This window comes from Centropristis striata, chromosome 2 (assembly GCF_030273125.1).
Source record: "Centropristis striata isolate RG_2023a ecotype Rhode Island chromosome 2, C.striata_1.0, whole genome shotgun sequence".
Taxonomy (NCBI): Eukaryota; Metazoa; Chordata; class Actinopteri; order Perciformes; family Serranidae; genus Centropristis; species Centropristis striata.
In genome coordinates, this window is record NC_081518.1 from 32,285,689 (window position 1) to 32,346,636 (window position 60,948).

The 60,948-nt window shown below is 40.5% G+C and overlaps 1 protein-coding gene across 1 annotated transcript; it reads left to right on the plus strand.

Annotated features, from left to right (window-relative positions):
* The first annotated feature begins 30,161 nt into the window (after positions 1-30,161).
* On the plus strand, positions 30,162-60,629 carry greb1 (growth regulating estrogen receptor binding 1). Its single transcript, XM_059352663.1, has 34 exons — positions 30,162-30,181; positions 38,857-39,017; positions 39,153-39,260; positions 39,562-39,738; positions 40,417-40,599; positions 41,204-41,317; positions 41,781-41,918; positions 44,289-44,450; positions 44,599-44,721; positions 45,696-45,881; positions 46,161-46,297; positions 46,929-47,205; positions 47,303-47,431; positions 47,541-47,753; positions 47,910-48,107; positions 48,253-48,436; positions 48,610-48,793; positions 48,908-49,044; positions 49,284-49,635; positions 49,731-49,846; positions 50,086-50,291; positions 51,957-52,548; positions 53,276-53,432; positions 53,528-53,630; positions 53,779-53,934; positions 54,197-54,333; positions 54,443-54,604; positions 55,967-56,171; positions 56,326-56,488; positions 56,584-56,702; positions 57,108-57,340; positions 57,901-58,101; positions 58,244-58,382; positions 59,093-60,629. The coding sequence occupies exons 2-34, from the start codon at positions 38,864-38,866 to the stop codon at positions 59,254-59,256; spliced, it is 6,009 nt and encodes a 2,002-aa protein (XP_059208646.1). The 5' UTR covers positions 30,162-30,181; positions 38,857-38,863; the 3' UTR covers positions 59,257-60,629.
* The last annotated feature ends 319 nt before the right edge of the window (positions 60,630-60,948 follow it).

Genomic DNA, 60,948 nt, shown 5'->3' on the forward strand with positions numbered 1-60,948 from the left:
GTTGTGAGATTTCTTGTTGACTACTAACTTAAAAAATACCATCTGAAATTCTGTAGTTAGATCAAATGACTAATCAGGTATGAAAGAAAAATAAAAAATCTCTCTCCATAATTCTAACATTATTTGAACTGACTGGATACTTTATTAAACAGTGGTGTCAAAAGTGGTTTGTAAGAAAAGCATTGTTTGTACTTTCTTATTTATTGTTAAGGTTGTTTATAGATCCTGTAGACACGTTGATCTTCTGAGTGTCAGTAAAAGATCATTGATCGTATATTTTATTGTCTGAGCGTGTGGCTGACATCACAAACGCTTGTGGTTCTCATGAGTGTATGTTCATCTTGCAGTCGCAACAACCTCCAGCTCTGCAGTACACATTGTGAACAAAGCTTTTCTTTTTTTTCTATTTCACCCAGTTGTTTGTAAAGCCTATTTAAAACTATCATAAAGTCTAAGATGTGAAGATTACATCTTAGTCAGTAAATGAATAAGGGAAAAATTACGTGTGATAGTCAAGTTTCTTTCCCTTTTTTCTCTTTTCTGCCATTTCTCGTTCTCTCTTTTTCTTTCTGTTCCTTTATCTCCCGGCAGTTTCAGTGGAAGCCACATCTTCTCAAGGACAGGTCAAAGTCGTGCACATACACACACATGCATTGACGTGCAGAGGCACTGACACACATGTATAGAGGAGGTAGTACTGTATGTATTGTGGCAGCTCTGTGGGAAAAGCCTGTGGGTCTGGCCAGAGAAAAAAGGCAAAAATAGAATAGAGCCGCCGAGTTGCGGCGACTCCACTGGGCCAATTCAAATCTCTCCCCCTTTCTCTTACGAGACCCCACACCCACACATACGCACACACTTTCTGCATATCTCAGCCTCTGCTTTGGTTTTCAGTTTCCCTCATTCTGCCTCTGTTTCTCTCTATATCTTTATTTTGATTCTATTTTACTGTAATCTTTGTTTGAACCAGGGGACATGTGGAAAGAAGTGCAGGATGTCACTGAACAACCTGAGGGGGAGGAAGATTGAGCATATGGCAGAAATGCAAAGGAGAAGAAGAAGTGGAGTTATCAAACACTCAGCGTCCAATTTACTCCTGTTCTCTTTCATCAGGTCTGCTCTCCTCTCACACACTGACAGAGATTACCTGTGTGTGTGTGTGTGTGTGTGTGTGTGTGTGTGTGTGTGTGATAGGGAAGGAAAATTAAACTTCTGCAGGCAGATTTTTACAACTTTAAGCTTGCCAATCCTCAAACGCAGTCAGGCTCTAAACCAAAGCTTTGTGTCTGGAAAGTTGTGACATTGAGAGGTCTGGAACGTTTTACGCCTCCAGTGATTCCTTTTTTTTTCTTCCTTCAGCTACATTTTGATGGTTAAGAACATTAGTCAGAACCCTGTATTTTGTTTTTCGTTTCCTGGAAACTGGAGCTTGTCAGTAAGCTGTCAGGGAGCACTGGAGACATCTGGGGCCTTGGTGCTCTCAGTTGCAATACTAGAGCTGAATAGCTATTTGAAATACTTTTAGAACCATAGTGAAACCTAAAATTTTTAAAAGTATACTACAGTGTGAAACCCTTTCACTTGGGTTTCTCTATCATTCAACATCTTCATTGGCCAATCAAGCAAACATCTCTACTCGATCACTTTGTAACACGATAACTGGTTTCCTGCAGTTTACTGGCCACAAAATGATTGTCATCATGATACTAGTGTAATATTTTCAGAATCCTTTGTCATATGGAAAACGCAGCCTTTAAACTCATGTATCCATTTTCCCAACTGCAGTTTATTGCACTTTTTAATGTATTAACCCACGGCATGCATAGATTTTGGAATATCTATCTATCTTTGGAATATCTTATCTAAAGGTTTAAGTATCAGCCATGACTCCTTTGCTTTTTTGGACTTTTTTTCCCATGTATGGGAATTTCTACTTCATACACTCCCAGTACAGTGACCAGGTCTCACTGGGAGAAAAATGTAGGTTGACCCAGCAAGTGTGTGTGTCTGTGTAATTGATACAGAGTGCCACAGAAGGTATTTGTCAGAGCGAAGCAAAGGAACAGTTCTGTGTGTATATGGTTGTGTTTGTGTGTGTGTAAGACAGAAGCAGGGGAGCTTGTTCCGAAACAGGCCGTCTGTTCTGAAAGCAGAGCATGTGTGCGTGTTGGTGCTTATGTGTGTGCTGCAGCCCCTGCGCTCTACTTTCTGAGAGCACAGGGCGGAGGGAGCGAAGCGGAGCGGGGCGTAATTAGGCCACGATTTGAACTCTCTTAGTTCCTCCCTGAGAGGGGCCACAGGGTCATGCCAACTATTATAAATCGAGCTGGGTTGTATATGTGTTCAGGTGAGTCTGAGAGAGTGTAATAATGTGTGAATTTGTGTGCCTATGTGAGTGTGTGTGTGTGTAAGAGAGAGATGTATAGGAGGAAAACGGAAGGCAGCCTCTGATTGGTTCAAAGTATACTGTTAAATATAGCTTTATCAGGGCAGCCTGGTGTCCTACTGGTTTAAAGTGCATGACACGCTTCTGATATTTTGCGCTCAATTCAGTGATGTTATGTCATGTCACACCGCTCTCTCCCTCAGTCTCTTTTTACTGACTGCTGTACAGTAGATTAAATACAAGAGCAGCTATGTCATGATTCTGAACGGTCTCACACAATGTCTTTGGTGATACAATTTTCAGATTACAAGGAAGAAGTGCAATATCAAAGATGTCTGTACTGTATTGCAGATATATCCAGGGAAAATTAGCATGCTAACCAGCTAGCCCCGGTCCATCCTGTCTTATAATTATTATTAGCACGGCAGTGAGCAGCTTTAGTGTACAACTAAAAGTAAAATTAACACACACTCTCACAACCTGGGTTTCCGTGGTTAAGAGACTGTTGCAATGGTTCAGCTGCTTCTCAGACACATTCACACCTGGAAGCTGCCCAGTACATCAACTGCATCTTGTCTGCTGGCAACAGAGCAGCTCCACTGGAGCAGCTGGTGGATAAGGGCCTTGCTCAAGGCCTCAGTGGTGGTGATGAGGGAGGGGCAAGCGCTGCTCTTTCACTTTCACCATCCAGATTTCACAGGTATTCACAGTTGCTTGTGTGAAAACATCAAGGTACAAAACTCAAAAGGCATTATTGCTTCCGAGAGAGAGAAAATTATGTGAATTTTGGGTCAGTAGTCTAAGTCTTTTTTTGCAAGTGTGAATGCTCAAATGAACTCTGGTGTGGACCAAAGAACCGCACTCTTGTTTGCTAAAAAATGGGCTACAGGTGAGAATTCAATCTGAACCAAAGGAAGGAAGCGGACCAAAACATAATGCATTCTGGGTTGAATTTGGGTGTAAATTTGAGAATCAACATCAGGGAGGGTATTTGCAGGCTTGAAGAATTTCCAATGAAGAAGTTATGGTCAGACGACCACAAAACACAGTTGCTTGTTCAAATGATTTAGCCACAGAATGGTGGCTAATGGACTCAATTCAAATCTGCAAACAACACATTAAGGTCTACAACTTGCTTAGAAAAAGTGTCTTGCTCTTTCCCTCACATATTCTGTCCATTAGACAAAGGACATTTGTTAACAATATTTGGTGCACCTGATAAGGCACAGAGCTGCATGGTGGTTTAGTGGTTAGCACTCTTGCCTCACAGCAAGAGGGTCGTTGGGTCGACTTCTGTGTGGAGTTTGCATGTTCATCCCGTGTTAGCGTGGGTTCTCACTGGGTTCTCTGGCTTCCTCCCACAGTCCAAAAACATGCACTTAGGTCTAATTGGTGACTCAAAATTGCCCGTAGGAGTGAATGAGAGTGTGATTGTCTCTCTCTATGTGTCAGGCCTGCAATAGTCTGGCGACCTGTCCAGGGTGTACCCCACCTCTCACTCAATGTCAGCTGGGATCGGCTCCAGCCCCCCACGACCCGAGTGTGGATAAGCGGTTAAGGAGAATGATTGAATGATAAAGCACAGTGTGGAAGCACACCACACCAAATGAATGATGTTGCAACTTCACCACTGAAGTCCACCAGACTGGAGAGCAACCTTATATTTTAATTAAGTTGAATAAAAAACAAATTTTTAAAATGATGAACATCATATGTGTGATTTAAGGCACAATTCAAATGATAAAAAAATAAAAAACTATTGCTATCTTGACATTAACTACCATACATGTTCTTTTTCTGAGATAAGGTTACATGGTGGTCCACACAATTATGCAAGATGTATGAAATAATAAACTAGGTTTAGGCATGTACATCTATGTCACAATGGCCATTATTTTATTACTGTAATGCCACCATTTTTAAAGATGATTTTTTTTTTTTTTTTTTACTTATTTTGGCCTTTAGCTCAGCTTTTAGTGAGTTTCACCATTCACATAGTGTAAAGCATTATTATTGTTGCTATGGTTACCAACAGTTAATGTATAGGTTAATGCTCCCACTGCCTTCGGCTGATTGGGTGAGTCCTTCAGTGAAGTAAAAGCTGCACTCCTTGGCATTCATAATTAGTTGGTGTGGAAATAAAACTGACATCATTCTATAAATTACATTTTTTTTTGTCTCAAACTTGCTGATAGCCCATTTAGGAGCCACTGATCAATTAAAGTCCTTTTGTAACCTCCCCTGCACCCACACACACAAACACACTCATGCCATTAATGAGCGGACGGCTAATTAAGACCCCAAAAAGCGGGGGAGTCACTTCTTTTTGATTGATAGCACCCACCATCTTCTCTTCCTGCTATTTTGCATTTTAATGTTCATTAATAAACTTTTATTGTTTTGTTAATTATAATACCACCCTCCCCCGTTGAGATAATAACTGAACAGAGCGATTTGTTCTGAAAGATTTTCTGCTACATGAAGGAAAACGATGGACAAAGAGAGAAAAAGAGAAGGAAAGAATCAAAGGAGACAAAAAATAAATGAACTGAGAAAGAAAAGCAGGAAGTGGAGGGTGATGTATTGTAGTGAGAATTTAAAATGGCCTTTTTTAATACTCAAACTAACTAAACAATACAACAGCGTTCAAGATTAGTGTTTAATTAAGTTTTTAGTTGCCAGGCCTTTGAAGCAGCAAGTGCCCAGATTGGCTGATTGAAATCGAGACCGCCCCCTGAAATGTTTGCCCTCTACTGATGGAGATGCAGTTTTTGCAACAGCTAAGTGTGTGGAACTGAAAAGCATAAGTCCAGCAAACTTTTCAAACTCAATCTTGAAACTTTCTCTCAACTTACATGAGAGACAGGTGTATACACTGTATGTAATGTTTTCTCTGTCTGTTCATAGTTACACTTATAAAAAGTTATGGTGTTTAATTTGCAGATAACTCATGTAGATGCTAGCCAGGAGGCGCGGCTTATTCCAACACATATTGATGTTTGTTGTTAGATGGCTTCCTCTAGTGGTCGTAGTTTTTATGACGGAACGGGAGAAAGGAGGAAAAACGGCAGTAGTACCCAGTATAAAGACTGAGAAAGGCATTTTAAGGTGGGTCTGTGGTGAACCACAATATAGAGACATTCACTAAAGGCTGCGGCCCCTTTAAGAACCAAACAGGAGAATGAGGAGGCGTGTTTACAAGAGAGCTATCTTGTAGCTTGGTGGGCTAGTTAGTGTGTGTTAAAGAGTTGTGAACTATGCTGGGTGAAATGCCTAAGCTGTAACCTTACTGAACTTTCTCAACTCATGTCCCTCAGTCTCGTCTGTTACGTACTCCCACATTAGTGGCTGTTAGCGATGCTAACAGTGAGGCTGCTGTTAGCGCTAGCATCTACGCTGCAACGATCAAGTTACCTGAATTCTGGCTTCAGCACAACTAAGCCCAGTTCGAGCTGAGAGGCATAACACAAGATGTTAAAAGGTATGTTGCTTCCGACCAGGGCCGGCTCTAGCCCATTTGGTGCCCTAGGCGAGATCCATTCGTGTTGAACAGCTCCGCTTGCTGTTTCACGGAGGGTGGAACTCCTGTTTTTGTTTGCCCATGGTGCCAACCAGGCTATATAATACAACTGTCTGTCTATATAATTATTAACTTACAAGTAAATTCCCAAAGAAGCACAGCTGGAGACCGCTAACAAAGTTAGAGACAAGAGAGACAATGAAAGTGCAAACCGCACAAAAAATGTGCTTAACTGTGTTAAGCTAGCGTTGCTTTATTTCAACCTAGCTAGCAAGCCAATGCAAATGAAAAGTTTTCACACAAAACGGCATTTAAAAAATGGTCGGGACTTCTTCTCCTCCTCCTCTTTTTCTTGTCTTTCGATACTGCGCACCGGAGAGCTTTTACGGCCATTTCATCTTGCAGGATATATCAAAACATAACCTGTCTGTCACTTGACGTGACCTGACCTCTGTAACAGCGATCTAACCATCTAAAGGGGGGCAAGGCAATGACCGCACGTCACGTGACTCAGCACCACAAGTGACAAAATGTCATTGTTTATCTGTTTCTTTATTTTGTTAATATTTATTATTTTCAAGACAAAACACGAAGGGAGGGTGACAATGGGCATCGAAAATTATTATTGTTTTTTTCTTTCTCCCTCGAGGGTGACTGGCGGCGCCCCTCCAGCAGATGGCGCTCTAGGCGACCGCCTATGTCGCCTATGCCTAGAGCCGGCCCTGCTTCCGACGACAGCCTGGGTGAAGGGGATGCTGGAAGCTCCACCGACTGTAGGCAAGTACGACGCACTTAAAACATTCCTTTCGAAACTCTTTGAGAAGGCAGACCAGCTACTGTCACTCAACAGCCTTGGTGACTGTTTTCATCAAATTCCAGACTTTGACTGGTGTTCGTGAGCTGTTTCTAAATGAATGTCAACATTATCAATGTTATTTTAAGCTGTCCTGGAAATTAACTACTGTACATAAATAGGTGCGTCACATTCTATGTCACTTATGTTACTTATGTTCAGTAGTTACATAGAGAATTATTTATTTTAACCCAAACCTTGATCTTTTTTTGAACCGTAACTGTAGTTGAGTTTTGCTGACTAAACTGAACCAATTAGTTCAGTTCTCAGAATGTTAACCATGTGTTTAAAACAGTGATGGTTTGATTAAATAGATCATATATATTATATTTAGTAAGATATAATACAAACCCATTTATGAGGATGTGTGTGTGTGTGTGTGTGTGTGTGACACCTGATTGGTTTGTTCAGAGTTTTCATGCTTAAGTACATCTGCTTGTGTAGGCGTGTATTAATGTGCATATATAAATGTATGTATGTATGTGTGTGTGTGTGTGTGTGTGTGTGTGTGTGTGTGTGCATGTTCTCGCTCATTTAAATGTACGTGTGCATGTGTGCTGCGGCCCTAGAGGTGTGAGGCCAGGGACGCGCATGATGGATCGTGGAGGCCAGTTGATAGCGCCATTACTCACTGACACACACACACCCACATTCTCTCACATGCGCATACACACACACACACGTACACACCTGCCTGACACCTGTCCCCCATGGGGGTCTGCCTGCCCCTGAGGCCATTGCCCCGGAGACGAGCAAAGCCCAAAATTATTCTGCATGACAGCAAATACACGTAAAGTTTGAAAAAGGAAAGAACTTGGAAACTTTGTAGGACAAACATGGTCTTTCTCTCTCTTTCGCCTGCTGCATACCTTTACCTTTACTCTTACATTCTTAAATCTGTCTGTCTATCTATCCATAGAAAATGGAAAAAATTACAGCTCAAATTGGTGGATAAAGAAGAAAACACTCACAGATAAAGATGCAATTGTTAAATAATGTGTCAAGTTACTGGGAGTCTTGAATACCTAAAAGGTATCAGATGCCGAGGGCTGTGACAAAGTTGGGATGAGAATGTGTTGGATAAGGAGTAACTGAGATTCAAACAGTTGTGCCTGTGTGATTTGAAAACATTTTTTAAGTTTTATTGTCTGTTGTCATCACTCTTTTCTTTGTCTCTAACAGTCTATTGCAATGCTAGCAGAGTTAAGAAAAAAAACTAAATGCCACTTAACACACAAGTGAACTGTGCGCCACCTGTGATTTTTCCTGCAAATGTGTCACAGACACCCAGTTTGTAATACTGAACGCAGCCTTTATTAGTGGACCATGGGATCAATCACCATTGTTTTTATTTCATTCTGCAGTAGATAGTGACTTAACAGACTTCTATTTAAATCAAAATGTGATTATTACTTTAAGATTTGGTGATGCCATTTGTGTCTATTTACCTGTCACCAATGTCTAGAATGTACTGATTATTTTACTTAATAAAAGCCGGTAGTGAAATGTATCCACTTACAAACATGATTCCAAAAAAGTTTGTCTGCTGTTAAAAACATTTAAAAAATAAATTAAAAAAACTTCCCAACTTTTTGAATAGGGGTTTTAAGGAACTTTTTTTCCCCACATGGATCTATCTAGAAGTGCTAGTTTTACCAGAAATATTACCTGTCAAATCTGGTGGATTATTAGGAAATGTCTTATTGTACTTGACTGTGTGACTACCAGTCTTAATTAATTTCCTTATTATTATTTGACTTTAATGTGGTCTTGATGGGCGTTTAGCCCATTTCACTGAAACCAATCTGTCAGCACAAGCAATTCAATCTCAGAATCTTTCTTTTAATTCAGATTTTCTAAGCATAAACACACCAGTGCCGGATTGTTCAATGACACTGCCAAAAAAGTATAGGTCTCTGTGATTCCAAATTAAGTTTTACACAGATTTTGAGGCATAAATAAGTCATCATAACTTGTTTTGCTAATGTAAAGCCATTACAATTTTTAATAACAGAGAAAATGACAGCCAGGGTTCCATTATGAACTTCTGAACCCACTACTGCAGCACAACACATTTCTTCACTGTCAAAACAATGAGCTGAAAGACACTTAAACACACAGAGAGCTGAAGGGGAGAGCACAGTGGCTGCACAAGGCACCCCTTTCACATTACACACAATAATTTGATCCATTGTGACTAATTCTGAACTCTGCATGTGTTAAGATAAACCTTTCATTCCCTTAACGACCCAAAGTAACTTTATATTTCAAGAGTTGAGCAAGGAAAGATACTTCTTGTCCTGTGTTGACTGATGTTATCTGAAGAGAGAAAGACTAAAAAATAAATAACATGACACAAATGGAGGTGCAGTGGCTAATTGGCATTAAATGGGGCACTTTATTGGCATCGAGCACAGTGAGAAAACACTCATATCTCACTTCATCTTCATTAGTGGGAAAAACTGATGTGACTAGGTTGTGTGTGGGTTTGTGTGTGCGTGTGTGTGTTCTATAAAAATAACCAGAAGGCACTGATGAAAACAATATTACTGCGTCATATGTATATTTTTAATCAGAGTTTTCTCTTGCAAATTTCGAGGTATCAAATGAAAATAGTAAATCCATAGGTATTGCTTTGGTAATGATGTTAATGCATCTGTTAAAAATCACAATATTTAGGTTATATCTGCCACACAAATATTCAGGTTCAATGATTAAAAAGGCAAAATTGGCTTTTGATTTATAACCTGCTGTCACTCGGATGTGTATGAAGTCCACTGTAAAGTAGAATATTCCTTAAATGCATATTCATGTTGTTTTTTATATATAGCTAATCTGCAACTATTGATCAGTATCAATCCAAGATGGCCGCATGCACACGTCAATGTTTGTCAGTGTTTGTCTTACTCTCTGTTATGATCGTTTTAAATGGCTTTTAATTGGGCTTTTTAGACGATCTCAACAATTTATCACTGCGTTTCTATCGACCTTTTAAAATCTTTTAAAAGTTTGTTACAAATCATATCACACTGCGTGTAAAAGAGGTTCAACTGAGGTGTTACCATATGTAGCCCACCTGTCACTGCTGGCTGCTATATCCCCCAGCACTACTAAGTCCGTTTCAAGGATCCCTGTGTAACACCTAGCTGGAAATCCGTCCCGTTCCTGGGGATCATTTCTCCGGACTTGTCCAGGCTGTGGTTCGCCGGGAGCGACCGCTACTGCTGGCCGCGGGTGTCTCCCGACTGTTGTGATCCCTGGTCTACCTGTTGACGCTGGAGCCGACCGACCTGCCGCTGGAGCCGCCGGAGCCGACCGACCTGCCGCTGGAGCCTGCTAGCCGCCGGAGCCGACCGACCTGCCGCCGGAGCCGACCGACCTGCCGCCGGAGCCTGCTAGCCGCCGGAGCCGATCGACCTGCCGCCGGAGCCGACCGACCTGCCGCCGGAGCCGACCGACCTGCCGCCGGAGCCTGCTAGCCGCCGGAGCCGACCGACCTGCCGCCGGAGCCGACCGACCTGCCGCTGGAGCCTGCTAGCCGCTGGTGCCGACCGACCTGCCGCCGGAGCCTGCCAGCCGCCGGAGCCGACCGACCTGTCGGCTAGTCGAAGCCCGCTGGCCGCTAGCCGCTGCCTAGCTAGCCATTGGCTGATGGAGCCCGCTAGCTGCTAGCTACTAGCTGCATAGCCTATTAGCCAACAGCAGCGGTACCTTGTCAGCCACCGGTTGCCGAGAGGTGGGCCGAAACGATTCCATCCACTCGTCTCCCGTTTTGTTCGCCTTCCTTGGCATTGTGTCTACAGTTGGTAACAATGAAGTTCATTTTTGCGCTGTTTCTTGTCTTTTCATTTTTTCCTCGTGGGACGGTCTTCTCGAACTGTGGTAGTGGGGTCCGCGGACACGCCCCCCCTACACGCTTGGGTCCTTCCAGGTCAGTGACCTGTACCTGGTCATTGGCTGTTGACAGACTGGCCAAACATCCATTGCTGTCCTGTTGCTTGCCAGGAGAAATTCGCGTATCTCTTCCATCTCTTCTCTCTTTGATGTGTTTATCTGTCTTACAAAACAGTTTTATACACACGGAAACCTCACTAATTGATCTGAAAATTCACAATACTGATAATAAGGAGTCAACTTCTAATATAAAACGAAAATGTTTTATTATTCTCCTCCTTTTGCTATCAGGCAATGTTCAGCCTAACCCAGGCCCCTCTCTGGAAAATATTACTACTCCTGATGAATTCAGAGCGAGATCAGGCCTGGGCATCTTACACCTGAATGTCCGGAGCCTGCTCCCTAAAATAGATACAATTAAGATTTGGGTACAGACAACTGATACTGATATTCTGGTTCTATCTGAGACTTGGCTAAATAAATCAGTCTCAGATAAGGACATCTGTATAAATGGCTATGATGTTTTTCGTTGTGATCGTCCCAAGAAAGGTGGAGGTGTAGCCATATATATAAAAAACAAGTTTCATGCCACTCTCCTCTCGTCTATATCCATTAGTAAACAGTTTGAATTTTTGGCATTAAAACTTGATTTCCAACAGGGACGGTCCATCACAATCATGGGCTGTTATAGGCCTCCTTCAGCGTGCAGTGAAGCCCTAATTTCCTTAAATAACTATGTCTCAGGGTTAAATTCTGGCGAGCTTGTGTTAGTGGGGGATTTAAATCTTGATTGGTTGTCTTCAGCCTCAGATGGTTTGAAATCCATCTGTGACTCGTTAAACCTGAATCAATTAATAGATAGCCCAACACGGCCTAATATCAAATACCCATTAAGATCATCGCTTCTTGATCTCATAATAACAAATGCCCCCCACAAGTATAATAATGTTGGTGTGTTTGGAAACGATCTGAGTGACCACTGTGCCATTGCAGTGGTCAGGAATGCTAAACTCCCTAAAACCAAACCACGTATTCTAGTTAAAAGAGATTTCAAGCTTTTTCATGAGCAGGCTTTTCTGCATGATTTGTCAAAGTTTGAATGGGAGCGGATCTCTCTCTTTGATGATGTCGAGCTGGCCTGGAATTTCTTTCACTCCGAATTTCTGAATCAAATTAATAAACATGCTCCCTTACGTAAGTTTAGAATAAAGGGACGAAACAATCGTTGGTTCTCCTCCGAAATTGGAGACCTTCTCAGAGATAGAGATCTTGCCTGGGTCAGAGCACGCAAAACAAAAGTCGAGGCTGATCGGATCACTTTTCGCCAGCTCCGCAATAAATGTACTGCACTAATTAAGAAGGCTAAATCAGAATTTTACTTATCCGAAACAACCAAAAATTTAAATGACCCAAGAAAATTCTGGAACACTGTAAAATCTGTTTCTGGTGCAATGCCCTCCACTGAATTGCCTAACTTTCTGGTTAAAGATGCAGTAAACCTCACCAACAAATGTGAAATGTTAAATTATTTTAATGAACATTTTATCACTGCCGGGCACTTGTTTGATCTTTCTAACAGTAATTTTAAAAGCACCGTTTTATCTGATGAACCTTCTATAGCGAGTCGTCTCCCTGTTGATTGCTCTTTCCATTTTGAACCTGTGTCTACTTCTGAGGTCCGTAGTGCACTAAAAAACTTGGATTCCAAAAAAACAGCTGGTCCAGATAGCTTGGATCCATTTTTTCTTAAACTGGCTGCCGACTTAATTGCTGAGCCTCTTGCCAGTATTTTTAATCTAAGCCTCAGCACAAACAAACTTCCGAAAGTTTGGAAGTCTGCATTTGTCCTCCCACTTCTAAAAGGAGGTGAACCCTCAATTGTAAATAATTATAGGCCTATCTCTAAATTATGTATTCTGGCCAAAATTTTTGAAAAATTGGTCTGTGATCAATTGAAGGATTTCTTGGAACTGAAGAATATACTAAATCCTCTTCAGTCTGGTTTTAGAAAGCAGCATAGCACTGTTACTACTGCTCTGAAAGTTTTAAATGATGTGTTTGAGGCTTTGGATTCGAAAAAGTTTTGTGTGGCTTTGTTCATTGACCTGTCTAAGGCATTTGATACTGTGGACCATGATCTCCTATTGCAAATTTTATTGAAAAATGGTATCTCCAAGCAGGCTGCTTCTTGGTTTGCTGATTATCTGGGAAACAGAACACAATGTGTTCAGATGGCCGGAGTTAGTTCCTCCTTTCTTAAGGTCACAAAAGGTGTACCGCAAGGCTCAGTCTTAGGACCCATCCTTTTTACAATTTACATAAATAATCTGTGTGCCAACATATCAAATGCCTCATATCATCTCTATGCGGATGATACTGTTATTTACTGTTGTTCACATGCCATTGCTCAGGCTTTTGAATTTCTGCAATCTGCCTTTAATACAGTGCAGACTCGTCTGGAAAAATTGAAACTGGTTTTAAATGCTGATAAATCAAAACTAATGATCTTTGCAAATTCATCTACTCCGTTGGAAAATATTCCGTCAATCAAAACTGTCCGGGGTGAAACTCTTGAGATGGTCACCAATTATAAGTATCTGGGCTTCACCATTGATGAAGAACTGTCCTTCAAACTGCACGTGAAAAAATTGATTTCAAAATTAAGGGTGAAGCTAGGTTTCTTTTACAGAAACAAATCATGTTTTTCCCTCAGGGCTCGGAAGCTTCTGGTCTCAGCCACCTTCTTGTCTGTACTTGACTATGGCGATGTTGTATACATGTCAGCTTCAGCCACCTGCCTACAATCTTTAACTCCTGTGTACCACTGTGCCCTGAGATTCATCACTGGCTGTAGCCGCCTCACCCACCATTGTGAACTCTACGCTAAAGCTGGCATGCCCTCCCTTATTGTAAGACGTCATACGCACTGGATGACCATGATCTATAAGGCTCTTCTTGGCCTGCTTCCCATATATCTATGCACTTTCCTTAAGAGATCTGGTAGCCGTTATGACCTCAGATCTAATGATATTGTGCACCTTTCTGTCCCTCGTGTCCGGACCGAAAAAGGTAAAAAAGCTTTTAGTTTCTCTGCCCCATCTGCTTGGAATACCCTTCAATCTGAGCTGAAACTATCAGAACTTATTCCTTTGGGAGCATTTCGCACAACTCTCAAAAAACGTCAATGTAAATCTTTTGCACAGTGCTCATGTTCCTAATTTGCTACTGTATTTATCACTGCTGCACTTTATACTGCTTATTTATACTACCTATTTATACCGCCTATTCATTCGCACTTTAGTACTTTTTAATATGTTGGACTTTTCGCTGCCTGTTTATTGTTCGTCTGTCTTGTAACTTTTGACGTGTGCTGCTGCCTTCTTGGCCAGGTCACCCTTGTAAAAGAGGTCTCGATCTCAACGGGTTTTTATCTGGTTAAATAAAGGTTAAATAAAATAAATAAAAAAAACTATCTGTTTGATGTGCTGACACACATTTAGCCTATGTCACACATAGATTCTGGTTAAATTACTGGTATCACCATTTAGCCACTGCTAGTAATTTTCACTATTCATGCATGCACATTCAGGGACATTTCCGTCTTGTGCCTCTTCACCCACGCCATCGCAATGCTGGAATACAGGAGACAAAGGACATTTAGCAGATGGCAGTAATGCAACACTTAGGGTTGACAATCAGCATAAAACTCAAATGAAGAAGAGGCTGGAGCAAGGCTGGATGTAGGTGTATGCAGTGGTTATCGTCTCTTATTGGTTTCAGGAAACATGGCGGACAAGGGGTTATAGTGATTAGCACTTTCACCTCACAGCAAGTGAGGCAAATTCAGTTTGCGGCTCTTCTGTGTGGAGTTTGCATGTTCTCTCCGTGTGGGTTCTCTCTGGGTCCTCCGGCTTCCTCCAACAGTCCAAAGACATGCAAGTGTAATTGGTGACTCTAAATTGCCCGTAGGAGTGAATGAGGGTGTGGATGGTTATCTGTCTCTATGTGTCAGCCCTGTGATAGTCTGGTGCCCAACGTTCTTGCAATGCATTTACTATTCTTCGTTGATATTTTATATGCTTACCCATAAACAAGTGGCTGATTTAAGTACATCATCAGTGGAGTCTTGTGTTCGTCAGATGGACGTAGACATTTCTGTGCTTGTCCCTGCAATGTTACTCTTGGCATTCAAAACACAGCATTTCTGGCATGTAATGTTCCTGAATATTTCAGGGATGTACTGCATGTGTAAAAAGGGCTTTTGACAAATCAAAAACGCTCATAGTTAGATTATGCGTTTCCAAACAGACAGACAGTTTGACAGAAATATTTGGACAGACAAACACCCACAGAAACAGACAGACAGAAAGGCAGCCAGCCTGGTAGACAGACAGGTAGCTAATGTTATATATAAGGACTCCCAGGGACTTGCTACAGCACACAGCGGAGCACCTGGGGACACGGCAGCCATATGTTTAAGCTTTGTCTCGTCCTACAAAACTCAGTCTGCCCTTCACGTGATTTGTCAAAGGGCTGCGCACAGTGACAGGTACAGGGTACAGGAGGACCCGAGATACTGAGACACACAGCAACTAAAGGAGGGAGGTGGATGGAGGGAGAACGGCCAGGGGAAAGTGTGGGGGGATGAAAAGAAAGAGAGAGGGAGGGTGACATGATATACAGTAGGGCTTCAAGACGCACAGGAAACAGAAGGAGAGGGAGACTGGCCTGAGAGTTGAGCTGTGTTAGGCAACAAAACGGAGTTAAAAGTGTGTCTGGGGGGGTGTTGAAGTAATTTAGGAAGAAAGAAAGCATGTAGGGAGAGAAAGAAAGAAAGAAAGAAAGAAAGAAAGAAAGAAAGAAAAAAAAAAAAAAGGAAGGACACATAGGTAAAACACAGCAGGACCAGAGATAGTTCAGAGCAGGGGGAAGAAGTTGTAGGTTAAGAAGCAGAGTGCCTCCAGGCTTCTTTTCCTCTCCTTCTCCCAACTCCCTTTCTCCCTCCACCCACTCTTCTCCTGTCCCGTCTTTCAGTCCCCCCTTGCCTCCCACCGACCCGTACCTCCACCACCCCCATCTCTCTCTGTCCTTCTGTGCAGGGGGTTGAGGCGCTGAACAGATTATGGCGTAATTAAGGCGCTAAAGCAGCACATTATCCACCTGGTGGCTTATCCAGGGTGGCTAGCACCGTGGCTAGGCTAATCAGCCTATATGTATGTGTGTGTGTGTGTGTGTGTGTGTGTGTGTGTACAGCCAGCAGCATTGGGGCCCATCTCACCTGATTAAGGCCTCTTATAGGGATGTGTTAAAAGCATTAGGTGAGGACAGGAATGTAATTCGTCATGTTTAAAGGCTGGAAATTGAATCAGGGATTAGGAGGCAGCCAAATGAGCACACACACACATACTCAGCTAACTGGAGGGAATTCATATCTCCTTATCTCTCTCTTTCTGTCCGTCTCTCTTTTGTCATGTTCTCTCTTCATCACTGCCTCTCTGTTATTCTCCATTTGCCTCTATTTGTTTAACGCCTCTCATTCCCTCTCTCCTTCTGCCTCAATCTCTCCCCATTTCCTCCGTGACTCTGAGGTTACGTGCATCTCAAAGCAGGGAGACACCACATCTCACCCACACTTTCTCCCCTCTCTCTTCTCTCTCTCTCTCTCTTCTCTCTCTCTCTCTCTCTCTCTCTCTCTCTCTCTCTCTCTCTCTCTCTCTCTCCTCTGTCCTCTAGGTGGTTAAATTGAAAATAATTGTGCAGACAGACCCCAGAATGCAATCAAAGTGCACGACAATGTACTTGGAAAAGAAGCTGGTATTATTAGGTTGGGGAGAGTACTAAGTGTATAGTGAAATACCTCAGAGAGTAATTTTATACCTTCAGACTTTATTAAAGCTAATAGGTTTATATATACCTCCCCGAGGCTGGTCAATTCATTAGTTGTAACCGTTAGGAACTATTACGCACACAACAAAGTCAGAGCGCTGAGACAGAGAGGAGGAGAGGAGGAGTGTGTGCGGCTGCACGCCTCCGTTCATGTATTCTTGAGACGTGTCATAAATATCAACACTGTTTATCAGATAATTATAAATAAAGTTTTTTTTAATGAAAAAATCATAAGTCATAATAATAGGTTTTAAAATGTGTTTTAAATGTCACTTTAAGCAAAGGAAGTAACTTTAAACAGCACAGTTAATAGACATTTATTTATGACAATGTTATGCAAATAATTATACAAAAAAAGAATTACCCCAATTTCATAAACTAGCAGTGCAATAGTTTATTGTTTTAATGCCTGTTACATACTATTATTTTTTGTTTTCTGTCGCTTTATTTTAAAATCCTGTGTATTTAACACTTAAAATTAATAATTTGTGAATCATCAAACTAGCTTGTTTTAAATATGTAATACACACCTAATAATATTTTATATAATTATAACACTACTACAGCCACTTCTACCTCTCTAATAATAATAATACCATAAGTAACAATAAGGACAATGGGCTTTAACAGTAAATTGATTGAATTAATATTTAACATCTTTGGTAATACTGTAAATAAAAAAACGTCCTTTAATACCTACTTAAGGACATATAGAGTAATTTCTACATGCCATATGATGAAGTCCTCATGAACATAAGACACTGCTGTCTATGAACAGCCTCATAGTTTAGCTAAAGCAGTGTTTAATCAGAAAACTTAAAAGAAAAAAGAAAAGCGGACTCACAACATTGGAGTGTCTTTGTCAAGGACGCTGTCTTTATTTTCATACACTGCTGAGTGGGACATGCTGAACAGTAAAATGGTGAGTGCTAAAGAGCCAGTACTGTGTGTGTGTGTGTGTGTGTGTGTGTCCTTATATGTGAGAGACACCTTGAGGGGCTATGAAGGTGATGATGGTCAAGTCAAAGCCTGTTTGAACTATAAACTAGATGAAGGAAATTAAAATCATAACTTATTTTTGTTGGCATGAGCATAAATCAACAAGATAAATATGAAATCAAACACTTTTAAAAATGACGTAAACACCTTTGTGGCCCTTTCAATTCACACCAATACACAGTCTGCTACGGAAAAGAATTTCAGCACATATTCAGTGTGTCCATTTAGGAAGAACACATAATTTGATGGAAAATAAATACATAATTATATGAGAAATTATGCATATGCAGCGTTGCTTTTTAAATATTTTGTTGCGTAGAGCAGTTGGGGCTCTGTTTTTATCAAGTCATTTCCCTGCTGTAGTGTCCTTGAGCAAGAGAGCGGACCCTCACACATTCCCATGTGTGCCATTATACATTTAACCTTTCCCTCTGACCTCCCTGGAGGCAGCAAATGAAATAAGTTTCTCTACAATGAAAGATTAAAATGCTAAATTTTCCTTCTACGTTTCATATGTTGTGGACACACACAACATCACAGGGATAATAGCAGCTGTGTTTGATATTGCGAAAATCAAAAAAGTATAATAAATAGTATTAACAAAGTCAGACTTATTATTTGAAGAATAATGGGGATATTGCCCTTGTTAGCAGAAGATTTAAAATACTTTAATCACACAATTTAGGAAAAGATGGAAGGGAGGACAAGTTTGTCTTTTACCATCCTGTATGATGGAAACCTCACCTACTTCTTCTGCACAAAGAATAAATCCTGGAAAGGCTCAATTAAATAAGTACAGAAAGCATCAATACAAAAAGGCTGAGTCATTGTCAAGGGCACCTTTTTTTATATTCAGTGCAGGGTAGGACATCCGCCATCATGCATCTGCAGCTACTATTAAATTATCAGCGTACTGTCGGCAATAAGGCAGCATATGGTGCAAAAGTCTTCTGCAATTTTTAATCAGTGACTAAATTCTTAAAAGACAAAGTATCTGACATCTATAATTCCAGCATATGTTTATTTTATTCAAACCAAATGTTGAGGAATTTTAAAAAGCCAGTTTGATTTAGATTCCAAGCATATGAATGTCTTTTCTCACGATCTGTGCATGGATTATCAGCCACACGTTTAATCATCATTTAAATGAGATTCACTAAAGACAATGTCAGCAAAAACATTTTTTTTAAATATATAAACCAGATTGTTTAAAATACACTTCAATAATATTTCCAGTGAATAACTTCAGCTATGCATATTCACATTTGGGTAAAAAGAAATGTGGTTGTGGCAGAAAATCTGACTTTTTCTGTTCGGTTTTCATTTTTTAAAATCTTTTTATTATTATTTTTTTGCTGCATTTTGGCTATGCATGCATGCTTCTGAAACTTGCAGTTCGTCAAGGACTGTGCATGTTATTTGGTTGCATCTGTAACTATATTTTTAAAGTGGAATCCAAGTCAGAATTTCATTGCCACTAACACAATAATGGAAGGGTTTTACCCTGAAAAGCTGGAAAAAACAATATGAAATTTGTGTAATTCAGTGGATCACAAAATTAGGTGACTGTCAGGATTTTTTTCTGTGCATTATTATAAAGAGGAAATCCTTTGTGATATGTCATTTGATATGCTTTTGAAAATGTGAATTATGATTGCAATGAAATGAGAAGAATTAAATCACCATCACATTACTTTTAGTGAGCAGCAGCAATTATTTTGCTGCTGTCTTTTCTTCTGTGATTACAGTGTAATTACAATGTAACTACATGTAACAAAATGTGACACAGCTGCTTGCAACCAACAGGCCAATTACTCACCTGACCTTGACTGAATTTACTAATCATGCTGTTAGACGTGGTGACACCATAAGACAAATACACCACCTGCCCTGTGTTTTTCCCATATTAGAACAATTCACAATTCTCCATTTTTTTTTATATTTAATCACTGTCTAATTACACTATAATTACTGAGAGGAGGAAATAGTGATCAACATAATGGGAATGACACGCTGATATGGCTTCAATAAAAAGAAGTCATTCTGATTATTAGAAAACTTTATCTGACCATTATGCTGTTTAATTTTACCACTAAATTCTGTCTGTGTAGGCCTGTTTTACATCATTTACGGTATAAACCTTTTATCGTGGTGCATATTCAGCTTGTTCTGTTTACCAGCACATACTTAATAGAAGTTTAGGAACAAAACAATACCTTTCAAAACTAATTGAACCCACAGGAGCTTCCAAAGCCAAGAATTTGTATGAATTTGTGAATTATGTTGGAGGTTGCAGTTATCAGAAGCAAAATGTCATCCTGGCTCTGCCTGTCTCGATGATCTAGTGTGCTCTTTTTTGTTTATAACTTCACTTTATGCGTGGTTGTTCTGTAGCTATTCTGGTGCTGAATGTGCTGGATGACTCTGTCTGCCAGCTCAAAGACAAAGAAGGACGGTCATTAGACTATTCTGTACCATCAGGTACTGTACAACCCCCCCCCCCCCCTCTCTTTCTCTCTCCTTCTTTCTCTCTTTCTGCCTCTCTCACACACACTTTCCATCTTTCTTGCTCTATTTTTCTATTTCTCCCTCTCACACACACAGACACACACACACACATTTATTCTGCGCTGCGGTCCGCATTCCATCAAAGTCCAGTGTCATTTCCTGGTATAGAGCGCCATCTACAGGACCCCCTCACATCTCTGACTCCCATTTGCAGCTTTCTCAAGAGGAAAACATTTTTAGACTCAGCAACACGCTCAAGGGGAGGCACACACTGAGTGATGACTGTGATGTCTGATTAGTGACAACACGCATGCACTCAATATAAATAAACAGAGTTTAATAAGACAACAAACAAAGCCATCTTCTCCTTCTAAGAAGTATACTCTGCAAAGAGTGGCAGAATAAAGAATAAATATGAATACTGAATAAAAAAGATAGGTCACTGACTTCAGTATGTTGCTGTTACAATCATGTATTAACAGGATTTCATCAGCTGATTAAACAAACAAACTACATTTTCATAATTTACCTACCGAAAATGTTTGTTTTTTACATTAGACTATTAGCTGTTATAATAACAATTAAGACATTCAAGTCTATTTAAACTTTATGTATTTTTACCATGTTGGCTTAAATTTTCTTACATTTATACCAAACTACTCTTACTTTAAAAGTTTCTCAAAGAAGTTGTATCACTTTAAATTTGAGGAATGCATTGACGTGCATGTGAATAAAGATTTTGTGCCTGTGTCTCTGTGTGTGTGTGTGTGTGTGTGTGTGTGTGTGTGTGTGTGTATTGCACACGAGGGTACACATATGTGGCTGAGTGAATGCAGCCATTGGCCTAAGTGCAACTGCTTTAGCTTTTGTCTTCTATTTTGCGAGGTCCTACAATAGCCTGTTATATTTGTTAAAGTGATGAATGAGTTTGCCCATTCCATTCTTCATTGTGTGTGTGTGTGTGTGTGTGTGTGTGTGTGTGTGTGTGTGTGTGTGTTCCAGCCCTCTCAAAGTCATTGTTTCCCTAGAGAGGGGTCAGTGTGCTGGTCAAAGCTTTCTGCTGCCATGCTCACCTCCCACCACTGACCAGAGAGAGGTTGGGATGTCTCAGTCACTTATACCTGTAATGTAGATAAATTTAAGTAAGCTCGTCTTTCAGGTTTTCTGTTGTAACTCTTAATTATATTATATTATATTATATATATTATATTATATATTATATTTACCGGAGGAAACTAGTGGGGAAAAAAGAAAACAGGTGCTCTTGCATTAGACACTTTACAAAATCAGTTTTTTACTATGTGGCCTCTCTGCAAAGTGATTGTGAAGTTTAGCAACATCTTTAATGTTAAGAGATCATGTTAAAGTCTCTACATGTGATGAAATTTTAGAAATTTTAGACCCAATATTTACATTTTTATATTAAAGTAAAAGGAAATTGCAGCTTGAAATAAGAAAAAATATTCACACCAGACCTGCCGGCTGGGTCATACTTCCCACACACACACACACACACACACACACACACACACACACACACACACACACACACACACAGTCCAGCCATTATTAAACAGTCTGTCATGGGGGTTGAGTGTGTCGCTTCTCTCCCCCGTTCGCTCACAGCCCCTAGAACAATTTCAATTTTAATAGCTTTTACTATGTATCTGAAGCACTGGAGACACAAAAAGAAAGGGCAACACACACACACACACACACACACACACACACACACACACACACACACACACATACTGAGAGCGAGGGAAAGAACTAGTCCCCCTTGTTGAAAATAGAGCCATCAAAAATGAAGGCCAGCCCAGCATAGCCGACAGACAGACAGACAGATCCCGGGAGCATCTTGTAATTATCCCTGTGGACGAGTTGCCTCTAGCTGGGCTCAGCTACCCACCCCAACCCCCCTTTCTATCATCCCTCCATCCTGCCGCTAACCCCTCCGCTGCTAATTTCATCCCAGGGATTAGCCCCCGCTTGCTTGTCTATCTTGTAATATTTCTGGGGGGTGAAATGGTGAAATATCGCCTTCTTCTACTTATAATAGGACTTAGTGAGCCAGGCCGGGGCATGCTTGTGCCTCCCTCCCTCCCTCTTTTCCTTACTGCTATTCAGAGATGGAGAAAGAGGGGTAAAAAAAAGGAGATGAGGAGAGAGAGAGAGAGAGAGAGAGAGAGAGAGAGAGAGAGAGAGAGAGAGAGAACACCCCAGGAAGTGCCGCTGCTGCGACGCAAGCTCTACCGGGAAGTGACCGCAGAGAAGGTGTGAAGGTGAAAGTGAAAGCGGTGCGTGGCGGCACAGCGCTGTGGTAGTACCTGCAGGGCAATGCAAGCTGTTTTCTTTATGCATAAAAGAGAAGGAGGGAGGGAGAGAGGGAGGGAGGGAGGAGGAGACACCGAGACAGAAGTGCCACGCGCTGCATATCCACCACCCAGTCTTTTGTCTAACTATGTGTCTGATGTTCTGTAATGCATACCCGTCTCTCTCTCCCTGCCTGACTTTTGTCATAACTTGTCCGTGTGACACTTTAACTGCCAATATGTCTGTCATTACACATGCCTGGCTGTCTGTCACAAATTTACTGGTGTCTACAAATACAACAAATCCAAAACAGGGCTGTCCTCAATGAAAGAGCAAATATTTCACAAAGAATCAAGCAAAAGCTTGAAAAAGCAAAAGCTTAAATATTGTGTTTACCAGAGATGTACTCATAAGTTACTTGGACAAAACTCATTCAGCTGAAAAGAAAATTTAGTTGACTTAGACCAAAATTGCCAATTAATCAGCTATTCAACTAGGAGGGGGTTGCCCAGCAGTTTGATGTTTCCTTTGGGACGAATTCAATTCAAAATGCAGTTAAGATTAGTGAATCATTACCAGATAAAATAGGGATGCCTGTATTCACAGTAAGGTTTAACATTGGGAAAAAATATCCTGTCATATAATAATATATTATATAATTTTGTATCATGAATGTTAGAGCTTCAAAGATTAATTAAATTTATCGCCAACTATTTTGATAAATCAGTTTGAGTAAATGTCAATTTGAGTAAAGTAGTTTGAGCAATTTGAGTTTCAGAAAAAAAAGTCAAAATTCTCTGATTCTAATTTTATAAATGTAAATATTTTCTATGAGAGAAAAGTTTTGAGTTTTTGACAAAACATTACCATTTTCTGACATTTTATAATCAATGAATTGAGAAAATAATCATCAGATTAACAAGAATAAAAATAACTGTTAGTTGTAGCCTTAATAAATATTCAACAAGGATCACATCTTCCTGGTATTGGGATATTTTTATGTCTTGGGGAAAAGTATCTGTAGTCACTACATCGTCCATTCATTTAGATTGAGATTAGAAAATGGCTAAATTATGTAAAATGAACCACTCAATTAGGTCACAAGGTGATCCACAAATTCTCTTTTTTGATTTGATGAGCAAAAAACACAGTTTGTATTAACTCTGTTCCATCAGGCACCCAACACCCAAGCAAATACATTCTGTGTTTTAAGCTGTTTCCCTTTTGCATCTATGACCGTGTGGATATCTGCTCACTGATCAGTTCTGTGTGTGTATGTGTGTCTGCCTACATTTGCGATATCCTTCCACCTGCCTGCACGTCCGTCCATCTGTGTGCGTCCTCCTGCAGGTTTGTCTGTTGGTACACTAAATGACCTATAGCCCTCTGTCTCTCACACACTCCTCTCCATCACTCCAGCCTCTCATTACAGCTGCAGAAGCCCAGCCTGTCACGTAATTAAAGGCAAAGTTATAAATGACCAGCAGGCCAAAAGCCATATTTCACAGGTGGCCGCATATTTATTTATAATTTTTCACCTTTAAATGTGTTTCTTATGCAAATGAGAGCCAGGACACTTTTCAATTAACTTTGGGGGCCAGTCCCTCTAACTACCATCGAAGCTTGTTATTGAAAATAGAGTATTTTTGTTATCAGCCATAAATTATTCCTGCGTGTCAAAGAAATTGCAAGGTGTAATGTATGGGCCTGTGTTTAGTGCTATCAGAGGTGGCTGGTAGAGTTCCCTCCCTTAAGGACTTGGCGATTGCTTTTCTGGAAATACCACTTTTCTTCGCTTTCTAACAGGTGCATATATGAATTAACCCCTGCCTTTTTGCTTTTTCTACCTGACTCTCCCTCTGTCTCACAGTCACTCACACTTACACTGCAGGGCACTTTAACACTATATTAAATGAGCAATTGGCACGCAGGTAGGTAGGTAGGTATGGTTCTTTTATAGTGACAGACTGAGAGTGTCCCCCTCTGCCTCATTTTCTCCTTAATTGACCTGCTGAGGGAAAGCAGTGGAGCGGCCCCGCTATACCATCACCTCAAGGAGAGAGACAGAGAGGGAAGGGGATTCAACAGAGCCAAGTAGCAGAAAGTTAAGGTATAAAAAGAGAGCAAAAGAAAGACAGAGAGTCTTAAAACCGGAAAAAGAACATGTGTTCTTCCTGCTCTGCTGTCCCATCAGCAGCCCCTCACAGTGTGTCCGATATGCCTTGGGGTATTAGTGCGTGCATTCACGAGTGTGTTACATTTGCTACAATGTGTGTGCATCACGCATTAAGGTGTGTGTGCAGCTGTGCCCTCTCCCTGGTGCGTAAAAAACGTCCATTAATTGAATTCCCTCTAATTTCCCGTCAGCCTCGCCTTGCAGAGCGAGACGCCTGCCTGCCAGCCGCGCAACGCCACACTTCAGGTATGGTGGATAATGGAGGATGACATTTCTGTCCCACCATGCCTCGGGGCAGCATGTGATACATGGCTTCCTCTATGAAGGTTAAACTCAGCTAACCTGCCTTTGGCGTTTCATTACCCACTTGTTAAATACTCTTTTGGTAATAAAATGATTAAAAATTTTATTGCTTCTCTCAAATGAGGCCTCTTTTCAAAGGGATTTAATGACTTTGGAGATGGATATGTGTGTGTGTGTGTGTGTGTGTGTGTTTGTGTGCCCGTGAGTGGGTGCACTCTGTGCGTGAATGCATGCATGTGTGTGTGTGTGTCCAGGCAAGTGCATCTCCAGTTAGGCACGACCAGTGTGTAAAAACCTAATGAGAGTGATATGCTTTACAGCGAAACCGCCATTATTCTCAGCCAAACGACCTGGGCCGTCATTATGTGTAAAGTAGCAATACCTTTTCCCTCTGCCGGGGCACATTCAAATAGACATGTTTTACATACAGCTCAGTCTGTGTCTTGAAGCGAAGTGAAGTATTTATACTAAAATGAATGGGCCTGACTATTTTTACATCACAAGTTAAGCACCGTGGCTATAGCAACGGGACATAAAATATTATATTCAACCCATTAACAGGAACTACAAGCCTTGCCTAGGCCAATATGGCTCCACAGCGACTGAGCAAATCATCACACCCGGTGTCATATTGGCTGTAAAATTAGCAGTAAAGGGACTTAAGAAACTGGTCTCAAAAACCCAATAAACCCGTTTCTAAAGGTCTGAGTCAGGAAACAGAAATGGGTCATGGGCCTGTTTTAAGGCCACCCAAAAATATGAGGGAAAAAATTGTGTAATGCAAGAAAAAAATTGCAGCAAAAAATATGAGGTTTAATTCAATGAAGTTCAATTTGACACTTGATAGATAGGTTGTCTTTATGACTTCTGCTTTGTTTATGAAGCTTTGACAGAAATTATGTATTCTTTAATTAATTGAAAACATAAAAAGGTGGAAGTAAAAACTTTGTGGTGTTTTAATTTGACGTCTTTATATCTCATCTCCTGGTACATAATGTCAAAGCAGTGTGTCCTTTGTGGGTTGTCAAGGTTTAGAAGTAAAAATATACAGTTTTTGTTCAGGGATTTCCCAGATTAGCCTGCCTCCCTGTTGGGTCTTTGGGTCCCAATCAGTTTTGTTGGGGCTCATTGTTGTACTGCAGCTGCCCTCACAGAACCTCTGCCTACACCCACCCACACACACACACACACACACACACACACACATACACACGCACACTCTTAATAAATGGCTGGGTCCCCCTCCCTCGGGCCAGAGGAGACGGTGCTGGCCGGTTCATCTGATATATCACGGCAGCCCGCTCCGCTCTGCTCCACTGGACCCTGTCCAACACCTGTTCTCCCATCAGGGGATGTTGTGTTGGCGTGGCATGGCTATGCCACTGTACAGATTGGCACTGCCCAGTTGGGGCAGTGGAAAGGATGAAGTATGAGATTCCCAGTGACAAAATGTAAGTTGTAATTAGAAGGGAGGACCACAGTGGAAAACGGTTATGCCTTTTATAAATACCCTCTGCATTTTATGATTTAGGTATCACTTTGGAATAAAAGTCATAATCGGTCTTAACAACCAATAAATTAATGAATTCATCATTAATTGAATGGCATTATGATTTTAGCAGATGGATGAACCATTTCAGCTGCTGTTGGATTTGATTTGCACAGTATTCTAATTAGGAAAAAAATCTGTATCTGAGTGTGATCTAAATTAATGTCAATATATAGTCACAATTTATAAAGTAAGTCTTTTCTAATGAAGCAGATGTGCAGAATGAATGGATACATTTCAACATTTTGGTGGAGATTGGTTGAATTGCAGAAGCACCTGAGGCCAACTGCTGAAAGAAGCAAACATCAGATCTGAGCTGACCTTCATTTAGCAATTTTTTTAGTGTGAGCCATGTGTAATAAACATGAAATAAATAAGCAACCAGCAAGTGATTATTTTTTTAAAGCAACATTTAAGTGTCCCATGCCCAGTCTACATCTCACTACAGGAAGCTTTGGTTAACAGGGACACCACCAAAGTTTTTATCAAATAAAACTTCTGCACACAGGTCAATTTTTTATTTAAATCTGATTCTGTGTTATTTATTATTATGTTTATGGTGTATTATTTATTTATTTAATATTAGTAAATAATTAATAGATTATTTTCACCTTTAATATCTCATAGTTCATCTTAAACTATCACTACTTATCACAACTGTGCACAGTTTTGAAAACAGTTGATCATGAAAATGTACTTTTCAGCTTGTTTTCTTTAACCCGTTTGCGTTCCAATGACCAGCTGACAGGCCCTGGTAACTTCGTTTTTTTTCAGAGGCTCTAACAGACGGATTAAGGCTCAATTTTACTGAGGGAAAAACTGACATGGCCATTTTCAAGTGGTCCCTTGACCTCTGACCTCAAGATATCTGAATGAAAATGGGTTCTATAGGTACCCATGAGTCTTTCTGTTACAGACATGCCCACTCTATGCTTATCACAGGCAGGATGCATATTCCATGCGTTTTTTCTAATGCAGTACAGATGTGTTATTTCCTCCTATTGTATTTGGATATTTATACATACTGGTGTCCCCTAAACAGTCTTGAAATTGCATAATTATGTGTGTTGCTAGTGCACTCCTTACTCTGTGTTTTGTGAGATTATGACCTAAAAACAAAGCTTATCTCACAAGAGAAAATAATCTAGAGAAAACGTAGATTCACGGTTCTCACATATATAAACCATTGATCAGTTGCCTGTGATTGTACATTTCTCATTAGAATTGGGTTCTAAGTAGCACAATACTTGGTACAATACGTGACATATGTGATTAGAATTATTATTGTTATTCCAATAATAATCTAATTATTATTGGAATAACAGGATGTGTAAAAAGCAATTGAATGCATTAGCCCAACACATTAAACATTTAATTCTAAATGTACTTAAGTCCAGATGTAAGAAGACAAAACCAGGTATCATCATGCATTTCTATACCCACATGGCATGAAAAACTTGGTATTAGTGCTATAATGCCCCTTACATACTCACCTGTCTGTCTGTTGGTCTGTTGTGACCACAGGGGCATTAAGCAGAGGGGGGGTTGGGGGCCTTTCTCTCATCCCATCAGCATGACAGATTGCCTGAGAGAGAGGGGAGGTGCTGAATGAGACATGAACATTTGTGCCGCTGCGTAGGTGGGATCTCTACACTGAGACTGAGACGCAAATTTCATATTCATATTTCTGCTAAAACAGAGAGGGGTTGTATAGTGGACAGATTGTTTTTTTACTCTGGGTAGAATCAGGTTTCAGTCCATCTGTTTTTTCTATGTGTGTGTTGCCATTTAAGTAATCAAAATTGTTAAAAAATGAATCATCACAAATCCAAGTTTTTTTTTTTTTTTTTTATCATTTTGCCATCTACAAACAGGCTCTCTAAAGCTACTGTTGAAAAAGCTACAATTGCCCCTCTCCTCTCTCCAGCTTGTAAGTTCACTTTATGTCCAGTAGAGGGCGACAAACGTCTATAAATGACCATAAACTGTTGAAACATATGATTGAAACTCACAGTTAACCCGCTTTGGGGGTTTATTATGACAATTACAAGGCTACCCATTAAAGGTTTTTGTACAGTTATTCCTTACTTTAATTGAGAGTGTCCTACATTGTACAGATGACAAACTCATTTAAGTCCAATGTGCATTATCCAGCGATAAGTATAGTTATCTCAACTAATTGTGTAATGACCTTATAATAAAAAAGACACTATCTTTTCTATGGATGAAAATGGAACTAATAAACAAAAACTGCTAAATAATGCCTTAACACATTCATATTTTATGTGCTATATGAACAAAAAAATACTTCAACAAACTTAATCACTAGCCTGAATATGCACCATGCCATTTGTTCTGATGTCCTCATCTCAAATAAATGTTGGAGGGAGAGCCAATTATTTTCCAATCTGTTGTCTGACTCATAACTTCTGCAAATGGAAGGACTTTCAATGTTGTTATTACAGCGATGGAAGAAATTCTCTGATCTTTTACTCAAGTAATATAGCCTAAGTTATTTTACTGTGTAAAAGACTCTTAAGTAAAAGGCTGGCATTCAAAATACTGAGTAAGTTGTAAATACTAATATAAGTAAAATTACTTATTTCAGAATCATATTATATCACTGGATTACAAATTAAGGATGGCTGAATGAGTCCCTGCCATGTTACAGGTTGTAAAGGTACAATGATATAATATGTTTGTTGCTTTTATAATTTTTAATTATTGTCTCAAGCTGTAAAGTAACTAGTAACTAAAGCTTTAAAATAAATGTAGTCGAGTAAAAACTAAAATATCCCCCTACCATGAAACCAACATACTCATACCTCGTAATTGTACTTGAGTCATAGACTTGAGTACAGTACTAGGGTAAATGTACTTTGCTGCATTCCACCACCAGTTAAGTAGGGGGATTAAAAAAAACCTCAATTTTGTCTATAGGTATGTGACTAAATCAACAACAGGCTTATAAATGTAACAGTAGAGCTTATTTTTTTAAGTCTTTTAAATATGGCGTTTTTTAAAAGTATGTCATTGCAAGGGTATAATTTGATTTGACCAACTGTAAATGCTGAATATGCAAAGTGCATTTATTTGCATTTAAAATGTTTGTGATGTTTAAAAAGAAAAAAAACTGTTGACCTCATATTTTGGTAGGTGTGATATTTTCAATGTTAGATTTTAAGGTAATACAAAATGTTTCTGACAGGCTTGTGTGACTCTTTTGTAGACACCTTCAAAATAAAGTGTTACCATATCTTGCTTTAGTCACAAAGGCATGTTCAAAAAAATGCCTAAAAATGGTCATTTATTTCTCTTAAGTTACATAACTTACACACAGTGTTATTACTATGCCAATAGCCATCCTTTGTTACATCCTTGCTGTGTGAATTGATCAATAAATGTCTCATGTTACACTTTTGGTGAAGTTTTTTGTGTTTCCTGCAAAACTAGAAAAAAAATGAGTGAGGCGATTATTTTAACAGGGTGACGATATTTTGCTCCCAGTTCCTTCTAATAATACAGTTATGATACGACATTACCTTTTAAAGACAAAGTAACTTAGATAAAAGACAGTAGAAGTCTTAAATAGTCAAACGCGACTCGGACCATACCATTGTTGCAAAGGAGGGGGGAGGGACCTTTCCTCGCTGAGGATCAGAGGTGATGACACACGCGACACCCAGTCCCGCCGTAGGTTTTGCGCCGGAGACATGGTGACAGCACGTTGGATCAACTTTCAGGCGTTTCATGAAGAATAGTGACTGAGCTTCTCCCGCTGCAGTGTAGAGGTGAGTCCTTTCACCAGTTGTTACCGCTTTTGGGGGTTATACCGTAGTATTTTATACAGGTAGAGCACGCTAGGTACCCTCGCTGTCTTTTTGGTGATGAAAAGTGTTCACTTTGTTACTGATGCTGTAGGTAAACAGGAAATAATGTCTGCTAACAATGTTTCACAATTGGTTTCAACTGTGGAGCTATCTTTTTGAGCTGTAGATGTACATTTGACTGGGAAACCGGTCGTATATATATGTTTTTCCACACTTAATTCATGTTTATCTTCACCGTCATTACGCTTTAAAGGAGAGTATGGCGTTTGGGGATTCAAATGTTAACCCGTTTCATCCACGGAATACGCTCCATTTTTTTTTCTTTCCGTTGTACATCTGCTCACATCCCTTTAAATTTGATAAACGGGTAACAATCTTGGATATGTGACTTTCCCAGTAACAAAAAAGCCTATAATTCGTACATGCACTGTACATAGTCTTTTTTCTGTGGTTATCTGTATTGTACATATTTTACATAAAACAAAGTTTGATTTATATAGGCTACCAAAAGCTTTTGAACTATATTTATATTTTCCCGAAAAATATTTGGTCAAAACAATGTTAATTGCAGTTATGTAACAAGGCATGATGTAACACAATAAGCAAGTGCTTTATTAAAATATTAAGTTGTCTTACCAGAGGATATATATATATATATATGAATTTGTAATTTGAATAACACAATTATCTAATAGAACCTTTCCCATTGTTAAAATAAAATGTTCTTTAGGCCCTGGTGTTTGTGGATGTTAAATAAGGCCAGAATTTTGATAATAACATACTTAGTGAAACAGAGTTATTGGACTTAAAAAGTGTGTATACAGGGTGTACCTCTTGCAGCTGAAATTTTTAAAACCATGCTAAGGAAAAGTGAAGCAACAGGTGGAGCAGGCACCGAGTATTTAGGTGCTTTGTAGTGTGTTCCAGCTATTGCTTTACACTAACTCTCACAGATGGTATCCTGTGAATGTCTATACATACTGTATAGACATTCACTTCCTTTGTCCTGCAGAAGGCATACAACATATCTGTATGCCTATATTGCCTATACTGCCTATACTGCAGCTCACAGTGCTTTCCATGTGTTGTTGTAGCATGCTGGATATATTGTAAAGATGGCATATTTATATTGGCATGTATAGGAGTAAAAGGAAATATTAAATGTTCAGTAGATGCAGGGCAGTGATTGGAAATCTTCACACAGTTGACAGGTTATTTAAGTGGCTGAGCAGTTCAGTATGTGTGGATGAGCGTGTGGAGCTGAATGGCTGGCTGAACAGTTGGCCAGTTGGCTAGCTGGCCATCGATCCAGAGTCTGTTGTGCAAACTGTGAATTAGAGCATTTGATGTGGGTCACTGGTCAGTGGTGAGCCCATCTGAGGGTTTGTGCGTGTGTGTGTGTGTGTACAACTGACATCCTTTTGCATATGTGTTTGGCTGTGGGTCAGCGGTCACAGAGCATCTGCAAAGCTGGAGGTTTGTCTCTTTTAATTCTACTGGTCAGGGCTGAAAGAGATGCTGCACTGACCAGCTGACACTGCTCAATGTGCCTCTGCCTTATCTCTTTCTCTCTCACACACACATACACACACACACACACACACACACACACACACACACACACACACACACACACACACACACACTCACAAACATTATCCCTCAAAAAACATTTCTGTTAATAGTGTCATTGTACACACATTGTTATGCATATTCATGCATGCATTCAATAAACTGTGCATAGCTGCATGTGTCTCTGGTTGTGACTGTGTAATATGATCAGCTATTGAAGGTGCAAGGGTGGAGGTTGGAGACCCTGCTTGTCAGACCGAACAGAAAGAAAGAATAGCAGGGATGCTGCATGTGTTTGTGTGTGTACGACTGGTATGTGGGCCTGACTAGCAGAGAAAGAGCCTGAGGTTCTTATCTGACCTCTCCCACGATGACCTTTCACCCCTCAAGACAAGCCCTTTGTGTCCACTGAGACTGAGCCCATGGGAGAGCGTGTGCGTACGTCGGTGTGTATTTGTGTGTGTGTGTGTGCAACCACATGTTTGTATGCGTGTGTATTAGAAGTATAGGCCACATCAAAGTCTTACTTAAACATTGTTATTTGGACTCACCTTTGACCCTGCTGCTATGAGACATCCCTCAAAGTAATCGATGTGTGTGTTTGCATGTATAAGGAAGAAGCTGAGCAGGACATTATGTTTGGTCCTGACAGATGAGTTGTAGGGGCATTAACCGAACATTAAATATCTACTTAACATTTTCTTCATAAAAAATAGCTTAAGTAGCATAAAATAAGATGCAAACAAACCATTTTACCTCATCCTGCCCAGAATTATGCTGATACATAGCTGGTTAACAATGACAGATGTCTTTCTCAATAAGTTTTGTAGATCAGCTACATTTATTTGACAGGAAACCAGTAGAATGTTTTCGTAAGAACTCCTTAAAAATGTTAAAATACTTGAAAACGCTATAGTATGGTAGTATTTTCTCTCCTAGCAGCAGGTTTGTATGTGTGAGGTAGTGTGTTTGAGGGTGGTGGTGGTAGGAAGGGGGTCCAAGGGGTCATAAAACCCCACAATAGTGTCTCTCTCCCCAGGGTGAAAGAAAGACAGGCATAGAAGAAGAGGAGGGGGGTGAGATGAAAGGATCTCCCACTTCCACGTTAGGGAGAGAGAAAGGAGGGGGAGATGGGAGGAGAAAAGATCAACAAAGCTTCATTAAAAGTTTTAAATTCAGCTGATTTCATGTCTTCTTCTTTTATGTGCCACAAATATTTTGGAACATATATTCCTTTAAAATACATTTGTGATCTGTATAACACTAAAAGAGGACATGTGCAGGCAAAGATTAAAATGGGCGTTGATAGAACAGAACAATACAAAACAATGGGTCTCTTTGTGTGCATTCATTACAGCCTTTTTTTAAAGTAAATGTTTTAATATTATTGTTGACAAACTTGCGTTTTCAGTATCCTCCATCAATACTCCCTTTTTGATGTTATACAATACCGATCCAAATTAATATATAAAGCAAAAAAGGCTTTTTTTTTCTCTCAGACCACATAAGACAAAATAAAGCCCAAATATTATTGTTTATTTATTTTGATAAAATGTATCCTTAATGCAGAGAAATAGTAACAATGCAAAAATAACAAACATACAAAATGGCTTCAGATTTAGACATACTTACTTGGCTACACAGTTGGTCAGAAGTTTAGGATTTTGTTCAGGATTCAATAAAAGGTGGAATACACCTCTCTGCTTTCATCTCCTCCCTGTTTCCCTCCCTGTCTCCTCTTCCTCTGGTTGTAAAAAGATCAGTCTGCTCTTTGGTAGAAGGTGTGATTACTTCCTCTCAGAGCCGGCTGTGTTATGACAGGGCTTTTTGTCTCCCATCCTCTGTCTCTCCACAAAGTGGTGCAAGGCATTAAAAGTCTGCACTGCTTCTTTACATATGAAAGCGTTGGAGGCAGAAGGTGGCTGGTAAGGTGTGTGTGCATGACAGAGAAAGGGAGCGAGAGAGAGAGACAGTCTGTTTGTGTGTGTGTGTCCAGCTCCAACATTCTCAGGACCTGGCCTTTTTACAACATTATGTGGAAAATTATTTGATAGCATGCAGAGAAAATCTCAACCAGTGTAGCATCTGTGGTTGAAGCTGCACTCAGGGAATTTAATTGTGCACTGATCCCTACCAAAAAAGTCTAAAGGTCAGTTTGTATTATAAAATGCAATGTATGTCAGTTTTACTCAAGTTATAAATAATACTTTTATGCTTTCTGTTAGGGTTGTCACAATGCTATGTATATTTTAATGCAATTCTAGTATAAAAAACAATAGGCTTCTAGATAATCTTTTGATACCATTGCAAAAAGACAAAAAAAGTACTACACAAAATTATTTTCTTGTGCTGCTACAGAAAAAGTCACTGAACACATACCATACCAGAGTGATTTAATTCCATACTGTTTCATCTGTGCAATCCTGGGTTGAAAATCTGATTGCAGATCTGATTTTTATAGCATTGCTACTTTTGAATTATGTATCATTAACAGAGATTTTATCATCTTCAACAAATGGCATAGAATAAATATCAAAGTATTGATACTTTTAACGACCTTACTTTCAGGCATGCAGATTTTTAAACTAAAACATTTAAAACATTTATTTTACCTTTTCATCCTGACAGACTTAAGGACTTCCTAGGCTCCATTAGGTTCTTTTGGGAGGTTTTCTGCTAGAGGATGGTGAGTCATGCTACAAAAAACGTAGCATGAGTCAGAGAAAGCTTTGTTTTTCATTCATCTGTGCACCTTCATATTTGACAGGTCTTACTATTAATGTGCTGTTGTCTGGCTTATCATCTTTGGTTAACCTGAAATGTTGTTGGTTACAAGACTCAGATACAGTAGTACATCTTCAGTCTGACTCTGACAGAGATTCTTCTAACCTGTAGCATAAGACACAAACAGCTTTAAGTCTGTAATCTGACAGACTTGCCTTTTCATTATAGAGACCCACCACCTACATGACGTCTAAATGAAATCACAAGGCTGTCTTGTCAGCGAGTCTTGTGCTACCTGGTTTGTCAGTCAGTCATGTGTGGCTGCTTGTGTGTGTGTGTGTGTGTGTGTTTGTGTGTGGCAGCCAGCATATGGGCAGTCAAAGGTTTAGAGAAGGGGGATTAAGTTGGTGTTTACAACCAGGCTAGTTATTTACTTGTAAATTACCCAGTTTGTTTAACATTGAACACAACTTTGCTTTATTCAGTTTTCCCTACATGTTCATTAAGCATTTTATACATCTTAGTTTTTTAATTGAGGATGGTAGCAGTGGCCCACTTTACTCCACACAAATCGGTCTCATCAGTGGATGTGAGGTGTCCTGCACAACACAATGACAGATGATACAGCACTCCCTTTAAGTGTGTTTTTCAAATACTTCACACGTTCTCTTGTTGTTTAACACACTTTTTAAGAACAATAAGAATGCCAAATTAAGTAAAATGAATCCAATAACTGGAACACATTGCCGTAGCACAATAAATAAACAGTTTAAATCATTTTTATGTATTTTAACATGGAAACGTGAAAAATCAATGGGATCAAATGATTTAAAGCAAATCCATTTATGTCGACCTGTTAACTTTAACAACTATTACAAAAGTATTCAGTGCACATTTAAAGTACTTGCAAAAACTTCAAAAGCTTTTTTGGAGTGCAACTGTTTGAAAGCACATGAGAGAGGTGGACTGGAGAGGAAACTAGAGGGAGAGAGAGAGAGTAGAAAAACAGTGCAGCGTCTAGGTCAGGGTGCCCTGACACTGTCAGCGCAGCAGATTTTATGGCATGCTGTCTGGATAGATGCCATTCACTGTTAATGTGTGTGTGGGCCTATGCGAGTAGATGTTCTTTCAGTGGATTTAAGTGTTTCTGGCTGTTCATCCCTGCATAATGTGGATGTATGTGTGTGTGTGTGTGTGTGTGTGTGTGTGTGTGTGTGTGTGTGTGGCTTAGTCTTGATAATATTGATGGTATAATATGCAGCATTTTCCTAAAAACAGGGAATATTGAAATGCCTTATATCATATTGGAACATAAATGTTGCATGCAACTGACAAGCTGCACAGTTAGTACTACCAAATAAAGTTTCCCGCTGCGACCTAAATAAAGTCTTAACTTATCTTATCTTATCTTATCTTACAGCCTACATAGTCCAGCAAACATGTGTACACTACTGTATAGACAGACAGTACTAAAAAGTTATGCAGCCCCTCCAGCAACTGTGGAATTCAAAAGTAAATTATTGTTAAATTAAAATGAATACCATAATACTGTGCCCCCAAATAACTTTTAAGGCCAATGAGGCATTTAAAAAATATGCAGCTCAACTGTATACTACCGACTTAGCTTGCTTTGATGTAGTAGGAAAATGTTGTACTACATGTATCTGTAGTAATGTCACTCGTTATACTCCAGATCCTGCAATACAACAGAAGAAGACATTAAGTAAATATAGTGCTAATAATACACTTTATTGATAGTTTTACTTCAGAAAAAAATGTTGTGAGTACTATTACTGCCAGTCCCAACATCCCCAATTATAAAAAGGGTTAATGGCATTTGCCTGGACTGCCCAAATAGGGCTGTATGATTATGGCCAAAATGATAATCACGATTATTTTTGATCAATATTGTAATCATGATTATTAATCATGATTATTCATCATGTTAGGGAAAACATCTGTATTTTTATTGCACTACTTTTAAACAAACAATAGGAAGAGTTTTTAGTGTGTGCACAGAGTGTCAGGTGCTTGTTGTAAACAAACAGTGATCACTAAGTGAACACCTCCTGCAGCTGCAGCACATACACACTGTACTGCTAGCCTATTAGCTATTTGCACGCCCAATGTCAGATGGGATTGGTTCCAGTCCCCTGCGACCCAAGTTCTTATAAGCAATTAAGGGTTGGATAGATGTAATACAATATTCACACATGGTATACATGTTTTGATACACAAAGCATTGAATATTTTCATGCAAAATGTTGCAGTGCTGTATCTATATTTACTCCACCCCGACTGCCCCCTGCCTGTATTTCTTATTATATCTTCTTATTTTGCTGGGTTCAGGACATTTATGGGCATCAGCTATGGTGTGGGTTTCTTTTTTGAGCTTTATCTCTCTCTCTCTCTCTCTCTCTCTCTCTCTCTCTCTCTCTCTCTCTCTGAATGAATTACACTTGATTTAACAAACAAATACAACTTTGAAAAGCATTTGTTATTTTTGTAAATTAACTTTATTATTAATGTGTGTGACCTGTCCAGGGTGTACCCCGCCTCTCGCCCAATGCCAGCTTGGATCGGCTCCAGCCCTCTGTGCAAATTCACTATGCTTTAGAAAAAAGATTCATAGTTTTAATGGGTCACAAGACTCTGGACTATATTAGGCCAAATGGGCATTTTGATCACTAGTTGATCACAAAATTGCAGTTTAAGTTTTGTGATTTTTTTCAGAGCCTTTCAGAGTTTCTAATGGGTGTGTATTAGATGGAATATTCAGAGCTAGAGTGGATGATATCACAGTTAGAGTGGAGAGAGGCTGGGAAATATTCTGAATTTTTTTTTTCGAATAACCTGTGCTTCTTCCCACAACTTTCATTCTTTATAAGTCATATTACGGCAGATTGAAGAGAAATTTGTGGTCTTTGCAGACATCCTACTCTAGAATCAACAGGAAGTACAGATTTGGCTCAGTTTGCCTTAATGTAATGCAACTCCAACCAACTGTCCTATAAGGTGCGTTTCCACTATGGTCAAAAACACGGAATGAGGCGAGTCTCCCTCGCCAAAACGCCCTAAATTTGAATGTGATCCTCCCCTAGCAGCCATTTGACCGGCCATTTTTTTCCCCTGAAAATAGCCTGGTTGCTGATTGGATAGAACGCCAAGCAGGATGTTACTTGTTGAGCCAGATATGACGTAGTACTCGATGCCACAACAACACGCGCCATGTGCATGAACACAGTGACAAGAAACACAGCATGCTCCTTCCATCTCGGCGTCTACATCCTTATCGTTTATGTCTGCCGCGTCTCCCGTGTTGAATCCGTCGCGTGTGTGACGTCATGGTCGAAACTGTCGCTAAGCAAATTACTCGACGACCGAAAACCATACGTCAACTCCAGAATCTCTTAAATCCCTCTGGGGCCTTTTTTGTAACGGAGACATGCCGAGTTAGCGGCCATTTGAGAGGGCTGGCATGAAACTTTCCCACTTTTGACCCTAATGGAAACGCGCCTATAGAGACTAATGTAAACTGGGACCAGAAATGTCTAGAAGAAACAGAAAAAGACAGTTTTCCAACCGGCCGTCTTGCTCACTTTTCTTTTACTACAGACATAAGAGTGGTTTGTGAGGTGCGAACTCCATTAAATTACCTTTCTCAACTGTCAGTTATAAGTCAGTGTAGTCTGTGGCCTAGAGGTTAGAAATCGTGCTTGTCACCGGAGCCGGTTCGAATCACAGGACTGACAGGTCAAGGACTGAAGTGTCCTTGAGCAAGGCACCTAACCCGGCCCACTGCTCCCCGGGCACTGAAATGTGCTGCCCATTGCTCCTAAGCATGATGTGTTCACTGGTGTGTAAAGGATGGGTTAAAGCAGAGGACAAATTCACTGCTCGTTGTTTCAGTGTGTGTGAAAAACTGAATATTAATCTTGAGCTAGAAACCAGCTGAATGAGTAAGCCAGGTCAGGATGAGCCAACTTAAAAAAAAGACCCACAAAGTAACTATATCTAATAATTTAGTAGAATAGAAGTATGAGAGTTAACTGTGGCTTAACAGGAAACCCATTATCATGTCATACCCCAGATAATATCAGGATACATGATGTTTTTTTCTGTTTCTTTCAAAACTGAAACTGACTCAGTTAATGATATTAGAGAACATGAGAACACAATGTTACAGAATCCTACTGCATAATCGAATGGTTAATGAAAAACCTTGACTCCAGTGCAGGAAAGCCCTAACTTGACAAAATGATTGGTGCAAACAAAAACAAATTACTGACTGCTTACAGCCTTTTTATCAGTTTCCAACACAAACCTACTCTCGTTTACAGGACACCAATGGGGAACTCCTATGCAGGCCAGCTGCGGACTACGCGTTTTGAGGAGGTCCTCCATAACTCTATTGAGGCATCGCTGAGGTCGAACACTGTTGTGCCTCGACCTGTCTTCTCACAACTGTACCTTGAGACAGAGCAGCCATTGGCACATGATGGTGGGTTGCATGGATACAAAGGAGAAGGAGACAATTTTAGCAAAAGTGTTTATTTTCTGATTTGATTCTGACATTTTCTGGCATCTGCATCTGCTTGTCACTCTTGTTCACCATTAAAGTTTATGTCCCCAACAGGCCGTGCAGAGAATGATGATGAAGATGATGAAGATGGCTCAGAGTCTAACAGCCCCCCAATACCCTATCAGATGAAGCCCCCACCTGAGGGTTGCTGCACCACAGATGGTTTGTACTAATACACAAAATCGAAAAACATCACTGCTGGGCCCACAGACCTGGAATTACAGTTCAATCAGTGTTCAACTCATTTATGCATGTACTGTAGGTTTAAGGAGGATCATGCAAATGAAGAAAGGGAGATATGATAAGTGTGGCTGCATGTGCCTTCTGCTGGAAGGTAGTTACATAGGTATCCAGGCCTGCTTTGCACATAGTTTGTATCATTGGTCTTAACATAAAGACAAAGAAAAGCTAACAGGCAATTTTGTGAAAATAACTGTCCAGACCTGTCTTTTCCTACCCACAGGTTTCTGTCAAGCAGGCAGGGACCTGCGTTTGTCCTCGCTAGCATCAGATCCCTTCGATGTTCCTCCTGGGTTCATGTTGGTTGGAGTGAAGTCCCCCTCCCTCCCTGAGACGCTGTTAGTGTGTGCCGTGGACCGTCGCTTCCTGCCAGACGAACGAGGTCACAACGCCCTGCTGGGTGAGGAAAGAGACTCACAGAGAAGCAGGAAAATCCCTGGTTGATGAAAAGTGAAAAACTCTCAAAAATGTGTCAACTTACAGGATTTTTATTAAAGGACTAGTTAACCATTTTGGGAAACACCTTCATTTGGATCATTTTCAGTATGAGATGAGAAAGTCCATCTTGTGTCTGTGCTTTAAGTACGGGGGAGATGTAACTTGTTAAGCCTAGCTTAGCATTAGTGCTGCACCTAATTATTATTCGCTGAATAATATTTCAGTTATTAATTGATAAATTGAGTAGTTGTTTAGCTCAAAAATGTTTTTCCTAAAGCACACGATAAGTTCATTAAATGTCTTATTTTGTATTTGTCTTATCTTGAAATATAAATTGACTGTTTCTTTTCTTAAACAATTACTCAAACCAATAATGTGATTATCAAAATTGTTGGTGAAAAATGTAAACATTAAATCCATAAATCAATTAATCTTTCTACTTGTCATCAAGACAGAAAATGGCAACACAGGCTTTCTACAAATTAAAAACGACTATCTCTCCTAATGCGAATATGTAACTATTCCTTTAAAGTACATGGCAATGGATTTTTAGCATGATCAAAATGGATGTGTGTGACTGTAGGAACATAAAATGCAGCCCGTTGTAATCATATATATTATGTGTGTGCACACCCTCCAGGTTTCTTAGGGAACTGTCTGGGTTGTGGAGAGAAAGGCTTTCGCTACTTCACAGAGTTCTCCAACCACATTAACCTGAAGCTCAGCACGCAGCCCAAGAAACAGAAGCACTTGAAGTACCATCTGTACAGAAACAATCAGGGCGTGCTGGTCAAAGGAGCTCCCATCTGCTGGAGGGGACCTGGTAAGAGACAGATACATGTGTTATACTTGGCAAGTGGAGTCCATTTTTAGATTCAAAATGTGGAACAAATATATTGGAGTTTTCCTTGAATGATGGTTTAGTTTAGGAAGGTTAGAGGCCTTTTTTTAAATTTAGGTGTTGTTCGCTATATAATAAAGTCTAAAAATCTAACTTGTCTTCATTGTCAAACAATGAGTGTACAGGTCTGACCAGATGGACAGGTAATAAAGTCTTAAGAACAGGTGAAAGGTGAGACTACAGAGTGTACACAGAGGTAACACGTCAAAGTAAAATGTTCTGAATATACGCCACCTGGTGAAAAGCCTATGAGAAAGGACACTTACCCTGTGGATATTGTGTTCTCTCAATGTGTCTCACCTCATCCAGTAGTTTGTACTTCTAACAACCCAGAGTGTTGCAGTATTATTGAGTCCGGCCAGTTTCAATAAGCAGATTTATTGAGTTTTCTGGAATTAATCTGAGTGGGTTTGTGTCTTTACTAAAAAGACAAAAAAGTGAACAAGTTAGTTAGGAACCACACACACAACGAATACGCTATCACTATGACCTAACTGAAATGTTTGTGTGTCTGTGTGTGTTTCAGATGGCAGGGTGAGACAAATAGGATCCAGCCTCTCAGAAGGCCATGTGACATCAGATGAACAGCCACCAATCTTGGCACTGACGCTCCCGTCACACACTCCTGGCAGCTACATAGGTAACACAAACCTGTCCTCAAAACTAAGTCCTCAAAACCATAAGACCTAATATGTACTTTATTCCTTCCATTGAATACAAAATTAGTCCTCTCAACAGTGGCAGGAGATCAACATGCCCACATAAATGCAATGGTCGCTGTTTAAACACTTTCTTAACGCTGTGAAACGGCAACAGTTTCCCGAACGTTAGGGCAAAACAGGAAATAGTTAGCTATTAAAAAAAGGTGGCTAAAAAGTCAAATAAATGTATGTAAATGCTGGAAATGAAGCAGTAACATTGATGTCTCCAGTGCATTAATTTTCATAGAAAATCACAAGAACTGTCATACTTTGAACAGTCCACTTGTTAACGGATCACCTAATGCCAGGTCTGAACAAAGCCAGAGAGAAAAGGCATAATCACAAGTGTTTTTCATGGAAGTTACAGTTATGAATGTTATTGTCATTTTTATCTCGAAAAAGCAGGATCTAATGTGGATCCGATTGGTCTGCCACAAATAGCTGACGTCCCTCACTCACTGACAAATGGAAACCATGCTGTTCCTGCCATCACCCAGCCACCTTTAAATCCGTCAGGGCCTGGGAGACCCTCCGCTACAGGTACAGATTATTCTCACTGCTGACCTCAGCTCTTTAATACAGTTTATATCCAGAAAGATGTGTAGATATGACCTGTAATTTATGACCTGAACTGAGTAATCTGCATGCAATGGTAATACTTTGAATTTGTTATTAATGTTTTAATGTTAAGATAGAGATTCCCTTATTAGTCCCACAACGGTTTACTCACCAATGAACACACCATGCTTAGGAGCAGTGGGCAGCACATTTTTGCATGGGGGTTTTTAACTTTATTTATATTTAAAAAGTAAAGCAGAAACAGTTACCAGCCCTTACATGTCTTACAAAACAACACCCAAAACAGAAAAAACATTTGGGGCTAACAGAAACCATATCTATGAATCATACACTGCAGTTCCATGCATGTGCATTCAGATTATTCCTGGCTTTTTGGAGAATCCTAATCGCTGAAAAGTCCCTCTCAGACATGCACTTTACTCCACAAATGTACTGGAAATTTTACATATTGGAGTTTTTGAAATGAATTCTGTGGAATCATGGATTTTCCCCCAAAAAATTATGCAAACAATATTGCACCAGTTAGAGACATTAAATATGCATTTTGTTCCTTCTCAAGACAGCACTGTTATAAATTATGACTCATTTCACCTAATACACAAGGGCATAAGACCTGTTGGTAAACACAAATACTGTGAATGAGAAAAAAGAAAGATCATTTTTGCATTATTATTAGGGTTGTCACGATACTAAAATTTTCAAACTTGATACTGATACTCAGGAAAATATTCGATACTCGATACCATTTTCGATACCACAAGGATAAAAACAAAGACCCCCAAATTTAACAGAAATATTTTTATTAACAAGAAAAATGCAACATGTAAAAATTAACAGAACCACAGGTTAAATATTTATAATAAAAAACAGTGGTGCAAAAAGAAACTGCAACTATGATAACAAGCTTCAGATACTAGATACTTTTGAAAATGAGTATTGTATCCGGATACAACGTTTTAGTATCGATACTTTTTTGAGTATCGATACTTTTGACAACCCTAATTATTATTACCATTTTCATTGAAAAGTATATTAAAATGATTAGACCCTGACTGATATATCAGTTAGCTCTTTATTTTTTTTTTATTTAGATGGCAATTGACTTAAACTGAACATTTGTGCTGATGTTTTTTTTTTTTTTTTCTTAATATTCTTTAATAAAGTTATTTGGTTAAGAAAGCAGCTTTCTGAGTACTTTAGCGTAGCCATATTAGTGCGAAAGTGGTGCACAATACACATTAAAAAGGTCTATTTGGATTACAGTTAAAAAAATTCAGCCGCCATATTGTCATCATCTGTGATTTTTTTCCCCCTCTAAAATTGGTAATTGTTTGCAAGGCGCTGAGTTGTCTTAAGGACATCTTGCAGCACCACAATACTTAATAAGAATGGTATTTTGATACATATATTGCTTTAAATAATTATTGCGTGAGGATATTGCACTAGTCCGTATTGCAATTTCAGTAAAATGTTGTTTAATTGTGCAGCCCTAGTTTAAAGCTATCAGAATATTGTAGCTCATCTAATGTATATCACAATTATCTGATTTCTCAGCACGATCTGGCTTCTTGTGTGCATCTAAACGTGGTCAGTCTGCTGTCATTAAACCCCACCTCTGGGTTTCTTCACACCTCTGAAAGGGAGTTCTCCTACCAACAGCAGCCCAAACTAACACCCCCTGCTTTACAGGAGCCAGGCAGCTGTATTGTGTGTTGGGGGTTGTCCTTTGTCTTTCTGTCTGTCCCCCTCCCTCTCCCTCTGCCTCTCCTGCCACCTCTTTAAACCAGGGTTGTAAAATTCCCTCTCCGTCTCATCTTTTTTTCCTCCTGTTTTCCCGCTGAAAGAAAAGCTTCCTTCCTGTCTATGTTGTTTTTTTTCATTGCCCTTTTAACAAGTGGACCTTTTATGTGTCTCCCTATTACTGCATTTCAACAGAAGCTGAGAGGAAGAGGGACAGGCAGGTTAATGTATGACCGAATTACAACTGTTTTTCATCACTGTATCAACAGCAGTCCATCCTAAAACATCATTTAGCATATGTTCTGTTGATATATGTGTTGTGTGAGAATAAGAAAAGTGAATCATCTGCTACACAGGAAATCATTCCTGAAGCAAACTGAGTTGTAGAAACTGAAAAACATGGGGAAATAAACCACCCCAACAAATGAATTTACAGCGACATGTATTAAAGCAAGAGAAGCATCTTATGAGCAGCAACATGATCCCTCAGAAAAACTGAAATGTGTAGAGCTCAGTTACTACACTGTTACAGTATAAATTACATTTTTTTTCACTAATATATGCTATGTGAACTTATTCTTCATCCTGCAGGGTCCCATGCGAATGCTGGACCTCCAAAAAAGAGGCATAAGGGCTGGTCGCCTGAGTCATCTGCTAACAGTGTATCAGAGAACACTGTGAAGACGCCACCATCTTCATCAGTCTTAACAACATTATCAGTGTCCTCCGTCATCACAAATGGCACCAGATCAGGTAAAAAGAGGAGAAGAGACACAGTATATATGGACAGAAAAGATACAGTAAAGTGGTTGGAGAAATGTATTTAATGCTTTAATGTGTTGCTTGCATCGTTTGTGTATATCTGTGTGTAAATTAAAATCAGTTTCTGTGCTTTTTCCAGAGATTGCAGCCTCGCTGAGTTCTTCACAGGGGTCCTTAACCACACTCTCTCCCCCAGGGCTGTCTGTAACAATTCCTGATCAGCTGCTACAAACCTGCAGACTGCAGCCTGTCATCTTTAAAGGTCAGGTGACCAATTATATTAGTGACTTATGATGATAGAATGCACTTTCTCTGTAGAGTAAGTGTATTTGTACCTGTGGGTGTGGGAGATTATCTGTACTGTGTGAGTTGGCTTACTAAGCAGCCAAAGTCAATATTGACATGTGGGGAAAAATATCCCAACAAGTTGTAAATACTCGACTTTCTCAAGCAGGTGAACAGGTTATGTTTTCAGTAACCATCCGACAGATGGTCAGTTTAGCTCGCCTCTCCTCACAGGTTAGAGGTCAGCCAACTCCCCAGGCTGTTTCTTAGCTTTTTGCCCTCCTCTTACAACCTTTTCACCCCTTTGTATCACCTGTCAACTCATCTACCTCTCCATTTTCTATGCCCTCAACTACTTCCTATATCTGCTGTATGCACCCCCCCCATTTTCCATTCATTGTCATCACATGTCAGTTCCTGTCTTTTTCACTTCTTTAGCTGCTCTTGAGCCTCTCATCATATGTTTACTATCCCTACTATTATCCCTCTCTACCTTCGGAGTACACAGAACTGCATTTTCCCACTACTCAATCCTGTACAGCAACCGGTCACTATGTGGATTTTACTAAAGTAACTGAAAGAAACATATCGGCAATATAAAATCAACATCATCATAAAACAGCCTATGACAGCCATAATGACTAAGACAAAGATGTATCACACTGACATGTCTATGCATTGTAATTGTCACATTACATTATTTCCTAAAAAACAGTCAAACCCTCATGCTTATCCATTCATGCATTACACACATGTATTTGACAGATTATTTTGTCTAAAGGAACTTTCAGTTCCATGTACGTACGAATTTTACATATGACTGGAGAGAATTTTGGTTTAGTATCTTGCTAAATGACACTTCAACATGTGAAAAGGAGAAGAAGGAGAGGGTCAGCTAACAGTTCACCTGAGCCATAGCCCAACTCATCTGTCTACCTCTAATTGATGCAGGTCACGGCCCACTCCCTCAGCTGACTGGAAATATCACTGAAGTCCTCGTCAGTTCTCTGCTCCAGAGTTGTTACCTGAGCTCTCAGACACTCCCCAGAGTCTACCAGCACTACGGACCATCACCCATCCAGCCATTGTCAACTGAGATGCAGATTCTACTGACAGTCTACTACCTTGTTCAGCTAGGTCAGTGTAAAACCTTTTCCAGAATAAAGCCTGTAATCATACACAGCTCAGTCAGACTGCAGAGAGGGGGCAAGTGATTCATGTTTTATGATATGGCCACTTATCACAATGGCCACTAGGAGGCAGAAAAGCTATGAATGTTTAAGTTGAAATGTTCTGACTCTGGCTTTTGTTATTCCCCAAAATAAAAACATATTCCCTAACTACTCTGAAGGTTTTCGGATGTTTCTTCACCTCATTTACTTTCACTTTGTCTCTCACCTACTATATTCATCAAAGGCCCAGAACAGGTGCCCCTGATAGAGGACTTGGAGCAGATATTCATGCGGTCATGGAGGGAGTCTCACCTCAGTGAAATCAGACAGTACCAGCAGCCTCAAACACCTGTCACCCAGGGGAGGCACTATGGCATTGAGGTGAGAACGTCTGAAGAGTGTCTTACTGTCAAATACTAAGTTTAAGGAGAAAAAAAAAATTCAAATAAGCAAACAAGTAGAAATTAGACTTCAGACCTCACTTTTGTATACCCTGTCACACATGCACTGCAACCCTGAAATTATCTAAACATTACCCGGAGGAGCTGTATTTGACAATGCAAATGTCAGAATCAGTTGTACCGAACATGAAAGTTTGAGTTTATCCAGCCATATCCCAAGTACAAAGTGTCTGTCAGCACGCAGGTGGGTGTGTTAGATGACTTTTCTATCATGTGAATGGCACTAAACCAGGAGAATACAAACATCCCTGGTTGAAGAAGAATTGTCATTCACACAAAGACATTAATGAAGATGCCTAACTGGAGAGATTATGAGATTTTGGAACTTCTGTCAGTAAGTGCTCACGGCAATCTCAGACAAATTTGAGGAACAGCAAGAAACGTCATGACCATGTTACAAACTGGCTGTGTGATTGCGTTTTCTGTAGTATACTTTTTGCATCATGTTCTATGATGTCCTCCTTATGAAGCATATTACAGAAACAAATAATGATGAAGAGACAGAATATGACTAAATAAATGAACAAATTGCTTATCCTTTTCTACTCCAGACTCCATCCACCATTCCTGGACTCCCCCAGCATCTCTCCTTACCTCCCCAAAGCCAACAACCCCTGACCCCCAGCCAGCTCCCCTGGCTGGCCCAGCTGGCTGCCTCGTCCTGTGGAGAGGGCGTGGTGGTGTTAGGGGAGAAGATTGGATCTTTGGCTCAAGGCCTCCAGCAAACGTTCAGCAGGTTAATAGAAGGACGACTTGAAAACACCAACTACGTGGTCATTATTGTTACTGCACCGGGACAGGAAACGCAGTCATGTGTGGTAGTCACAGGTGGGGGTTGTGATTTTAAATGCATGTGTATGTGTGAATGTTGTTAAGTTGTCCTGAGAATTAACATAAATAATGTTTATTTGTCTGCATGTTGCAGGAAAACACCAGTGTCGTGCCTTGGCAGAGAGTATGTTCTCCCCCAATGAGGGTCTAAAAGAAATCAACCACCAGCTCTCCACTGGTGTTGCCCAGGAACTCATCCACTACTGCAATTCCCTCGGACAAGGTGTGCCTGCTGTTGTTACATACACATGTAACGTGTGTGCAATGCGGGCATAATTAATGTCTGTTTTGTCAGGATTCACTTACATGAAATATACCTTTTTGTTCCTCAGATGGTGATTTGGATACCCTGCTGAACAGTGCCACTGTGGACAGCAACGAGCCGTCTCCCTTATCCAGTAGTCAGGAATCAGCTGAGGATAAGAGTCTTAAAAGCACACACAGTCCCAAAGACACAAACAGTCCAAAGGCTTCAAATACACAGTGTTTGAAAGACTCACCCAGCCTTAAAGAGAGAGCTTCAAGTCCCAAAGACACCTGTTCAGGTGAGACACAGACTGGTTGAAATGTTTACTGTATACTGAATGCCCTATAATGTCTCTGCCTCCTTTTGCCAAATGTACACAGATGATCTAAGAACAATCATTATAATTAAAGGAAATCTGACTGTATATGATGAATTTGTGTTTGTATGTGTGTAGAATACTCTGTGGAGTGGCGTGAGGTGCGTCCAATTCAGCTGGCAGTGGCCAGAAAGCTGCTGTCCCATGTTTGTGCCATAGCAGACTCCAGCACACAGAACCTGGATCTTGGCTCCTTCGACAGGGTTAGCTTCCTCATCCTAGTCCCGCCCTCCAAGGTCACCTTTCAGCAGACTGTTCTTCACCTCTGGAGCTCTGGTTAGTTACATTACTCTTTTTTTCTCAGCAGTTGTTTTCATTGTTTCTTGTCTTTTAAAAGAAGAGAAGAATCAGTTTATATTGTTTCTGCAGGTCTCTATAACATGATGTGTGGACCCTGTTTCTCTTTGCCTGCATATCTCAGGTGTTCTTCAGGAGCTTGGGGGTTTGGACCAGGAGTGTGTGTCTCAACGGGAGGCTGAGCGTTATGTGGTCAAGATGGATCAGAGCGCTCAGGCCCGGATTGACAGCCTCATCCAGGAAGCACAAAGCAACTCCTACACACTCTACATCCTGGTCCATGACCATGCCCACTGGGACATTAACAGGTGTGTGTAATCGAGAAAACTAGAAAGAGATCAGAAGTGGTGTAGAATAATCACTGTGCTCCCTTGTTATTGATCAATCATTGCAACAACATGGTATAAGAACATCAACAAAGCAGTCAAGTGTGTTTTATTTGTCTCTGAATGTTTGTCTTTGTCTTTTTTATCTCATTCAGTGCCCCCCACAGTAGCTCAGACAGTGGCTTGGGTCTGGTGGACCAGCTGTTAAATTCCCGTCATGTCAGAGATGCTCCAAACATCCTAATTCTCCACGTCACCTCCTTCCCCTTTGCTCTTCAGACACAGTATACCCGCATCAGCCCCTACAATGAGATCCACTGGCCCTCTGCATTCAGCAATGTAAGATGGATGTCTCTGTGCGATACACACGGTGTAATTAACATGCACTCAGTACAAATATCTGGAGGTTGATAGAGAGTTTACAATTGTAACATTGCGTGTTTGTGTGTGTAGGATGTGGACCTGTATCATGAGAAGACACGCTACTTCGGTGTGTCAGAGCTTTTAGAGTCGACCCGTTCAGGGAGCAGCCTGCCTCTGATGCGTTATGATGCGTCCTTTGAAAGCATGGCTTCGGCCCTGGAAGAAAGGTACATAAACATACACATTCTTAATCCACACAAATACCTACATTTCACAAGCCAGTTTGAATAACTTGCAGGAGACACCATAATAATAATAATAATAATAATAATAATAATAATAATAGAGCATGAGGTGACAAAACCATCTCTCTCTCTCTCTCTCTCTCTCTCTCTCTCTCTCTCTCTCTCTCTCTCTCTCTCTCTCTCTCTCTCTCTCTTTCTCTTTCTCTTTCTCTTTCTGGCAGGTTCCCTAAACTGCACAGTGCCGTGATCCGGACTACAGTTTTGATCCAACACTACTGCATAGCTCTAATGGCTGCATCAGGCCGAATCGGCAGCTCTCACAACCTCCACAAACACACCTCTGTGGAGACCTTAGAGATTGTACAATCACTACTCACTGCTGCCCAGCAATGTCCCGCCCACCATGGTCACATGGTTCTGTTGCGGATCCCCTCCTTGGCTCTGGCAGCGTGGGCCCACCGGCGGCTGTCCAGAGTTAGGAGGCAACTGGGTCTGGAGGAGAGTTTTGAAATCATACTGGGGAATCCAAACCAAGCTCTGAATATTGGACAGAGCTTCACTGATCAGATCAAGGTGGGCCAGTAGATCAGATGATGTTACAAGTAGAGAAAAACACAGACAGATGGTGATAATTGTATATTTTCTGTGTTGGTGCATGTGTCCTGCAGACGTGGCTAAAGATCCAGGATGATGACTGGGTTCCTCAAACCTATCTGGAACTGGAGGCCCTTCCCTGCATCCTAATCCTGTCTGGAGCTGAGCCACTAGGAGAATCACTGCCCAGGTACACACAAAAAGTTCTGATCATAACTTTCCTACTTAAACTTTGACCCTTTGTTACCAACCCTCCATGCACTGTAGTATCACCAACTATTTACATTATTTGAACAAAAGTAGGTTTTATGTGTCTCCAGGTTAGAATAACCAAGTCTCCACTACTTAATGAAAAAGTGTTTTGCCAAAAGGTGGCAAGAACTACAGTAAATATAATCTGGAGTTTAAAGTGAATTCATCTGCCCACAGGTCACTGAAGTATTGTGATCTTAGAGTGATAAGCTGCTCCTACCTTCAGCGAACCACACTCGAACAAGAGCTAGGACTGGCTGCTTATCTAGTGAGAGCAGAGTCACGACCCCCCCACAACCCCGGACCAGGAAGTGACCTGCTGGAGAGTGATGCAGAGAAACTCAGCAGTACTGACAATGAGGAGGAGGAGGGACAGGAGAATGGTAAAATTACATTACAGTTGGGCTGGTGTACAAACATTTTTTAACATGAGAATGGACTGCTATTCTGAATGTTACCACTGGGAGGTCTAATTGATTCAGCTGCTGCTCCCAAGTGGAACATTATGAGAATCTCACAATACATGTTGCCTCGTCTATGTTTTTCTGTTCACTTCTTTTGTTGGCATCAAATCCAAAATGTTGCCATAGTGGGGCAGTTTTAGGTTTTTTTAGACTAACTCACCTCACCACCTGAAAAACCTTATAGTAGGGTTGCCAACCGTCCCTTGAAAAACGAAATCGTCCCGTATTGAGGTGAAAAGGGACGCACTTTGTCCCGTATTATTGTGACAGTAAAAAAATACTCAATGGAAAACGAATAACCGGGTGCTTCATATGAAAACTTACGGTAAACTTGTTCCCAGGCCCTGTCCTGCTATGTGACCAATGAGCTGACAGCATATTCACAAACAAGTATAACGATACAGAATACGCTCATCCCATTGGTCGAGGAGGTACTGTTGCTCACAGAGAAGATAGCGGAAGACAACAAAGCGGCATGCAAAGGTGACAGTGACACAGACGCCAACTCTTCTTTACGGGGTGCTACACCTTCGAGCAGCATGTGTTCATGACATGAATTTCATGCCCTTTTACTGAACCAATTTGGAATTATAGAATACCAGAATCTTTCAAAATGCCAATTTGATTGCATACATGCTGCATTTTAAAAGCCAATAAAAGGAGTAAATCAATTTCTTATCAGCAAACTCCACTACACCTTTGAAGACGAGGTCCCCATTGTTATTTTGTATTGAGTGAATTGCTAGATGATAATTTGTTTTCCATGTATTCATGTCACACAAAAATATGCATCTAATTCAATTCAGGTTTGAGTCAAATCGTTAAAAAACCTTTCACTCACAAAAAAAGGGGATGAAAAAATTCACCACGCCAGGAAGGTTAAAGGCAATCGGGTCGGCTGATGGTGCCAATGAGGTATCCCTTATTTATTTTTCATGGAGTTGGCAACCCTACCTTCTAGTAACAACTGTCTATAGCCCCTTTCATAGCGCAGTCCGGCGTTGCGGAGCGAGGTGGAAGGATAGTGGGGGGAAACAATAGTGAGTTGCGACAGAGCAGCAGTAGCACAGTGCTAATAGGCAACACAGTTAGCTCTGCAGCAGTACATTATGTATGTGCTGCAGCAGCAGCATGTGTTCACTTAGCGACAATTAGCGATGCTGGTTTGTTTACAATCAGCGGTTAGCATGCCGGTTTGCTTACAATAAGCGGCAGGCGCTGTGCCAAGTTAGCAACGGTGGCCGCAGTGAACAGTGATTCGATGACTGTCGGACCAAGTGGGAGGTGTGTGTTAGACATCACACTCAACGTCAAATATCCCGCTTCGCCCCGATGGCCCGTTCATAGTGGTCCCACTTCCAACAGTCCCACCAATTTTCCGCCTCTGTGACTACCTTTTGGAGGCAAAAAAATTGGTGAGATCATTTGATCCTGGCATCCCGCTTAGGGCGGGTTCATAGTGAAAGTGTTAAAGAGCCATAAATGTCCCGGCATGAAATGGCACTATGAAAGGGGCTTATAAGTGTCTATCTCAACTGATATTTTGTTTTATTCTTACTATCATTTTCTTCCTTCCTTTTCCAGGGGACTCACCTCTGTCATGCAGCCAGCAGCTGCAGTCATGTCCAGACAGCGGAGCTGTAGATCCTTTCCCTGCCCAAAACACTACTTCTCCAAATTACCAGAAAGGGACAATGGACACAATACAACCCCCCTCACAAGCACAGACTCAACTTCAACCCCAGCCCCCGTCTCAGTCTTTTTCATATCCTCAGCCTACATTACACCAGCCACAAGCGCAGAGTTACTCCCAGGCTCAGCTGATCTCCCAGCTGCAGCCACAGAATCAACCGTTATCTCAAACAAATTCCCAACCTTACACACTTCCCCAGCACCAGTCCCTCTCCCAGATACAAATACCCTACCCTCAACCTCAACCGCTTCCCCCGGCCCAGTCTCGTCGGCAACACTCCAAATCCACCTCCTCTGGCTCCTTGTCCCCTCGAGCCTCCTCTCCTCATCAGAGCTGCTCCTGGGCGCGGGGCGTGAGCCGCCCACCTTCTGTGCTCCTCCCTCGTGCCCTGTATGATATTATCACAGCCAGTGACAGCAGTGGGCTTCCACGATGTACTTCATTCCTGCCACACATGTCCGTCGCATGGGCTAGCAGCTTCAGGTAAATCTGACACACACCACTATATATAGTATACTGTGACCACTATTGCACAGCTGGGACGCTAAAACAGAGTGAACTTCCAGGACATCCATGGGCTGTTAGTACAATGCACAGTTACCCTTATTATCATTTACTCACAGAACTTCCAGAGTATACTTTTGAAACCTTGTCTTTCTATTCCAGCTTCAAGGCAAAACACAATGGGCAAAAGCATTGATGTTCATGCCTTGGTCAATTTTGAGATTTTGGATAGCTTTGCTTCCGTAACATGTCTTCTTTCAGACTAAATAACATATGAAATACACATTAAGGTGTTTATTATTATTAATTATTATTATTATTATTATTATTAAAAAAAGTTATCTTTAGATAATATCTCATTTGTATGCATAAAAAAACTTGCACTACAAAAACTTGTCTTAATGTATTTAGTCAACTTGGTAAGTTTTGTGTTGATATATATTAGTCAAAATGTGTACCCTGTTCATTTGCAGTGTCTCCCCATAAAGCAATCTAGCATTCCAACAATGTGATAAATGCTTAAAAACTTCCTATTCAGATTTGATGCAAGTGTGCAGCAATCGGAAATAGTTGATTTGATTTGTTTTAGTTCAGGCAGACCACTAAAGGGATTAATCTATCACCGGGGATCTGATGGACTGAATGTGTCCTGAAAAGATTGAAAGCTTGCTAGGAATTTCATCAGAACTATGTCTTTTGTGTGCAGGCCCTTATTGAGCAAGATGATGACATGTACAGAACAGTCACTGTACTATCGTCAGTGGACAGTCCCCCGCTCCTACCACATGGACAGCAGCAATCGCACTGAAGGACGAAGTGACAACTTTCACCCTCGCAGGCTGCTGCTCAGTGGACCCCCACAGGTTCTTTCTGTCTAAATCTCTTTCTTCTATTCATACTCAAGTTAATGCCATTGCGTATATTTACATTCATTTTCCTCTGTTCTTTCAATGGTCAGGTGGGTAAAACAGGAGCGTACTTGCACTTCCTGGGTATTCTGTCTCGAATGCTGATCAGGCTGATGGAGGTGGATATCTACGACGAAGAAGACATCAACTACAGTCAGTATATTTGCAGCATTTGTTGCCTACGTCATAAACATGACTATGCTTCTAAACTGCCTTACACCCATTCATTTTCTATATTTTGTACTGTCTTGATTACCAAATTTTGGTATTCACCATGCTGTAATCGCCTTTGTTTATTTAGGTGCACAGGCGGAGGGGGTGCTGTACCACCCACCCAATACTTCCTGGCCAAACCCTGACACTCTGAGGACGATGCCCTTTGACTACACCATCCATGACCCCAAATATGATGATATCAGCTCTGTCTATAGCCCTGGATATAAACCCAGTGCTGAGGGTAGGCACAGTCAGAAACACACACACAGAACACACACACACACAAACACACACACACACAAACACACACACACACACACACACACACACACATACACACACACACACACACACACACACAAGTTAATATATTAACGCACATCCAAAACTACATTTACAGAAAATTCATTTTCTTTGGTGTTGGTTGCTTCAACTAAAAAAAAAAGTTACCTGTACATTATGCTATTGTCCTTATCTGTCTTTGCCCCTGCTTTGTTACAAAGGAAACCCTGTGCGCCAGGAGGATGTGTACCTACGTAGGCGGACATCTAGGATAAAGCTGTCTAAATATGCAGCATACAACACATACCATCACTGTGAACAGTGTCATCAGTACTTGGGCTTCAACCCCAGATACCAGGTCAACAGAATGCACCAAACACATAATCTTGTAAATTACACTTGCACGCTGCTTCTGAAATGTAAAGACGCAGCTGATAATGTTATGTTCTCTCTAATGTTATATTCAGATGTATGAGTCAACACTGCATGCCTTCACTTTCACCCATCTACTGCTCGGGGAAGAGATCCAGCTCTACTTCATAATCCCAAAGTCTAAAGAGCACTACTTCAGCTTCAGCCAACCAGGAGGCCAGCTGGAGAGCATGCGGCTGCCTCTCACCTCTGATTGGGTAAGTCCTTATTTGACAACTGAAATCACAAATACTAGCATGTACTTTTGCCAGATGCTGATGCACATAGTGAAAAAAGCAGCAGAGTATGGCCTAGGTTGTGCTGGAAAATAATTGACTTGTAAGTAGCTGTTCCAAACGGCCAAACTTGAAGGCGTATTGAAAATCTGGTTTTAATATATAGATGCAAGATTTCAGTTTTACTACAGGGATAAAGGGCCCGTCATGATGTTGCCTTTTGTGACAAATGAAAAAGAAGATCCTGGAGAAACTGGTATACTTTGTCAATTCAACACAGCTAAATGGTAAAATGGTAAATGGACTGCACTTATATATCGCTTTTATCCAAATCGCTTTACACTACAGACTGCGCTCATTCACCCATTCACGCACACAGTCATACTGGTGGCAGAGGCTATCCTACAACGGTGCCATCTGCCACCATTGGGAATTCAGTCACACACTGATGAATGCAGCATCGGTGGGCCAGTTCAGTATCTTGCCCAAGGATAATTCGACATGTAGTCTGCCATGTTCAGGGATCGAACCACCGACCTTCCGATTAGTGGGCGACCGCCAATGGCTGCAAAGATTACAAAGACAAAAATGTATTAACCTCATATTAGGCCTAACATATCGGGTATTAATCTGCAGTTGATCTGGTGCAAAATGAAATCAAACCTTTCTATGGATATCAGTTGTTAAAGCCATGACAGTGTGCCAAAATGTGGCCTACAACAGCTGAGACATGTTTCAAGCCAAGCCAGGCAGAGATAATAAACACTTCTGGTGGAGTCTACTGGTGATTTAGGCTGAAGATCACAAGTACTAGTTAGGATATCAGTAGTTTATGAGGGTCAGGCGCTGTGCCAAAATCTGTTAATTCTAATCTCCAACATGTATACTAGATAATATAAAGAGAAATAAAAAGAGAAAATAAAGATTTAAACTAGGTAGAAGGTTTCCATTTAAGCTTTCTTAACATTGTAAAAGACCACTGATGTTATGATTTACTTATTTTTTTGTTTCCTGATTATCGGAAACTGTGTTTCAATCACTCCTTGGTACCCGTGTGTTGAGGTGGTGCTGTGCAGGGTGCAACACCCTTGAGCTTCACTAGGTGGTGCTACAGGATAGACTTTGATTAAAACTGTCCTTGTGGAAAAATGGATTACTGTAGACCAATAGTTTCTAATTATTTTCATAAAGATACAGGAGATTTCTGTTTGAGAGGATATTTAGCAAATTCAGTGAAGCATTAAAAGCTTCTGATCACAACCAGCTATTTGATCACATCATATCTTCATTGATATAATGTTATTTTGATCTTTTTTTTATTTGATTTTTTATTTGACTTCCCAGAGCCCAGACTGCATCAAGAGTCCAATCTTCACGCCAACCACCGGTCGTCATGAGCATGGTCTGTTTAACCTGTACCATGCTATGGATGGAGCTTCACATCTCCACATCCTGGTGGTCAAAGAGTACGAGATGGCTGTGTATAAGAAGTACTGGCCCAACCACATCATGCTGGTACTGCCCACTGTCTTCAACGGAGCAGGAATAGGTATGTTACTGTTACTGTTACTGTTACTCCTCTTAGATATGTAAAGATTCCTAAATTCATAGATGTGAAATACCGTAACACTGTATGGAAAAGTCAATATCAACTGCTTTTTCACTGTCCACCACCATCATAACCCATTTCCGTTCTTCTGCAGGTGCTGCACACTTCCTGATTAAAGAGCTCTCATATCACAACTTGGAGCTGGAGCGCAGTCGGCGTTTGGAGGGAGGGGGCCCAGCAGGTGACGTCTGGCCCTTCATCATCCTGGCTGATGACTCCTGTGTGATGTGGAATGCAGTGGACCTCGACGCACGCAAGTACATACAAACACATTATTTATGCATAATAATACGTTAATCCAGGTTATGAGTCCATTTTAACATCGCTACTGTTTGCTCTCTGCTGTCGTTAGTGGTCCAGTGGAGCACGCTGTGTCACTGAAGCAGATCTTACAGCACATGGAGGCGTGTCCAGACCTGGCCCACTACGGACTATGTGGGATCAGGAAGTGGAGCAGCCGTGGGCTTACAGGTCAGGGATCATAATGTCAGAAACCTTGAAAAGTCAAGAACTATTTTGACAGTCTTTGTAAATACTATGCAGATTAACATTATATTAACAATAAACTGTAACTGTGTGTGTTCATAAAATGGCCTTTTAAAATGCAGGACACATTCCTTAGATCTTGACTGCTGATACTGGTTGGTATGTCTTATCTTAAGTGTTTATTTGTTGGCCTGAACTATTTACTGATATTATATTCAGGTATGATTACTCTATGTCTGGCTCCAAGCTATCTCTAAGATCTTTAAACAACCCCCCTGTTAGTGAGTGTGCAGCCTCAGATACCCAGCCACACAGAGTCTGAAAACCAAAAGCTGACAGTGTTTCTTTTTAAGTCATGCATCTGGAGCATTTCTTTTTTGTTTCATCCAGGTAATAAGCAGAGGGAGCCCTTCTCCAGAGGTCACATTCATGACTTCCTCCTCCTCAATGTGGACCGGAGCCAGAATGTCCAGTACGACCAGAACCGCTTCACCTGTCACGATGTGGACTTCACCCTGAGGCTACACAGCGCCGGACTTCTTGTCTGCAGGTTTAACAGCTTCAGCGTCATGAAGAAGCAGATCGCCATTGGAGGATACAGGACATTTATCATCAAGACCAAGGTAGATGCTGAAGACAAACTTGACAAAACAATCACATACTGTAGCACTGGTAGAGCAAGATAAAGAAACAGATCTTAAGAATACAAGAATAACATACCATTTGCAGCTCAACAGGAACAAATTATAATATTTTCACATAAATTACATAAGACATTTTTAATTTAATTTAATCAATAAATATGACAATGTTGTCACAATATTTACTTAAACAATACTGTTTAATAACATTTCATTATGAAATGCCAAGAAAAATAGATGAAGTGAGACAACATACAGGCTATAGTATGTTTGGTAACTGATTTAATTCGACTAGCAATCAAGCAATGAATATCGTTATGAATGTGCGTATGCACATAACAGTTAATGAAATATGTTTCAGCTACACATCTTTATGGCAACAAAGGTTAGCAGTAATGTGCTGCCCACTGCTCCTTGCATGGTGTGTTCACTTGTGTGTAAAAAATGGATGGGTTAAATGCAGAGGTTGAATTTCTACATTGTGGGATTAATAAAGTAATTAATCTTAATCTTTTTAAACACAAGTTGTTGTTTTTTTCCAGACGACAGATGTTCCCACCTCAGTGGGGCCCTCACAGTACATCTGTGCCCCGGACAGCAAGCACCTTTTCTTGGCTACACCTGCTCAGCTCCTCCTGGAAAAATACCTTCAGCACACCAGCCAGAAGCTGTTTCCACTCAGCACCAAGAACTACACACACCCTGTACTGTCTGTCGACTGTTATCTCAACCTGGGACCTGAGGTATTCACACACACACACACACACACACACACACACACACCGATCTCTTTGTTTGTAGTATATGATTAACCTCTGAATGAATGGAGGTATAGGTTCATATATTCATAAATTCCAACAGTCACGCTCTTCTTGCCTCCTGCAGGTGACGGTGTGTTTTGTGAGTTCCAGACCTCACTCAGTCAACATCAGCAACACAGGGCTGCTGTTCAGTGGCCTTCTCCTCTGTTTCGTCGACTCCTTTGTGACTCCTGGGTTCCTCAAGAAGTTCACCTTCCTCAAAGGTACAAAAACAGACCATTTACAGACAATGACAAAATATACCGGTATGTGTGTGTTATAGTTGGTGCATTTGAGATCGGCCGATACCGAGTACCGATCCGATACCAGTATGTTATAAAAAAAAATTATCATCCTACACCTGCATGACCGTGATATGATTATCATTGTGGTAAGGCCTGGCTCAGCTCTAGATCACAGTACTGTACAGAGTAGAGTAAGCTATACATATAATCTTAGATCTTATTCTGAATTCATAAGTGTGGTACATGCAGCATTGTTGTCACAAACACAAACCTGGGCAGCCTGGCCTCAGACCAGTTCACATACAGTATACATTGATGTGTGCTGTACTGGAACCAGGTGCTGCAACACCACGCGTCAACTTCAATGGATTAATCTGACTACACCAGGCTCTCACGCCTGCAGAGACCCACTCTATAGTATGTGTAAAAATAGGCCAGTCTTCTATTTATATTTTATTCATGTGATTTTATTTATTGAAACAGAAATTGGTTGTAAAGTGTCGGCATTCATTTTTGCAGGTGTTTAATATTCAGTGTGGCCTGGGCATAACTAACCTATGACTGAAATGTAACTGATTCAGTTCCAGTTAAGGATCTTTGTTGCATGTCATAACTGTCTCCCAATTCTGTCAGAAAATGTGATGATTCCCATGTAATATTTAATTTTCTCTTCTTGTGTCTCCCTGTAGGTGCCACTCTGTGTGTCATCAGTGCAGACCGCAGCTCTTTGAGGCAGACAGTGGGCAGGCTGGAGCTGGAGGAGGAGTGGAGGTTCAGGCTCAGCGACGAATTCCAGACAGCCAACGCCAAGGAGGACCGACCGCTCTTCTTCCTCACTGGGAAACATATATGACTGAAACACGCGTGTACAGCCGGCTACAACGAGTTTCAGTCAAGACTGAAATCACTTTACGTGCCAAAGAGAAGAAATTCGCTAGACTGTTTTATGCCTTCACATCCTCACAAAAAAAGAAAACCTTTGTGTACTCCATTGTCAGGCTCACAACGGACGATTTTGGAATAGAAATATAGTACAGGTGCCAGATGAACAGATCCATTCTGTGTCTGACTAGGGCGTGCTTTGAACTCTTGGTGAGAGGTATCGCTTGTTTCCCCTGTCTGCTCAGACTCTGTTTAATGCAGACACTGTTTTTGGTCATAACTGAAGAATTCATATGCGAGTTGTGAAAAAACACACTTTATATCTTTTAATTGAATCCCTTCAAAATGTTCACATAATATATTACATGACAGACATGGATGTAAACCTGACCGTTTGCCGGAGGTATTCAACCGTATACACAAACACGTTCTGATTGGTCAATATAGTGTTGGCTATGGAAACAAGGAAATCTTTTTCTTTTAAGTGGCCTTTATTGAATCATGGTTAACCTGTGAGTTAGCAAAAGATTGTTGAGGAAACATTAAGGAAGTTTCAGTAAGCTTTCACTGTAAACAACTGTGCTAATGAAACAGTGTTGTTTACATTTAGAGTGTTTTAAGCCCCACTCCATAAATCACTTTCATGGTAACCTTACGAGAGTAATCTTTTTGATCCACTAGAATTTGTTTGCTATATTTAAAACAAGTAATGCAGCCAGTACATATATCCCTTGAAAAGATTGCAGGTACTGACTTTGTATTTTTTGTGTGTGTGCAGGCTTATGTATTGCAATATCCCAGTGTTCTGCACATCTTGTACACATGAACACATTATGAGAAGCTTTGAATAACAGTAGACACAATCATTTGTGTGCAATGGTAGCCGATTTTTGGCAACAAACTTTTTTTAATGGATGTTTTTTGTAGAGGTTTATTTTGCATGCCTGTTTTTACATATAAAATATTTTGAGTATATTTCATCAGATTTGTATTATGTAAAAAATACTACCATTGTGTGTACAAGAAGTAGCAATCTGCTTTGGAAGTAGATGATTTGTTATGCTTTTTGTTCCAGGGCATGCTGATTGTAGTTGTAACTGTTGAAGAAAAACAAGTCCACTGTATGTTAGGAGCATTTTAAAATGTACAGATTTGTATGGTTTTAATTGTATAAATGTACAGACCTTTTAAATTTCTTTTGTGTGTGTGTGTTTGTATTTTGCAAACAAAGAACTGAACTGACTGATATACAGATAAAGATTAACTATTCTACTAATACTACTGCTAATACTTTGAACTTAAAGGTTTGCAGTTGAAAACCAGGGTGGATTTGACAAATGAGTCTGTTTGCACACTTGATATGATTGGCTGCTCATTAAAATTAAAAAAGGGCAGAAACTATGTCGTGGGCCCCAGATTATTTAATTTGATTAATTATTTATTTTAATTACTTTTATTACCAATCTTGCCAGAATATCTTGTAATTATCTGTCTTGAACTGCCAAACAGAGTTTGCCAGAACTACTTGAATCTACACAATAAAAAGTCTGAATTGCAGAGCTGCTTCCTGCAGGGCCGTTGCCAGTGTTCAGGAGGTATTTCAGACTGCAAATTGAGCCTCCAAAGTCCTTTGATGGCAGGCCAAGCTGCTGACCTGAGATGT

Bases quoted from the DNA above. Each gene is read 5' to 3' on its own strand.
- greb1 (XM_059352663.1), top strand. From the start codon at position 38,864: ATGGGGAACTCCTATGCAGGCCAGCTGCGGACTACGCGTTTTGAGGAG. The intron at 39,018-39,152 runs GTGGGTTGCATG...TGTCCCCAACAG, and splicing joins GCAGCCATTGGCACATGATG to GCCGTGCAGAGAATGATGAT. The intron at 56,172-56,325 runs GTATGTTACTGT...GTTCTTCTGCAG, and splicing joins CTTCAACGGAGCAGGAATAG to GTGCTGCACACTTCCTGATT.